We start from the raw sequence: 60,948 nt of genomic DNA on the forward strand, positions 1-60,948 counted from the left end.
CTCGTGAGTCGTTATAGTCGGGTCAATGCCTTTCATGTCTGCCATAGACCAAGCGAATGTAGACACGTTCTTCCTGAGGAAGTTCAGAATTGACTGCTGCATTTCCTCAGAAAGTTATGCACCAACCCTTACGGTTCGACTTTGATCGGCGTCGTCAATAGGTAACTCGGGAATCTCGCTTTCCTGGGAACGGACCTTTGAGGTTGGGGGAGACACAAAATTAACGGGTAGAGATGACCGTTGGAGTTTGACTGTGGCGACTAGGAGATCCCTAGCGGCCTTTTGATCCCCTCGCAGCGTTTTTATCCTTCCGTCCGTGCCAGGGAACTTGACGCACTGGTGGTAGGTGGAAGGAATGGCTTGCATCGAGTGTAGCCAAGGGGTGTCGAGTATAGCGTGATATGGAGCTTTTGTGCTTACAACGGCAAACTTAACCGTTCGAGTAACACCACACGCGCGTACCGGGAGGCGGATCGTTCCCAAGATAGTTTTGGAGGATCCATTGAATCCGGTCAATGTCCTGGAAGACGCTTTTATGTCGTCAAGATCAACTCCCATCTTCTGTAGAGTTCCTCGGAAGATGAGGTTGACAGAACTTCCGGTGTCAATGAGGATCTTGGTGACATCATACTCTCCAATTCCAAGGACGACGAGAAGAGGATCATTATGGCGAGCGTGAACTCCTTCAGCGTCGTCCGGTGAGAAGGTTATCGGAAGATGATTTGTCGGTTTAGTCGGCCACTTCTGGAAAGTCGCGACTTGTCGACGATAGTCTTTGACAGAACGGACATTGTCTCCGCTAGGAGGGGAGCCTCCCATGATAACATTCAACGACTGTCCCGTTTGTACTCGCTTGGAGTCTAGCAAGGTGCGGAGGTCGGTGGATATGTTAGTGTGATGCGCTGGAGGTTAAAAATGACCTTTAGCTTGCTCCAACTGTCGTCGTAAGTCCGTTGGTTTTGAATGGTTGAGCTATATGCGAAGGTCGCAGGCGCTAGCGTTGAGTTCATCTCGGAGGTCTGTAATTGGCCCTTTGTTGTTGTTACCGTCGCTTGTCGAGATACGACGAGACTTCCGTGTGTCCAGCATCGTCCGGAGATCTTTTTTCTTGGGACTGCTATCATTTTCGGACTCGAACTTCCGCTTCAGGACGTCTCTCAGATCTCCGATTACAGGCGCATCGTCGTTATCGTCGTCGGACGGCGAAGATTGCCGAGAGAGTATAACCTCGATGCGTCTGCGATTAGCAGGATGCTCTTCGTCGGCGGAGGAGTCTCCCTCACCGTTATCCTTCGGGGTCTCCTCCTCGTCGTCTCGTCGTTGAGCGTCGTTTTGTCGACCTTTGCTGGTGGCTTTGCGCTGGGCTCTTTTTTTCCTTGTTCTTGCTCCAGCTCTTGCCATTCTTTGGTTTAGCTTTCAAGGGTTCGAACTTAAATTCACCGCTCGCAAGTGACGAGAGATAATGAGCGTAGAGTGATTTGCATTCTGTGGTATCATGTCCCTTGACGTCGTGATATTTGCAATGCTTGGTGAGATCGACGGTCCTGGAAGGCCCCGCTGCTGGCTCGGCTCCGGCTGTAGGTTGGGTGGTGCATACAGTATCGACTGGTTTGTCGGGCGAATCGAGCTCCCTTACCCACTTGTTCCATCCCTCGCCGCGGACTACGAGAGTTGAAACCGGCACGTTGTTCTCGTTGACGACATACATGTATCCGTCTTTGCGGCCGTTTTTGTCGGTTGGAGCATGCTGGCGCGGTTCTTGTCGCGTGTTGGCATTTTTAGCCGCTGGCGCTTTGGGTGCGTTCATCTTGCTGAGAATGGCGTTAGTATCTTCTTCCATTTTGATGAAGTTGTCAGATCGCGCGATAGCGTCCTGAAGCGACGTAGTTGGGTTTTGGTATAAATCCTCTCGGAATTTAGAACGAACCCACAACGTGTTCCGTAAGGCGTCAATGGCGATACCGTCTGGAATGTCAATCCTTGAGACTATGGTTTTGAACTTCTCCATGTAGTCGCGAAGACTCTTGTCTTTGTTTTGGTTGAGGTTCCACAAGCTAGAGGCAGTAGCGCTGCGCTTGGTGAACATAATGTAAGTCTTGAGAAAAGCTACCGACAAGTCGCGGAAACTTCCGATGGAGTTTTCTTCTAACTGGGAAAACCAGGTTAGGGCTTGCTCGTGGAGAGTTTCGACGAACAGTTGGCAGTAGCCTGCGTCCCTTTCTTCTTCTGGGAGTCGAGCCCGTGCCATCGCAATGTTGAAAGCTGTCATGTGTTCCACCGGGTCTCCGCCGGGTTTGTACTCAGGTAGGCGCAGTTTTTCTATTTTTCTGAGTTGGACGCTGGTCAGAGCACTAGTAAACGGAGTGCGTGAGGTTGCGGCGAGGGCGCTCTCGATTTGCGGGGCCGCGCTGGTTACTTGATGGATCTTCTCGCTCATTTGTTGGAAACTGAGTTTGAGCTCGGCAAGCTCGCGTATGGTTGCCAGATCAGAACCTACCGGGTGGTGGTCGGCGAGAAAGGTTTCGTTAGGCTCGGAGTCGTCCGAGAGATGTTCGCCTCCGGTCGCCGTCGGGTTGGTGTTAAAGAGGCGACGGCGTATCTGCTGGGGACGGCTTGTTTGGCCGTCGGGAGCTGTGAAAGCCGCGACCAGAGCAGCTAACTGGTCGTTGGTCGTCTTTCGGACTTCATCTTGATGAGCAAGTCGAGCCATGATAGAGCTCATGAAATCTGTGGTGATGGGCGGCGCGGCTTCAGGCGTTGGGGTTGGTTCACCGCCTGGAGCGCCCAGGGTGGCGTCGTTTTGAACCATGTAGATCTAGAACGTTACTTTAGTCGGTCCCACGGTGGGCGCCAATTGTTTGTGCAGGATTCGGTTGATTAGAATGATGAACGTAAGAATGGGGTGACTAAAGACGCTTTTATTAGAATCAAACAAGAGGTTACAAGATTGACGGGAAATAAGTAGACAAGATCAAAGGTTCAAGCAACAGGATCAAAGAGATGATTAGGAAACCCTAGATCTAGCCGCTTCTACGTGTGTTGTCCCCCCGTCCTTCTTTTCGTTGTCTCCTCATCCCCTCTTATAGTGCCTTCGTCCGTGATGCCCTAATCGTGTCGTCTTTTGGGTCCTGTCGTTAAAGGCCGAGTACGTGGGTCTTGGTACTGTTCTCTATAAGCCGAGCGTATTTAGTCGGCTTCGCTGATCGGCTAAAAGTACTCTGGGGTCGAGCCGCCATCTTCAGCTGCTTAAGCCGACTAAACTGGTCAAGCTTGCCGGGCTAGGGCCTGTTATTCGATGGACCTTGTGGAGGGATGTAATCCATCTCCTACAATAAGTCCCCCCCAGTTCGCTTGTGAGCGGCGTAGCGGTCTCAGTGAATTTGTGGATGCAAGGATGTCCAAGATACAGAGTACTCCGAAACCATCGTACCGAACAAGCTTAACTTAATATTGAGTTGCTTGAAAGAAGAACTGTTGTAGAAGAAATCTGGAAGCTTATAACCTTCAAAAAAAGAACTACCTAATTCCAGGAACAGCTTATACTCCTCATAATAAGGACGAGAGAAATCGAGGGACAGATTCTCAACGTTGTGTGACATGGCGCACTCTATCCACGTGTCGATGTGGGGAATATGTCCTCCCTCTTGGTGGCTTTGAGGAAAAAATTCTTCGTCTTGGGAGCTGTATAGTGAGTTAGGGTTTCGTTAACCGAAGCGGCAGTCAGTGTATTGGCATCTAAGGAGAGAGAAGGTATATCGCACCATACATGCCTCCATCGTGTAGACAAGAGGGAAGAAGTGATGGCTACTTTGATAGGAATAAAGCAGAGTATGTGTTGGAGGATCTCATCTGGTAAATTGCTAATCAAGTCTACAGCTGCTTTGATCCTTCTGTCGTCGGCCATTCACTTGCGAGGTATATTCTTAGGGCACAGCTTTTATATATAGGGTTCTCTAAAACCGTTATATAGTAATTCTCAATCTTAGAGAACCTCATATAATCATATTATCTCACAGATTTTATATTAGTATTGTAATGTAGTTTTATTAGAATATACTTGATAAAGAATATTTATCATGATTCACAAGCTAGCTAAAACCTAGCAATATTCACATCTGGTTTTGATATACTCTAAAGAACGCGACTTATATATTGCCTGAAATTTATGTGAACAAATTAAAAGCTTCTTCTTGTGTAGTCAACAGGGCTCGATGTAAAATGTAGATATTAAATAAAGTACACCAGTTAAAAATATTATTAAAAAAAAACCAAATGTTCAGTGGCACACAAAACTTAAACCCTTATCATGTTTCACCACTCATCTGATGTCATCGCCTTGTTGGTGGAGAACACAATGGTGACACTGCTTATGGGAGAGAGTGCTCTTTAAAATTAAACTTAAGGTAACGTTCACCCGACAATACGACCCTCTTATCTAATTTCTTTGATTGTAAATTCCAACAAGAATTATTCAAAGAGAAACCATCTTTTGATCTCCACCATTGATCTGGATTCAAGGATAGTGATTTCAAATATTGGTCAAGATGCTCCTCCTGTACAAACATATATAAGATGCCAAAAGTTCAAAACACTTCTTGAATATATTTGACTAAATGATAGCAAGCAAAAGAGGTTGTATGGTAATATACCGGTATGGTGCTGCAAGTCCTTCCACGTACTATTAGCTTCTCTAAATCAGGTGAGTTTTGTAACAGCCTTTGTATACCAGGAATAACATACTGATAGATCACTGTATCAAGAATCAGTGATTTGACCTTGAGCATCGGGAAAGAAACACCACGAATCTCAACAAGAGATAAAATCTAACAGAAAGAACAAAAAATATTATGAATATTGATTAGTACCGAGCTTTTGACATGTAAGACTTTTCAAACGTTCTTAGAACTATAGAAAATCAGACTAACAGAAACTAATTAATCCATATAGAAAAGGTTGACCGTGCAACCAAACGTAAGCTTCTCAGCGTTTATATGAGCCCAAAAAAGCATAAATACCTTAACAAAGTTTCCACCAAACGTAAGCTTCTCAGCGTTTTGTAACTTTTCTAGCATTTTTAGCACCATGTCTTGGAGAAAATCAGCCTTGGACTTGAAGTAAGAGGTACTTAGGGCATAGCAAACGTCCAGTTTAGCTTCGGTTAAAGAAGCGACATCAACCAAAGTACATGATGGCCGAGAGTCTAACAATCTGAGATAATGGATGTGTGGTGCCACAATCTTCGTTGGCCCCTCCGGAACCATCACGTTACGGTCTACAACTAGTGTTTTCAGACGTAAGGATTTGGTGAGATCAATAACCTTTAGTTTACCGCAGTGATACAACGTTAAGTTTTCGAGAACAGGACAACCGGATAGAATCTTGGCCATGGATTTATCTGAGAGACTACAACAACTCAAGGATAACTTGTGCAAAGAAGTCCAAGAGACAGTGCACTTGAAAGGAACAATCGTATGAGAATAGATGTTGAGTTGCTTGAAATAAGAACTGTTGTAGAAGAAATCTGGAAGCTTATAATAATCTATAATATAACGTGGAAGTTGTTCGAACCCGGGTTATTGAGATACAAACACCAACATTTATGCCACTAAACTAAATGATACTTTGTACGGCCGAAACTAATATATATTTATGAAGATCGGAAACCTTTGCTTCTCTGTGGGCCGGGCCGGACCTATAAGTGTATTATGAGTTTCATTTTTAAATGAGTTTCATCAAGTTATATAAAAAAAAACAATTATAGTTTTTTCATATTGTAAACTGTCTTCGTTTAACACGAGTTAGAGTTCTTTTCATCATTGTCTCAGATAAGTCTGAGTTACAGAGTTGCGCCGTGTGTCTGTTTGTGTAAAAATAGATGGTAACGCATGGGCTTTGAGAAAAGATTGGGCTAATTGATTTTCACTTTATTGGGCTTATTATCTGGTCCAATCTGTTAATACAGACATATAGGAAGATTAGGTTAATCGACATCTTCACCATCTCCTTCGTCGCTTGAGATTCCCCTTCCGGCATTTTAATATATTTGTTTCCTACTCCTCGGCCTCTTCTTTCTCTACCTCTCCTCAATCCAATCGACGCTTCAGTGTATCCCTTATTTTATATTAAAGGAAGCCGATCATCCACCGTTACATCTAGCAACAACTTCTGAGATTCTAACCTCTACAGTGACAGAATCATTTGTCAAATCATGTGACCAATTAAAACCTGATACAATATTTTAGGCAATCGATCTCGATTCTTCTCGATGTAGTTTCAATGGTGGTCTACCCGGCACAAACGATATTTCTCTCTATTGTCGGATGTAAACTTCTGCAGCTGATGAGAAAAGGGTTCACGTGGAAATTGGATCAGTCGATGAGAATTAGAATTTAAGTGTTGCTATTGGAGCCACGCTCTCTTCTAATGATACTACGGTTCATGGTTTAGCCGGAGATGCATTTGGCTCAAACCTAAGATAATCCTTCGTTTGTCACGGCTGATATGGTCATCCCGTTAGTGGCGAGCTAGCAGTTAGATTTCATTATTCTAGCGATGCTTCCATGATCGGGCTTTGTGGTTATATCTACAAGAAGTTCATGGTCGTCGTAAGCGCAGATGCAAAGGTAACGATATCAAATATCCTACTTATGTCCACTTTTGGAGTAACTTTCAGTACAAAGTTGCCACTGTCAGGTGAGAGTGTATATCAAGCCAAGTAGCCAACGAGGCGGTCGGGAGCATAAGAACGCTTGCTTTATTTTGCGCATAGGTGAAAGTGATGATGAAAGTATATAAGAATAAATCTGATGGAAAAATGAATCGTTAGGGGTATCGCGGTATCGCTTTCTTAGATTATTTCTTCATCCTCTTCGCTTCTTACACCGACAGTTTATATGCAGGTGCAAGGATAATGGAAAAGCAACACTCGATTATGATTTTCAAGGTAACACACCAAAACAAATTTCAGAAAATTTAAACGGTTCTTGTCTTAACCCTTCTAAAGGATAATTTGTTTTGTTTATTTTTTTAAAAGGTTTTCTTTACCTTCACCATAGCAACTGCAGCTATTTCTCATTCGATTTCATTGTCTCCTGATTCCAGCAAAGCTACCAATGCAGCTGCATCATGTACGCAAGACCACTAACATTCACACATCCGTCTTCACGGTTATAGACAGAGAATCAAAGATTGATCCAAGTGATGCATCTGGGAGAATGCTTGATAATGTTAAAGGAGATATTGAACACTGTCATACCTTGATCGTAAACACATTTTCAGATTGTTCGAGGAAAACCAAATACTTCGGTAAGATACATTCATATTAGTTCAGATCAATTGTGTTTCAATATAAAAACGTTACTGATAAATAAAGATAGAGAGTTCAAAGCAAATCGTTGATGCACATCGTTGAGTTTATTGCCACCATTCTTCCTTCTTTTGTTAGTGTATTTCAGTTTAGCTTCTCATATCCAAACTCCTAGATATTTCTAGCTATCTCTGGATCACACTCACCGACTCATATTTTAAGGCCAGTAATCTAATTTTAAGATTTTTGTTTACTCAATTGTATATTTGTATAGCTGGGAAAAATTTTCAGCAAAGATAGCAAGTGAGGAGGAACGCAAGATGTGGATCAATGGAGAACCTTCAGATCTCCGATAGCGATTCTTGAATGGTGGGGTCTAAGCGTAACGTTATCATCATAACCAAATAAAATTTTCACGTAATACAAATGTCAACATTCAACAAAACCTTTTGTATGTTTAATTCTTTCCTTTTGATATTAGGAATTTAGTACCGTAATTTTATGATGTCCAAAATGCTTTTGAACGAGTTTTATCTATTTAAGTGAACGCTGGAGATTGTTGACCAAGAATAACACAAACTTTAGATGCAATGTCATGCGTTGTATAAGGTACACATAATTCTATCTCTCTGTTTTTTCTTCAGTTTTGGACCTGTTTTTTTTTTCAGTTTTATTGGTTGATTTTAAGGTTCTCTATTAGGTTCCTTACTTTTTCATCGTATTGTGTTTAAATTTTGTGTGGGTTTACTTTGTCATTTTTCAGTTTCAGATTATTATGTTTTAGTCATATCAGTTTGTATCTTTCCCCAGTTTGATGATACTTTTTCTTGATGATGATTTAGTCTGACCTTATTTTTTCTTCCTTTGTTAGGGTGTCATCTTTGCCAAGACTGATGAATTTCAGACTGATGATTTAGGTTTATATCAAAGGTATTGTACAATATTGAATCTTGCTTGATATATTTAGTCTTTTTTTCTTCTCTCTTAACGTTTATTCTTTTCTTTTCAACTTATGGTTATATTATATATGTCGAGGTAAAAAACAAACATTCCGATGACTTTCTTGACTTTATTCATAGTAGAGGATGCAAACAAATATGTTGCAATTTCTGATGCTGGTTCCAGTCTCCTTGATTGACACTTTGTGATCTACTAATAATAAAGCTACAAGCCATTGATCATAATCTATTGTTCTTAATAGGTTGTTGCTTTTGATAACAACATGAACTCTTTACTCGAGTCATATTTATCACCAAGCAAATATAAAAGTACAATATTTTTACATGTTACTTCTTTCAATTATTCAACATAGTAACTGAATCATGTGCTATATGTTGGATTTGCAAAATAAGATTTTTTGTTTAGGAAGTTCGGATTGAACCTTCTGGCATTACTATTGGCCAGAGCTGGTTTCATAAAATGTGAGTATGAAAGGCATATTTATTTTTCGAGATGTTTGAGACCATATGAGTTAAGATCAAACAACTGACGAAATATGCTGGAAAACACAAGCATAGTGACAGGTAGGATAGACTACTAATCAATTGGTATTAAACTATCTGGATAATGTTTTTCTAGCAGTCACTTAACCCACTGAATCACAAATACTGGAAAACATACAAAATACAAGTTTAATACGTGTATATACTATGGTCTTCCTGCACGTAAAGTCACAATAGAACGGAGGCGAAAGCATAAATAACAAACATTAAGATGGCGTTCAACAACAAGAAACCACCTACAATTAACAATGACAACAGTTAACGCCTTTCATTTGAGAGGGGCGCCAATTATGAAAATCCATGATATCAGATAAGAAAGGAGAAAATCAACAAAATTAACGGAAAAAAAAAATAAATAGTTATAATTTTACAAATAAAATTGACAGTTAATGGATGTAATCTTAATACGAGACTAAATAGACAAACAAAATAGACAGGTGATACTAAAACAATAACATCCAAAAGATTACGCTCACTATTATTGATAATAAAGAACACACACAAACCCCCCGCGTAGCCACCTAGTAATAATAATAACGAGAGAAATTCAGGGAGAGATTCTCAACGTTGTGTGACGTGGCAAACTTGATCCACCTGTCTAGGTATGGTATTTTCTCCTTCGTAATAGGTGTTATTAGGAGGTCAAAACTCTTTTTCTTCGGGGCTGTATAGCGAGCTAGGGTTTCATTTATTGAAGCGGCAGTCAGTGTATCGCCACCTAAGGTGATAGAAGGTTTCTCGCACCATACATGCCTCCATCGTCTAGACAAGAGGGATGTAGACATGGCCAGTTTGATCGGAATTAAGCAGAGCATGTGTTGGAGGATCCCATCTGGTAAATTGCTGATCAAGTCTTCGGCTCCTTTGATCTTCATGTTTTCGGTCATATTTGTTTTTTGCTATATTAGTCTTAGGTCACAGTTTTATATAATAGGATATTTTAAAAAGGTTATATAATGGGCTTAGACCTAAAATAATAATGAGCTTTAGTTTGCATCTGAAAAGATCAAACCAGATAACCAAATTTAATAAAGCCACTGTAAAAAAGCACTTCCACATAGGGCTGGGTTCGCGGGTCAATCCGCCCCGCATGACCCGCCAACCCGCGGATCGACTCTGTTTTTTAAACTCAAAATTCCGACCCGCATAACCCGCGAAAGAAAAATCGTAAACCCGCACCCGCCCCGCTAAGATTGCGGGTAACCCGCGGGGCCCGCAGATAATATTAAATTTAATAAAAAATTATTTTTATTATCAATTAATTACTTTTTATAATAAAAATTATACATTTATAATTTAAATTATATAATTTTCATTAATTTATATATTTTTTACATATTTTTATTTTTATTTTTATGTATTTTAAAAAAATTTAGAAAAAAAATAATATTTTTTTTTATTTTGCGGGTCGGCGGGTACCCGCGACTCAAATTTGGTTGACCCGCACCCGCCCCGCTAAAAATTGACTCAACCCGCACCCGCACCCGCATGCTGAAATTTGTAAATCGATCGATCCGCACCTGCCCCGCGGCGGATCAAACGGGGCGGGACCCGCGGGTAATGACCCAAATTCCCAGCTCTACTTCCACAGCAGAAAAGCCGGTTCTACATACAAGCCCTGTTCAAAATCTCGGGTGCGTAGCCGATTATACGTCCGCGTAGTCGCTCCACGGTCACTTACCGTGCCGAATTGGACCTGTTCGGTGACGCTCTACGCTACCCGCATAATTACCGCGTTTTTGCCCGAGTAATGTAAGGCGTCCATATAATTACAAGATACAATTCCACGTTTGGTCCATTTTTAACGCAAACCCATTACGCACACAATTCATTTAGCCCAACCAAACCCATCAGTAATGAGTGAATTGTAATTTTATCTGGTCCAATTTAAAAATCTGAACAGAATATAGTTTAAGTCACTTTTTATCTTCCCTGACAAAACATTTGGGGATACATGCAAACCCTAATTGCAAGTCACCATTGTTCTACCATAATAAATTCAGACCAAAATTTAACCAAGTGACAGTGAACTCGAGTTCTGGTATCCTTCTCTTCCTGTTATATTTTAAATGTTGTATTGTAGTTTGTAATATAGATAAAAATATTTTCAAAAATATTATATTCCTTTAAAATTACTCCCCGCGTATACCCCGAGTTTATCCCGATTTTTTAACAACTCGCTAGGCCCGGGGTCGCCGCACGGATAGCGCGTAGCGCGATTCCGAACAGGGCATACAAGTGAAACATTGATTTATGATCATATCCCTTATATATTAATCATGAATCATTACGACATGTTTTCGTAGCCATGCATCATTACGAAGATGATTCTTAAAATTCTTAGAACAATAAGTTGATTCATATTAACATATACTATGTTATTTATTAAACTAACTATCAAATTAATTAATAGTGTACAAAAAATATCTTTTTATTTCTTTAAATAAAAGCTACGGAATTACCTAATATGGTTAATATATATATGATAATTAATGATTATGAATAATACATATTTGATAGCAATTTTTCTTCTCTCTTTTTTTTTTGTTTAATTTTATATTATTAAAACAAATTAAATAATCACATTAAGCGTATAATAATAAAATTTAGATTTTTCATATATGTTATATTTTGAATTTTTAAAAACAACTATAAATTAGTAAAAATTGTAAAAGTTATGCATTGAAAATTTTGTGATCAATGGTTTAACTATTTTTGTTCAATCAAAATACAAATGATCATATATTGTAGGGGTGTGCATTCGGGTTCGTATCGGGTATTTAAGATTTTTGGGTATTTCAGTATAAAGGTATAGAACCCGTTCGGATATTTCTACACTTCGGGTCGGGTATTTTATGTTCAGGTTCAGATATTTTGGGTCTGATATTTAAATTTTGAAGAAAAAATAAATAAATTATTCATTGTTTTTTATTTAAATATATTTTTAACTAAACTTTTTTTCTAATTATTAAAAGATTAAACTATTAATAGGCTTGGAGAAAAACTTTAAAAACAGAAAGACACTAATTTAGTTGTTGTTTTGAAATTTTAGATGCAACTTCTGTTGATGCAAGAAACCAGAGCTTGATATGTATTTGAAGTGAGAAGCAAATGATTTTGTCCATAATTATATGTATATTATCTAATTTTGAGCAATGTGCATCATTAATATAAATATTTTGAATAAAATGAGAGAAGTAAACTAAAAATGTAGGGTTAAGTATACTTATGCTTTTTGCTATCTACGGATATCCATTCGGGTTCAGATATTACATGTTTGGGTCTGGATATTCAATCACTCTGAATTCAATAACCGTTCAGGTATTGTGCTACTTCGGTTCAGATTTTCGGATCGAATTCAGATACTGGTTAGGGTATCGGATAAAATGCATAGCCCTAATAAATCGTATGATATGAAGTTTCATTAATAGATATTCTTGTTATATATTATATATATATATATATATATTAATATCATTTGAAATAAATTATATACTATATACAAATATATAAATATGTTAATTTCATTATTTGCAGTGAAATATTTTTGAGATCTTAATATTTTAGTTTTGAAATTTGTATTAAAAAAATCAAACATTAAAATTTTTGTGATTAACAATTTAAATTTTAGTTAAATAAAATATACAAATGTTAAAAAATCGTATGAGTAGGAAATGTCAATCTATCTATCTATACTAATAAAGTTGACTAGAAAGACTCTACAATGCGTCATGTCATCTCCTTTATTCCCATTTTGAGACACGTGTCGAGCAGAGAGACAACTTTTTTTTTTTTTTGCTTCTAACTCCCTGATCGTCTCTCCTAAAGAATAAATGAAAAAACCAAAAAAAGGGAATTTTAATATGCCCAAATAAATTAATGTTGTTTTAACTCTGTCTTAATGAGCAAAACATATTTGATAACGTATTTAATACATTACTAACGCATGGAATCCATAAATTTTTCAGCTTTAAAAATGGTTAATCAAAACGATTATCCTTTATGTAATAATATAATTCTGTTTACGTTATCCACACGCAAGCCCTTTTTGTATAACTTATATCTATATATTTAAAATACACAACCATATATATTTCGTATTTCTATTTTCATTATCAAATCTAAAAAAATCCCCTCATTCCATCTCACAAAAAACAAAACAAAACCTATATATATAAAAACTACACTACATGAAACATAAAAGTGTGTGTTTCTCGGTATAACTGACGCGGCGCGGACCACCGTCTGTAAAAACAAACAAATATATTTCCAAGCGAACATTTATTTTTTTTGAACTACTAAACAAAAACATAATTGCTAAGAAAAACATATATTATACTAAGAAAAATTTCATTATGAGAATCATGCTAATACAAAAAATAACTAATATTATCCAGCTCTCATTCAAATACACACTACACATCATACATGGTCTTCAAAATAAGGGTTTGAATGGTAACCAAAGGAATGAAAAGGAACACTACATTTCTTAACGTTCCTTTAAAAGATTATCATTCATGAGTAATATTTTTTCTTTTTTATTCCTTCTCATTCCCTTTTTTGTAGAGAATTATAATGCAAATTTGTTCCTTGTTAATTTTGATAAGGAATCCTCATTCCCAAAATTTTATTTCTATTCATTTTTTGTCTATTCATTTCTAATGTTCATTGATGGTTACCGGTCATACCCTAAGTAACAACTCAACGTATACAAAACAGTAAACTTATCACAAACCATTAACTCAAAATGTTAACGCCCCTGGATAAATGGACCTTTGAACAAAACGGTTGAAGAATTAAAGAAAAAAACTTAAACTCACCATCTATAAGACATAACTATAACAACTTATCCTCACACGAAATACTACACCATAAATAACAGCCACTTCTCTCTTATCAGCTCTCATACCAAACATAATCTACATGGACAAATCCACGGCAAACACTAGAAGTCTACATCGACAGGCCCAGCACACAACAATCCATCATTGATTTTCAGCTACCATTTATCATTGACAATCGAGAGTACATGGAATTCATGCTAACATACCATCATATTCACCATCCCGACTCAACCTTGCTTATTCAAGAGACTACTGAATATGTGATGAATAAACTACCAAACGACTTCAATACCATAACTAATGATCTACAAGTTACTCTTACTATGTGGGACTACAACCAAAATGCGACTACAAGATTTGACGTCGATCTTATCATCACAGATCTACAGGAAACAAATAGGCCTCCAACTACAGAAGAAGAAAACAATATATGCACTATATGCTTTGGAAATTACAACTATGGAAATAAACTTTGCTCTCTTACTTGCGGTCATAATTTTCATTTTACATGCATTGATTAATGGCTTCGTACAAACAAAAGCTGCCAAATATGTAGGGAAAGTATATATGATTCCACCCTCAATATGATTAATAACATGGAATATCATGTTTTAATTTCCAATTTTATTTGTGTAGTATTTTCTACTTCGGTTTTTCATTTCCAGACAGAATAATTAATAATTTATCCTCAATAATAAATATTTTCCATTCACACCATTATTTTATTATACAAAAACAGAAAAACATAAATAAAGACAAATAATACATGACATATAAAAAAATTAAGATTACTTCCTAAAGTTAAACTACAAATGTAGGGACTATTTTATACAATTAACAGTTTTCTTACTATCTACCTACAATACTTAAACCATAAAACCATTAGCAATACCATGGATCCAGATATTGCTTCATCATCTAACATAAAACTAAAACTTTTAAAATACCATCCACCAATCAAAATATGCTACATCAAGAAAACCCAAATTACAACAAAGAACAGCCGTCCCACGCGTAGCGAGGACAAGCCACTAGTAATATATAAAAGTGTGTTTGCTTCAATCTCATGCCGCCACATCATCGCCACGTCATTAAGTCGAAGGCTCTTGTTTCGACATGTGTCTCGCCTCTTCATAACACAACATTTTAAAATCCATTTGCTTTCGACTAAATTTTGTAAATGGACTATCACGTTTTGGGCTTTCAGCTTTTAGGCTTGGAATAAAGTTTTTAAGCTAATAACAGAAAACCAAGTCTTAACCTGATTGTCATATTCTTCTTCTTCAATAGGCGACCTTTAAATTTCTAGGTTTCATCTCATCTTCTTCTTCTTTCTGTAATTAGGTCATCCTCATCCTCCTGTTTGCGTGAAGTCGAAGTGGCCACCGTAACGATCGAAGTTCACAACGCCGCCTCTTACCAGACGAAAGTGTGACGATATATGTTTACATTCAATATATATCATTTACTTTTTCATTCACTCCATTAAATCACCACCTTTACTAACTTGCATTCAATAACATCTTTCTCATCCTTGAAGCTAGAGGAGTCGGAATGGATTAACGTCGAGACCATTCCTCTAAGCTCGGTCACTTCCTCTCGGGTTTGAGCTAGAGGAGTCGGAGATATTGGTCTTGTCGGTTGAGTTTGGGTTAGGTCGTCGGTGGGCTGCCTTTCTCCGGGACGATTCCATACTCGAGCTTCGGCTCGATCGGGGACCGAAGTCCGATCTGGTATCAAGGTTCGATCTGGTATAGAGATCCAATTTGACGCTGGAGCTCGATCGTGGTTTGACGCTCGATCTTGAGTTGAGGTTCCTGTTGAAGGGGTCCGTTGCGTCTAGGTCGTTTCGACCGTTCCGTCAGTACACGTCGGTCCAACGGGTAGGGTTTCGGTTCTTGAGTCAGATCCGGCAAGATCGACGTCATTGATTCTTGATTGTGTGGTTCCGAAGGTTTGATTGGGATTCATGGTCACGCTTAGGAAACTTAGATCAGTTTCTTAGCAAAAACGTTTTTTTGTTTATCTTCCCCACAGTCGGCGCCAAAATGTAGATCCTGAAATCTACACTAATTATTTAATAGTGATCGAGAGTTTAATCTGGGGAAGAAAGGACGATGGGGGCAACGATATCTTTAGAACACAACGACGTAATCAGATTCCAGTAGGCAAAGATTGATTTTATTGATGAATAAGATTGAATATAATAAGAGAAACGAATTCTGATGTTACAAACGAGATCGATAAGAGAAAAGACTTAAAGCGAGATGAAATGAGGTCGATGTGGGTGTGTAGCTCTCTCTAGGGTTTTCTCCGTCCCCTTCTCTTATTATTGTCGATCTTCTTTTATAACTGACCGATCTCGGGTTTCTCTCAACGTCTCCGCGATCTTCGGTTCTTCAAATCGATCCGGGCTGGCTAGCATCGATTTGGCTTTTTCGTAGGTCGCACGGCCCGGCTTATTCAGGCCCAATCGAAGTGTTGACCGAAATTGGGTCCAACGATCGCCACTTCAATAAGTCGAAGGCTCTTGTTTCGACATGTGTCTTGCCTCTTCAAAATGCAGCGTTTCATTTTAATATTCGTTTGTTTTCGACTGGATTTTTGTAAATGGACTATCACGTTTTGGGCTTTCATTTTTTAGTTTGGAATTTATATTATTAAAGCAGGATCTTATCTAATTTTAACATTTCTTTTACCCTTTAATTTACTACATTACCACTGATTTTTCAAAGATGTCAAATCTTTCATTAAAGTTATTTCCGCAAAATATTAAACACCCAATTTATTCCTAACTGTCGCAGATCTTGATTAAATGTTTCTCGGTTAGCGGTTGATATTTTCAGAAATTTTCAGAAATTTTCAGAAAGTGGTGGAACCCACATTCTCTCTCCGAGATACACAACCAACGATATGGATTGGTTCTTTCTTTTCTGGGCATGTGTGAACAGTTTTATTCATTTTTTTCTTTTTGAGAAAAAAATAATTATTTTTGTTGTTACCAAATCCTACTCGAGTATTTTGACATTGATTTCATTTGATTTTTTTTTTAAATAATTAAAAATATAACTACACTTAACAGTACGTAAAAGATGAGATTAGATTAAAATAACAATAAATAATCAACATAATTATATAGAAAAGATTATATATAAAGTGCGTATCGAAAAAATATAAATTATACATTTTGATAGATGAAAATATATAAGATAATTATAATTTTAATGTGTATCTAATCTAAAAATAATTACGCGCTTTAAATGCTGGTATCCACTTGGATACAGATTGGTTCTTTCGGATATTGATTTTTGGGGTTATGAAAAAAAATCACTTGGGTATTAAGCATATATATATATATATATATATATATATATATATATATATATTTTAAACATTAAGTATATAATAATTTGTGCAAATATAATGTTTTTTGTATTTAAAATCTTGGCGAAGAGATGATGATGATGAGAAGTTAAAATCTTGGCTTTTGGGAACTTAGAAATGCATTCTAGATTTGAAATTTTAAGATGAGCTGAGATTCTTATACAAATCTGAAGTTACATTATAATTTATTAGACTTTTTCCGTCTTTTATTATTTGATTCATAAAATGGTGGAATGACATAATAATTCTGGGATTAAGAAATTATTTAGTAATAATACAATTTTTTGTATGATAATATTTTTAAACCACATTTTACAAGATTTCAACAAGAAAAACCACAAAAAGAAACAATACAATTATGTGAGTTTGTTTTCCTAACCGAGAAGTTGTGTCTGACAGGTGACAGAAGAAAACAATACAAATCTTGCTTGAATTGCATATTTAAGATACCACATCATTATGTTAACCAAGCCTCCCTATCTTCTGCAGGCCGGTTATTTGTCTACACTATGTCTGGACTCTTTTTTTTATTCCACACCGAGACTGCTGCCAAAGTAAGTTCCATGGTCATATGAATTAGGTGCTTTTGATGGTTCATCTAATTACTACTCCCATTCTCTCTTCTGAACACATACTTTACACTGCATTAGATTGGGTGGTCCCGTCGGTTCTGACACCGCCGCTGCTTCAATGTATCGTGGTGTTAACAAGATAGAATCTTTTACCGTCGCTGAGCTTAATAAATATGTTCTCAATTCTCCACTTCAGGTATACCTTCAAAATGTATTTATTTACGTGCTCTACAATATTTACTGGTTGATTATTAATGCTGACTCATCGAAACAGTCAACCGAGTTTCTCTGCGATGGAAAGTCATTGGCATATAAACAGAGAACACCTCCTGTTCGAACTGTTCCAAGAAGCTACAACAGGGCTTTCGTCCTTCACATGCGTTGCATGTGATGATTCCAAAGCCTTTGGTGTTGCAGCTTCCAGGTAACCAACATTTACATTCAGTTTATACAATCAAATCTCTTACTTAGCTACACTAAACTCCGAAGAAGAAAAGTTTAATCTGTCCCAAAGAGTTGCTCATAAGATTTCTCCTCTTGACGTACATCTTATACATTTTTGAATGTTTATTATTTAGTAAATGTTTTGTTCAATTTATTTTAAAATTTTTATTTGCAAGTGAAACACCAAAGAGTAACGATACTTCCATCTACTGTTTACTTTGAAACAAAAAATAAAAGCTTTTGGTATTTAAATATATTCTCCTGAGTATTTGAGCTTATAGTATTTGGATATTTCAAATTTGTTTTCTTGCTGGTCTACAAATTTTTAAGAAATTCTATTTGAAGTTTCCTCGCACTACAAGGATGATAACAACTTTTAAATCGCACAAGCTCAAACATAATTGATAATACTACACAATTTCAATAAAATATTTCCCTCCAGCTAACTTTCTCATTGTTTGTTTCCTTAGTAGTTCGGTTGATCATTTTAATTGATAATACTACACAATTTCAATAAAAAATAAAATACCAAGTGTTTCAAAAAAACAGGTAATTCATGATGATCATTTTTTGGCAACAATTCATGGTGATCTTAGTCATAAAAATTCTGTAATCACAGTGAGATACTTGGGGGTAACATGAACCCACGCCTTCCCGGTAATCATCTTCGTCTCTCTTTATCCCAGGATCAACATTTGGAAATGGTTAGATATTGACATCTTGATTTCTTTGTAGGCCTCATCAGTGAGCTTTGTGACAAGCATGAACCCCAAGATTGCTGGATGTGCTCTGTCATGAAATGGCAACTATTAAAACCGACAGGTAAATCTAATTCATATTGTGGTCCTTCTCACTTTCATAATTGCATAACCCATTTTTTAAATTAAAAAAGAAAACAAAATGTCTGACCAATTCTTTCTCTGATTTTCCATTGTCAGTGATGTTTCTCTGACTTTGAGTTTGCTCGACTCACAAGCTGTATTGTTTCACAAATACCTGGAAGGCTTCTGTGTTGATCAAGGAGTTGTTATTGCAACAAGCATAAACCCCAAGGTTGTTGGAGGTGCTCTGTCATGTATCATCTGGTTTTTGTTAACTGGGAATTAATTTACTGCTTCTTGGAACTAGCATAAACCCCAAAATCTTTCATTCTCACGTTCGTTACCAATGTTTCACAGACTACAGAGTATCTGTGGACCAGCAAAGTTGCAGGCACTGAAAACACAAACGGGTGATGATGCTACATATATAAATGTTGGCCAATGAATGAACAAGCTCACAAAACTCTTTGTATGTACAAACTGAAAAGCAGTACGGTCCTGTGTTGTAGCTTTTACTCCTGCATAGTAGTTGTTTTTTTTTTTTGAGAAAGTACATAGTAGTTAGTAGTTTAGTGGTACGTGAAAGATTATTCTGAAAGTAAGTCCAAGATCATAAATTCAAATGCATCTTAGTTTGTACACCCATACACCTTTGTAAACAAACTTTTAACGATACAGAAAAAAACTTATATCAGCACTTCTTAAATGGCTTTAATCACATCATATAACTTTTACGGAAGGTTTATAGACATGAACAACTTATAAGCTGCATAGCCCCTTCCATCAATCTTACGTAAGAGGAGAGGGTTAATCTGGGTGTTGTCAACAACAAAGTCTGCCATATTTGGTTCGAAGGTCAGATGTGGGAGCGAAAGTGAAAACACTAAACTAAAGTGAAAACAAGATCAATACATATTTTAATAGCTTAGAGCATCTTTATCGGGAGATGTTATGAGGAGTTTTTAGTTTAATTAGGAATTAAAGAAAAAGAAAAAAGCCAATTACCAGAAGCAACGTATCTTAATTAGGTAGACAATTTCTTCTCCCTCTTCCTTGCCCCGTCGCGGACGAAGAACCCCGCTTTCTCTGAGGTTTCCTAATCGGAGATGGAGATTGATTCCATCGCAGCTGGAGGAGCTCTTAAACCAGATGGAGATCGATTCCGTCGAGACGAAGAACCCCGCTTTTTGATAGGTGTGGGCGATTACAGATGCAAAGAGGCAAGGTTTAATCCCCTCCGCCCTTAAACCAGGAGGAGCTCTCCGGTTTAATCCCCGGCGCCGTCCGCTTCACCTTCCCATCACTTGCTCTGTCTCTCCATCCTCCGGTAGTTTTAGTGTTTTTGAGCTTAAAGTTTGTCACTTTGAATTGAAAAAGATAAGATAATGATTGATTGTGAGATTGTTAAACTTAAAGGACAAAGCTTTCTTATGTCTGTAGTCTGACAATAAAGTTTCAAGGACTTAGCTTCTATCTTTTGATTGGTTCTCTAAAGGAAATCACTTTTTTTTGTTTGGATGATAGAGGTGAAGAAGAAGACGTTGGTGAGGAGGAATGACGTGAGGAATATAGCAATTGTAGCTCATGTTGATCATGGCAAAACTACTTTGGTTGATTCTATGCTTAGGCAAGCTAAGGCAAGGAGCAAAGTTAGTGTTGGAGCTAGGGCCTTGCAAAGACTGTGAGAGGTATCAGTACAAGAGTTTCGAGCTCAACATCGTCGTCTCGCAGGCGTGTTTAGCTGGCGTCTCTCTTCTTTGCGTTTCTCATAACTTGAGAAAGCATGGGATTCGAAAGTTTCTCTTCGTTGATCAGCTCAGTGGTCGTATGGGACGGCTCAAGTTTCTGTATATTCAGCAAACTCGGTGATTCTGTCTATCTTTGGTTCAGAATCTCTGTGACAGATCATTAGTTGCATGAAAGTTGAAACCTGTTTTTGTTTTTCCTTATTACAGAACTCTGTTAGATTGCTTGTACTTTTGTCACTCCCCTGTTTTGGATTGAAAGCTGAAACCTTTTTTATGTTTTCCTTTATTACAAAACTCTGTGAGATAAGCACATACGTTTGCGTCATTACCTCTCTAAGATAAGCCACATGTTCCACATCTTTCTGCTTCTACAGTTTCTGGTCGTCACTGATAGCCAGTTTACCACGCTTTTCCAGACCACTGCGTATAGCGGACGTATCACGTATATAAACGGTGGTGATTTCGCGGTGAGTCGAGCTTTAGTTTCTTGTTATGCGGTGATGTTAAAAGCTTGGGATGGTTATGTTTTCAGGTCTCTGCGGTGGTCCAAGTTGTTGGGATTATTTTATGTCTACACGCAGCAACGAAGATATCTCATAGAGCTCAAGCGATAGCATCAGTTGCAAGTAAATGGCATGCGATAATGTTGTGCTCATCTACGGATACAACTCAGATAAAGACTTCTCCTAGTGGAGTTCACTTGGAAGCCACCACGAATCCACCCATCTCCTTTCAGAATTAGGTACGCCATTGCTTAATGACACCATCTTTGATCACTTATTTGGAAAAATATTTTTGTCTACTTTGGTGTTTTTGCATATGTATACAAATGTTTTTATTACATTCTTTCTTATCATCTGAACTTCTTGTTTTTTTATGCTGTGTTTCTACGTGTATTTTAAATCTATGTTTAAAATATTATGTTTAAAAATTTAATAAATAAATTTGAAGTTTAATAAGATAATGTTAAATATTTTTTTTAAGAACCCTTAAATAAAAAACTTGCAATGGATCACACAAATATATCCGTCTCTTAACTAAGTTCCTTAAACCCATTTTTCCAACTAAAAATTATTAAAAAAAGATTAAAAACCTCTAAATGAGTATGTGGGATAATGATGCTCTTAGCTTAGCTTGGTTGTCTATATTGTTTTGTTTAAAGAGGAAAACCCTCAGTTTTACATGTCCGACATCATGTGACATCACAGCTATAATCTAAATAAAAACCATAACACTAAATTTTTTTATACGTTGGTAATAACAATTTTGACCAACAGCCAATTTTGAGATAATAATACGATTATGGTCATTGTTCAAAATTGATTATATATGTGTATATATATATATTTTATATATAAAGATAGATGGTGCAATTACATCAAAATAGATGTAGGACGAAGTGGAACAAAAAAAATTGAAAAGGCGAATTTTCAAACATCCGTGAAAGTTACGAATTTAATGGTTCTAAAACTAATTTTTTTTTGTCCATTTAACAATATTTAACCGAAAAACTTATATAAGTGAGATAAAAGAATATTTAGCTCAAAGGTCTGATTAGTTGGATTATAAATGCAGAAAATTTGTTGAAAGAATTTAGTCTGTAACTTTTAGTGATGTAATTGTAAGTTTTTTGATGTAGAAAATATTATATAGCATTTAAACTGCTGATTTTTTAAATAAAAATATAAAGTAAGGTTGTAGATTTAAAGGGGGAGGGTCCAATATTAAATTACTCGGAGACTAATTGATAACAAAATTTATAAAAAGTTGAAAGTGAAATGAAACATATCTATAGTCCAACCAATTAAACACCATAACTAAAATTTAATTAATTTTTGTCATTTCGCTTATCACCTATATATTTTCCAATAACAAAAATAAAAGAATTTAGATACTGAAATTCGAAATTCGTAAGATAATAACAATGAAATTTTTTAAAAATAATTATAATTATATACCTACTTATATTTTTATAATAGATTATACTATTTATATATTAAATAAACATACATAATATATAATCAAAATTAAAATTTAAACAAAAAAACCGGGCATAGCTCGGGTCGACCCTAGTATACTATATTTCTATGTCAATACCAATAAAGTTTAATTTATACCATATAAATTAAATAAAATGATTGTTTTGAGTTATTTACCAAAAACGTGATTGTAAATTATCAAAAAGTATTTGTTTTGATTTATGTGTTTACTCTAATGTATATATTTTTATGTATATAAATTATTTTTAAAATTGGTGGTTTCTGATATCTTATTTGATCCTGCAATCCCAGAAACACATTTCTTCAAATCGAAGTGATTTTTAATATTGGAAGCATTATATATATTATTTCATTCAGATTAAATAATTTAGTCTTGATTTTTATTCCTAAAAAGATTTTATTAAAATTTCATAACAAGATTCCAATAATTTCCTTTTGAGTTTGGTTGAAGAGTGAAAGATTTGATCATTCGTCTAATATTGTTTCTCTCTAATACTCTATCTAGCTAATTGTAAGAATGAGTGATTTGAACTATTTATTATAAGTTTCTGGTTTATCATTTAATAAATCAAACAATTCTTAATTTATACATAATTTACATATACTTAAATGGTAAAGTATTATATATATTTTTATATGTATACTTTTAACTAAACCTCAAAAGCGTAGGCTAATAAAATAAGTAATTTGTTTTGTTGTTCTAGAATTAGATGATTTTTCGACCAAGCTGGTGAATATATACTAGTCAGACATTTATATTTCGAATATGCACTTATATTCTATAACAGCTTGATATATTAGACTTGAACACTAACTGTTAATATAATTTGCCAGTAATTTTCTTCAAAATTTTGATTCTTAGATATGTATCTAGAGTGGAACTAATAATTTTTTACAGATGTCCTTCTTTTTTAATTGACACTTATGTAGTTCACCGAATTCATAGAAAAATTAAAAAAAAAAAACTAAATTCATATCAATGAAACAAATGCGAGAAAGAAATCACAATTTTATAGCGGTAGAAAATGAAATCAATTATGGAGAGTCAATAGTAAACAAATCAAAAGCAGAAAATTTAATCCTCTTTCGTCATTATACAATCAATGTTGCCTATTTGGTTTTGGTGATTTATGTCAGCCGAAAAAACTTTCCTTTTGCATATGAAATCTTAAAAATAATTAAAATGAGATATAATACGTTAACTCTTCCACAACAATGATACATTTAAGAGACCAATATTTATATTCGTCATTTTATAATCGATAAAATTTTTAGGGTTGTAAAATGTTAAAACCATTTAATAAACAAATATTATTAAAAAAACTAACTCCGTGCGGATTATCATCTAGTATTGCGAGATTGTCCACTATCCAATGTCATCAGCTTGGTAGTTGAGCTTCTTTGTCTACCGTGTGACACATCCACACAAGTTCAATACAAAAAAGAGAGGAAAGCAACTTCTATATATACACGTGAGAGAAATAAAATTGCAAAAGAAAACAACTCCAAGTCTGGCTAATGATCCGAGTAGAAACTATACGAATCTAATAAAATGGAACAGTACTGAAAAGCGAAGCTTCTGTGTATAAAAAAAATGATTCTCCATCGTACTCATCATCCTCGTAACCTCCAGAGAGTACCGCAGACTAAGCTCCATATTTTTGTGTTAGATTTGAGTTTATTATGGGTTTCCAACTTAAAACCAATTGATAATTAGTGGATTGGTCCTAACCTTTTATATATTACTTAATGTCCCATAGATTTTTCAATGTGGGATACATATCCCTTAATACCCCTCCTCGAGATGATGGCTCTTATCGGTCAGAAATCTTGGAAACTTTTTAAGACAGTTATACTCGGTCGAACGAGTCAATTACGACCTATATACCCGGTCGGGTAGGGTTAATATTAATTAGGGGTTTAACTTATTAGGATCTGGGCTCTGATACCATGTTAGTTTCGGGTTTATTAATGAGTGGATTGGCCCTAACCCTTTATATAGTAGTAGATTAATTCTTATATTTCCGATGTGGGATGTTTCTCATCAATATCCTCCCTCACACTCAGACATCTAGGTCTGAAGCGTGGACGATGTGGGCCCAACATCGGTATAGTAGTAGTAGGTGTAGTAAATTAGGTCAAAGGATCTTATCGCTCTGATACAATGTTAGATTTGGGTTTATTATGGGCTTCCAACTTAAAACTAATTGGTAATTAGTGGATTGGCCCTAACCCTTTATATATTACTTAATGTCTCATTGATTTTCCAATGTGGGATACATATCCCTTAATATTATGTCCAAGCAATGCCATAAACGTGTGGAATGTGAGGCCTCTACAACGGAACTTTTATTGAATTTCATAACACATAAGGAAAACTGAAGGAAAGCCCACGAATAAGAGCTGAGAAAATTAAGTGTATCTGCCCAGGAGCTTGTTAAAATGTGTCTGAGAGGAAGGAGATCTAAGAAGAAGAAGAAGAAGAAGAAAGAAGAAGAAGAAGAAAGCGTAGTAACCGGTGTTGAAATTGGTTTGATAATTTTATTGGACCAAGCCAAACCCTTTACAAAACGAAACCTAAATATATATAAACGTACATACTGTCTTCTTCAATTGGCAGGCGTGATGGCTAAGTGGTCTCTTCTCTATTTCTTGCATTGCAAGTAATCTATGTAACACAAACCCTTAACTTGCTCTTGCATGCATTTGCATGTGTGTAGTGAATCATCAACCAACTTACTTTTGGGAGTTGGGAGTTGGGAGTTGCTTCTCTATCACGTGAAAATAAGTTGTAAGTAACACCATCAATAAAAGGAATTAATATTTTCAAGTCGTAAAACCTAAGCCGAGTTTTGTTGGACGAATCATATCGTTTCTGATCCATCTTCAATTTTGGCTAAAAGAAGAATTATTCTTATAATTTTCGTACATGTTAGAACTTGAAATATACGTATTTTAATTCTAATATGTTCAGTCTATGTAAAACAATTTTGTTTGGAATTTGCTTGGAGTTTTTCTTTTTCTTTTTAAGCAACCAATCAATACTATTAAAATTTAGGAAGGTATTTAGCCCAAGGGCCAGCCCATAGAGAGTTCAGATACAAGAGAGTGGACTTTTAGAGCACTTGCAACGGGGCATGACAACGAATCCGTAAGCCCGGTCCGTTGCACTTTTTGGATTTTTTAATTAATATAAACCCAGCCCATTTGACGGATTGATCCGTAAATTGCATCCTGACGGACCCGGTCCGTGGGCGACGTGGCGGAAAGAGATTGGACGGAGGCGCGATTGTGTTTGGTATTGGCGAGAAAAAAATCGTCATTTCGACGAAAGCAAAGAAAAAAAAAACCTCTCAACTCTCTAGGGCGATTGTCGGATCCCACCTTCGCGATTCCACTTCGTCTGATCGTCAAGGTAAGTAGAAGCGTTTTTTTCTATATTAATCGAACTAGATTGTTTCCATTTATATTCAATAGAGGTGGAATCGTTTCGTATCAAAATTAGGGTTAGAAAAAAATCTGCGATTTGGGGATTTTTTTATTTTCAATCGATTTGCTTTCGTTTCAATCGATTTTGTTTTGTTTCAATCGATTATTTTCCGTTTAAATCGGGTTTCGATTAGTTTTCGATCGATTTAGGGATTTGAAGACCCTTTTGGGTGTCGATCGATTTAGGGATTTGAAAACCCTTTTGGGTCTCGATCGATTTAGGGATTTGAAAACCCTTTTGGGTCTCGATCGATTTAGGGATTTGAAAATTGTCCCTTTTGGGTCTCGATCGATTTAGGGTTGCGGCTCTATTTAGTGTTGATATGTTCGTCTTTCGTATTGTTTTTCAAAATCAATGCTAATCTTTGCTTTTTGCTTGTCTCTTTCTTTGCAGGTTAAGGAAAATGGGAAGGTATAGCTATAGCCAGCCGTCCTCATCATCAGCGTCCATCGACATCACCTCACTTCTCGACGCTGAAGCTCAGTTGTACGCCGATGAAGCTCAGAGTAGCTTCGATAATGGAGAGCCGTTTCAGAACCAACCTCAACCTGAGGGGGATGATGGCATTCCGACGATCTGCTACTGTGGGAGTGAGCCGGTTGTTGCTACAGCCTACACGGAAAAAGATCCAGGCTGTAGGTATTTCACCTGCAACAATGTCGTTGTTGGAGCCACTCACAACTGGAAGTGGTGGGATGACGCGGTCATGGAGGAGATGAGGGACTTTCAGACGGAGATAAGACGGCTTAAGGAAGCAGTTGCAGAGAGAGAGAAGAAGCTGCTGCTGCTAGAGAAGACTGTGTACGACGCAGGAAAGGATACCACACGAGTTAAGCTAATGGTGTGCCTGCTAGTGGTCATAGGTTTGGTAATCTTGGTTCTACATGGTAAGTTCTCGACTTATTTGGATTTCATTTTCAGTTTATGCGTTTGTATTAAAACATTTGACAGCCTAATGTTACTTGTTTGCAGGAGTAGCTTCAAAGGCTTCAATGGGGGAGTGTTCTATCACCTGTCCAATGGTCAAAAAAGTAAAGGTACTCTGCTTTTCTTTTCTATCACTTGACAATGTATATTCCGTAAAAAAAAAATTCAAATAGTATTGTAGATTAATTGAATGGTTTTTGTAGGTAGATAAAAAACTAGGACTGTATTAATAAATGCTACTGATTTGCTTTATATCTTCTCAACCCGTGTGATTTGATTGGTTTTAAAGGTTCTACGTTTAAATTGCTGTAGATTAATTGAATGGTGTTTGGTTAAATAGTTGTTATAGTACATAGGATTTAATTTTGCTACTGATTTTTGCCACTGATTTTGAATGGTGTTTGGTTAAATTGCTTTTAGTTTGCTTCCTATCTTCCTAACTGCTCAGATTTGATAGGCTTTTATTGTATAATAAATTGGAACATGTATTACTTAAGGCTCTGTGTAACTACTTGAGTAACACAGAGCATTTTTACAGCCATGTCGGGTTATAGACACTTGCTGTACAGTCAAATGCCAGTAGATCCTGAATCACCCGAGCCTTTTTGGCTCGGGTCTCAAGCTCCTGATGATTCTCCTAGCGAAATCCCTCCTGAGTGTCCTAGTCAAGTCCCTGGTCAGTCTCGTAGGCAAGTCCCTGGTCAGTCTCGTAGGCAAGTCCCTGAGGAGTCTGTTAAGACCTTTGCAGATAGAAGGAAATATTCACCCAAAGAGGATAGGATCCTTATTGGTGCTTGGCTTAACACCAGTAAGGACCCTCTCGTAGGCAACGAGCAGAGAGCTGTTGCTTTCTGGAAGCGTATTGTAGACTACTACAACGCCAGCCCTCAGCTCGTTGGGGAAGTACCGCGAGAGGTTACTTCTTGTAAGCAGAGGTGGTCTAGGATCAATCATGAAGTATCCAGATTCACTGGTTGCTACAACCAGGCGCTGAGGGAGCAGAGAAGCGGCCAAAATGATGATGATGTGATCAAAGCTGCTTACGACATATTCTTCACCAAGTACGATACCAAGTTCACACTCGATCACTGCTGGAGAGAGCTCAGGCATGAGCAGAAATGGGCCTCCACTTATATGGCTAAGGATGGTGGAAAGGAAAAGCGGAGGCCAGTGGTGGATCTTGACGGACCAGAAGAAAATGTTGTTGGAGAAGATGAGGATAGACCAGTCGGGGTAAAGGCTGCGAAAGGTGCCAGTAAGAAGAAGAAGAGTGGTCGAGATGAGGAGTTGTCTAAGCTACAAGGCGTTTTGGAACTTAAGGAAAAACTGTCTAGAAATAAACTCCTTGATCGCTTGCTGGCCAAGAAAGAGCCATTGTCTGAGATCGAAACAACACTAAAAATGAAGCTTATGTCTGAAATGTTATGATGTGTACTGTGTGTTGTTTGAGGTCACTTGCAGGAAAAGTTAGTACTTGTTGTGTGATGTGTGTACTTGCTTAGTTGTTACAGCTAAACTAACCATTTTTTAAACGTGTTGTTGCAGGTAGTCACGGGAGGAAAGGAGTTCTTTTGTTCCTTAGCTAAAGCGGAGTTGTCACGGGTGGATTTAGAGTACTGAGAGCATTTTGGCATGTAGCTCCTGCTCATAAGTAACGGGTTTTCCCTTCTTGTAGTACAAGTACTCGGATATGTATCTCTTTCTCCTCAACATCAAAAACCTTATCATCAAAACCTTTGTAATATTTTGGAACGAAAACCATTGTAATATCTGTCTGCTACTTGCTTCTCTCAATCCTTTGTATCCATCTCATCAACATGCTTCTCTGTACCATAACCATAATCAGGTTTCGCTTCTTGTTTTTGTTTTTGTTTTCTTGTTTTTGAAAGTTATTACCATAACCATTGTAATAATCAGGTTTCGCTACTTGCTTCTTGTTTTTGTTTCATCATAACCATTTAGTAAAGTTTAGTTTTAAAAGTTGCTAGTAAACGCTGGTTTTTTAAAAGTTATAACAAACTCCAATTGAATAGATAAAAAAAATATATCAGATTCACTAAATAGAAGAGATTTTTCAAACTTAGAAGAAATTATTATATTTTTAACTTATAAGAAAAAAAAATAGAAAAGATTCAAAAGTAGAAGAAATCTAAATATTTTTAACGTATAAGAAAAAAAAATATAAGAAACCTTCTAAGCAAATTATTATTTATCCAGCAGGATAAGCAATGTCGTCATCTTCGTCTGATGAAAATGATGAAATCGAGGAGAGATTGGATGATATTATCGAAGATTTCATTGACGAAATTTACGACGCTATAGTGGAGGCCGAACCCATACCGCAAAGGACCCGTAGTTATACTGAACGACACCGCGAAGGAGGACAGCACCAGCTAAGCAATGACTACTTCAACGACGACCATTCGATATATTCGATACAAACTTTCAGACGCCGATTCCGCATGAATAAGGGATTATTCATACGTATTGTCGATGGCCTTGAACAATTCTTTCCATTCTTTCAGCAAAGAAAAGATGCAACGGGTAGGTGGGGGTCTTACTGCACTACAAAAATGTACGGCAGCAATTCGTCTATTGCTTATGGAAATTCGGCTGACACGGTTGACGAATATCTCCGACTTGGTGAGAGCACTGCACTTTCTTGTTTACATCATTTCACTGATGGGATAATACAGTTATTCGGAGATGAGTATCTGCGACTACCCACAACAGAGGATCTTCAACGACTACTCGATATGGGAGAGAAACGAGGGTTTCCTGGGATGGTCGGGAGCATTGACTGTATGCACTGGGAGTGGAAAAATTGTCCAACCGCTTGGAAAGGACAGTACGCCCGTGGCCACGGAAAACCGACTATTGTCCTAGAGCCCGTAGCTTCACAAGATCTTTGGATTTGGCACGCATTTTTTGGTCTTCCAGGTACCTTAAATGATCTTAATGTCCTCGATCGATCTCCTCTGTTTGATGACCTTTTAGAAGGTCGAGCTCCCAGGGTGAGGTACATGGTCAACAACCACATGTATAAGTTGGCATATTACCTCACATATGGTATATATCCAAAATGGTCAACATTTATCCAAACTATCACATTCCCTCAAAGTCCTAAACAACAGTTATTTGCTCAAGTTCAAGAATCAGTCCGAAAAGATGTCAAGCGGGATTTTGGAGTATTGCAAGCTCGGTTTGCGATTGTGAAAAACCCGGTTCGTACAATGGCCAAAGAGAAGATAAGGAAGATAATGAGAGCATGTATCATACTACACAATATGATAGTTGAAGATGAACGAGATGGTTATTCAATGCGGTACGATATTTCAGAATTTGAAGAAGGAGCATCTTCCAGAACTTCGGAGGTCCTAAACGCAAACCCTACACTAAACGAAATCCCGACAATTCTCAATAATATATTTCCCAACCGAAATGATCTTCATGATAGGCAAACTCATGAACGATTGAAGAATGATTTGATCGAAAACATTTGGAATAAATTTGGCGATGAAGATTAATAATTAGTATCTTTATATTTAAACCTTGTATCTTTTAATCCTTGTATCTTTAAATTGAATCCTTGTACCTTTTATTTTAATTATGCAATTAATAAATTTTCAATTTCAATTTTTTTTTTAAAAAATAATAATATTTTATTGTTAAGGACTCCGTCTTCGGGATCACCATTGGACGAGCTTTTTGGACTCGAATCTTTCACTGTTCAAACAAAAAAAAAAACAAAAAAAAATATATTAAACAATTGCCAAGGATCGCAATGTGGGGATGACCATTGCAAGTGCTCTTAGGACCTGTTTTACAAGAGAATCAGCTTCCATGTTCTCAGAACGAGGGATATGCTGGAAAGAGATAGAGGCAAACACAGAAGAAGCTTGATTGATGTCGTTGAGGACACCATATACTTCCTTAAACTGCAGTTTGTTGTTAATTGCTCCGATGAGCGTTGAAAAATCGGAGAAGAAGGTGATGCTGCCTCAATAGCCCTTTCGATTCCTCTTTGGAGAGCTAGGATTTCGGCCATAAAGGGGAAAGCTACATTGTTGATGACTTGATATCCCGATCAGGGGTTTAGGGGCAGTGATCCGTTCATGATCCATGCGATTCCTGCCCTGTGTGTGGCGGCGTCCCAGGCTGCATCTACTGAACACGAGAGCGGAGTTAGGGACCTGACATCTCGGCGTGGATCGTTCCTGATTTGTGAGGTAGCTAGCTTTGTCGGTTTTTGTACCGACTGAGCTTGATCCCATTCTCTAGCAGACACTAATCCTTTTGTTGCAATTTCTGCAGGGTGATTTGTCTTATCCTCAAAGATCAGTTTGTTGCTAGCATTCCAGGGAGACCAGCACACCCATGGGAGAACGTTGATCTTGATTCCGGTTGGCGGGAGACATGTACTTTTCCGGAACAGAACCAGAGCGCTTTTAATATCCAAATCATCAGCTATGTGAACTGATTGTTGGAGGGGGATGTGTTGACATACTTGTTTCGCGAAGGGGCAGTGGAAGAATAGATGCATCGATCATTTTACCATCTTGCAACGAGGGCAGAAGGATTGTGACATCATCCCACACTTCTCTAAGTTTTTTTCGATTGATAGAGCTCCTTGACATATGTACCATAGGAACACCTTGAGTTTGGGGGAAGTGTTAGCTGCCCAGATGTCTTTTATCCAGTCAAACTCCAGGGGTGAACTTAGATTCCAGACTGGAGTGGCTGCCAGATAAAGATATCTTCGGAGCATTTCTTACTAGGTCTAAGGCATTGGATATGTGAGCTGAATGCGGTAAGAATACTTCGATGCGTCTTTTTTTCCAGTGTAAATCAGCTCTGTGTTAAGTTGTTAGGTTTTGTGATAAATCGAAAATAGAAAATTATAGGATTTAACGTTGATTGTTGCATTTTTACATGTTAGACATAATTGGATATTTAGACAAATATATATATATATATATATGCCTTTTTGGCGGATACAGAGACTTACTTCCGTATGATGGACTGTGTTGTTTGGTGGGGGTGCGAACAGATTAGTCGGTATGTTGAGCTGTAGTCTCGTGGAGGCCAATAAATCGTCTTAGGGCGGTGTTTAGGGCACTATCCCACGTGCTTGTTAGCATTAGAGAGACAGAGGGGTGGGTTGTGTGCAATCTCAACCCTAAGACAATTGCTTGCTCTTTGGGCACTTTAAGTATTATACTTGTTGCATTTAGGTTAAATTATTTATATTCAGTGTGTTATGTTCGAATCCATGGATTTCTAATTTACCATCGCTTACCTTATTGATTGGCTCCATTGTTACTCACTCTTTTTGCTTCCATGTTTCAGGTAAGAAAGACGAATATATATATATATATATGTAAAGAACCTTAGAAGTTGTAAAAGGGTTTCTCGTTTTGATTCCTCGTCAAGGCAATCCCTTGTATACAAAGATATATGTTACACAAATATGGTAACCTAATGACGTTAACAATATACATCGACAAGGCCCATAGGACCCCCAATACCCCCTCTCAAGATGGAGTGTGTAGATTAAGCACACCCAACTTGGACTGAAAAACTTCAAACTCCTTGCGTCCAAGAGCTTTCGTTAATATATCAGCTAATTGTGTCTTTGACGAAACATGTTTAGTAGCAATAATCCCACGAAGTATCTCATCACGGATAAAATGACAATCCATACCAACATGCTTTGTTCGTTTGTGACCAACCGGGTTCTTGGCAAGATTTATGGCTGAAAGACTGTCAGAGTGCAGAGTGATTGGTCCGTTGATCGTAATGCCCAAGCTCGGAAGAAGTTCGCGAAGCCAAAGTAACTCGCTCACTGTGTCAGCCATTGCGCGGTATTCAGCCTCCGCAGAAGACCTCGAAACAACGTCCTGCTTCTGCGTTTTCCATGAGATTGGAGAGTCACCTAGTTGAATAAACCATCCTGTCAATGAACGGCGTGAGAGAGGACATCCTCCCCAATCTGAATCACACCAAGCAGAGACTGTGAGCTCTGTACTTGCTTTGAGAAGAATCCCTTGCCCTGGACTGTTCTTGAGATACCGAACTACTCTGAGAGCTGCATTCCAATGAGGAGCTTTCGGATTGTTCATGAACTGAGATAACACATGGATAGCGTAGCTTAGTTCTGGTCTTGTTGTGGCAAGATAGATTAATCTACCCACTAAGCGACGATAGCGGAACGGATCAGTCATTGGTTCACCCTCATCACGTAGAAGTTTGTGATTTTGCTCGAGAGGAAACGAAACTGGCTTGGCTCCCATAAGGCCTGTTTCAGCAATGATATCCAAAGAATATTTTCTCTGACAGAGATACATACCAGCTGGGCTACGCGCAACTTCAATACCCAAGAAATATCGAAGAATACCTAAGTCTTTCATCCGAAAACATGAACACAGGTACTCCTTAAACTGATCGATCACTGGTTTTGAATTTCCAGTAATGATTAGGTCATCAACATAGACCAGGACATGTATACGATCAGTACCATGTTCATATATAAATAGCGAATAATCCTTGACATTCTTCTTAAACCCGTAGTCGACCAAGGCAGTTTCAAGTTTCGCAAACCAGCACCGAGGTGCTTGTTTTAAACCATATAACGATTTGCGAAGACGACATACTTTTGACTTATCATCAGTACGGAAACCAGGAGGAAATTGCATATAGACTTCTTCATCAAGATCACCATGGAGAAAGGCGTTGTGTACATCCATTTGAAAAACCTCCCAATCAAGTGAGACAGCTTGTTGAAGAAAAGTTCTAACCGTGACCATTTTGGCAACCGGTGCAAACGTTTCAGTATAGTCAATACCTTCTGTTTGATGATTTCCGCATACTACAAGTCGCGCTTTATGTCTCTCTAGTGTGCCATCTGCGTTATACTTCAATCTAAACACCCAGCGACAGCTAAGAGCTTTCTTTCCTGGTGGTAAGGTCTCAACTGTCCATGTGTCTCTGTCTTCAAGAGCCACGATTTCATCTGTAACAGCATCTCGCCAATGCTCATCTTCAATTGCATCCTTATAATGAATAGGCTCAGCAGTAGAAGTGATTGCCAGAAGATAGTACTGATACTTATCAGAGAATTGAGCACTAGAGATGTAGTTATCAATCGGATATGGTGTTGATGAAGGAGGTGGCTGGTGGAGCAGTGTAGTAATGTAGTCCGCCAATTTTGTAGGTGGCTTTTTGTGTCTAAGTCCACGACCTAGAGCCGTTGGTTCAGCCGGTGCGTCCAAAGTTACAGATGTCTCAGAAGAAGTTACTGAATCTGCAGGAGTAGTGGACTCGTGCTCCACATTGTCATGATCAGTATTGTGGAGAACATTGTTGTCGTGATTACTCGTATCATTAGATATTTGTGTTGTGTCAGCAGAATCTGAGCTTGCAAGTAAAGGGACTGTAGGAATCATTTCTGTTACTGGAACTGAAGTTTCCTGATCATCGAGAATATCAAACTGAAACTGCTCAACTGGAACCACTGAAACCGGGAGAGAATCAGTCGAGGTTGAAGCAAGAGGGAATTCATTTTCACAGAAAATAACAACACGTGAGACAGAGATGATGCCAGTTTCAATATTATAAACACGCCAGCCCTTTTTACCAAAAGGATATCCAAGAAACACTGACTTGTTTGTCCTACTTACAAACTTATCTCCTCCAGTCTTTTGATTACGAACATAACAGAGGCACCCAAATACTTTGAGGTGTTGCATCGGAGGTGGCTTGTTATACAAAATCTCATAAGGCGTTTTGCCTTTTAGAACTGCAGTTGGTGTACGATTGATCAAGTAGCCAGCTGCTAAGGCACAATAGCTCCAAAACTCAACTGGAAGAGAGGCCTGAAACATCAAAGCACGGGCGACGTTAAGGAGATGCCGATGTTTCCGTTCAACTTTACCATTCTGCTGCGGAGTTCCCACGCATGAAGTCTCATGAATGATACCTTTTTCACTGAAGAATTCTCTTAAGCAAATGAACTCAGACCCATTGTCACTCCGCAATGTTTTAACCTGAGTCGCAAATTGTCTTTCAACCAAAGCAACAAAATCTTTGAGATGTTTTGGTGCATTCTGTTTCGATGGCAGTAAGTAAACCCAAACAGCTCGAGTAAAATCGTCTAGAATGGTGAGAAAATACTTTGATCCACAGATAGAAGTAGTTCTGTAAGGACCCCATAAATCACAATGGATTAATTCAAAAGGCATAGTTGTTTTATTACTGCTCAAAGGAAATGATTCTCTTGTCTGTTTTGCACGAATACAAACTTCACATGTCTTAGAATCAAAAACACCATTGCTTAAATCAGAAAACCGCAACATATCTAAAGCTTGAGAAGAAGGATGTCCCAGCCGACTGTGCCACAACTGCTGCGTAGGTGAAGCCGTTTTTGAAACTGCCGAAGCAACATCCATTCCTCTGAAAAAATATAGCCCATTCAGCTGCTCACCCGCTCCAATCAGCGTCTGTGTGATGCGATCCTGGATAACACAAAGTCGATCAGAAATCTGAAATATACATCTCTTTTCCCGAGTCAAGTGTGAGACTGAGATCAAATGGCAATGGAGACCATCCACAAAAAACACATTGTTAAGTGTAAGAGAAGATCCCAAAGAAACTTTTCCATGTTTATTTGAAGTTGTGTATCTCCCATCCGGAAGTTTGATCATCATAGGTGCCATATCACAGATCTCAGTGAGATACTCAATTCGACCCGTCATGTGATTTGAAGCACCCGTGTCTATTATCCATGAGTCAATGAGAGACATACCTGAATGATGTCCCTGCGATTGAGGTTTGCGGTCATTGAGCATGTGGACTAAGGTTTGCCACTGTTGATCGCTGAGACCACTGAACCCAATACGATCAGATGAAGTGATGAGCGAGTTAGCTGAAGCCTGAGAAGGTTCCATGGACGCATGAGTTGCTCGACCAGATTCTGTAGTTTTACCACGAGAAGGTGTGTTTCCAGATGATGAACTTGGGTAGGCATTAGGTTTGTTTCTTGTTCTTTCACCCCACCAAGCTGGATAACCAATTTTCTTGAAGCAATTCTCAGCCAAGTGACCATTTTTACCACACAGTGTGCATTTAAGTTGTCCACTGCGTGTATCTTGTTCTGAACGAGCCTTATTTGGCGTTTGAATGGCAAAACTAACACCACTCGCTCTGTCTTCATGTAGACGAGCCAATGATTTTGATTCCTCATCTTGAACCAGCACGTTGTAAGCTTCATCAAGAGACGGCAATGGAGTTCGTGACAGTAGTGATGATTTCACGGCTCCGTAAAGTGATTCATCAATTCCCATAAGAAATTGATGCAGTTTATCTTCTTCGCGCTCTCTAGCAATCTCTTCCATGGTCTTGGCTTGTTGATAGTCAGCCAAGCTTGTCCACAACTTTGTGAGTTTGCCAAAGTAGGTTTCAATAGGTGTCCCTTGTTGTCTACAAGTAGCCAGCTCTGTTTTAAGTTTTTGAACACGTTGTCCATTCTTCATTGTGAAACGCTTTTGAATTTGCGTCCACAAGTTAGAGGCGTCATCACTGTGAGACAGCGATGAACAAAGAGACTCGTCGATGGTGACTTTTATCCATGACACCACAAGAGCGTTGTTGGCACACCAATCTTCATAGTCTTCAGAATCTTCAGATGGTTTGAGTATAGATCCATCCACAAAACCAAACTTCTTTCTGGCTTTCAGAGCCAAGCGTATGCTTGCGGACCATTCATCGTAGTTGTGTCCACGCAAAGCAGGGCGTGAGATAACTGTTCCGGGATTGTCTGATGCCGTGAGATCATACGGAGATATGGTTCTCCGAGTTACTTCATGGCGAGACTTTGTTCCCGTTGTGGCAAAGGATTCTTCTGTAGAAACCATTGTTCAGGAGAAGTAGGGCTTAGAGTAGATCGAAACCAGAAAACCTAGATTTAGGTTTACTGCTCTGATACCATGTAAAGAACCTTAGAAGTTGTAAAAGGGTTTCTCGTTTTGATTCCTCGTCAAGGCAATGCCTTATATACAAAGATATATGTTACACAAATATGGTAACCTAATGACGTTAACAATATACATCGACAAGGCCCATAGGACCCCCAATAATATATATATATATATTTGGATGGATTGGTGTTATTGGACAGTTTTTCATTTGGATTTGTTTGGAGTCAGGGTGAGTAATGTTGTTATGAGATGTTGGTGGTGACACACCATTATAGGAAGAAGAAGTCACGAGTGGTACAAAAAGTTTCACTACTACAAAGAGGTCTAGATACATATATAAAAGAGGAAACTTTAACTTGTCAGATCAAAGAGGACATATTTAAAAGGCTAATGAAAAGATACGAGAAAAAAAAAGAGAATCAAGCAAGAGTTGGTCTTGCACAGCTGCATGTCGCTTCATCTTCTTGGCTGCATGTCTGTGTCCCTTGGGTAGGGATGGCAATCAAGGACCTGGACCGCGGGTCTGGCCCGTAAAGGCTTGTTGCGGGGTGGGATTGGGCCTCCATTTGGTAAGCCCGCAAAATCGCGGACCTCGCGGGACGGGTTCAAAGCGGGACGGGTCGAAAGCGGGATGAGCTTAACCTGCGGGATTTTGAAGACCTGCAGACCTAAGTCCCTATTTCTGCTTTCGCCTAAAACATTTAGAGAGAGAGAGAGAGAGAGAGAGAGAAGGTGATTCGACGTTATGTAGTTCCTGTGATGGTGGTTTTAGGGTCGATGATCTTCCGGTCTCCCAAGCGCCTTCAATCTGCACCGATTGAGCTTCTTCGAGTCATCATAAGAAGTTTGAAAACTCACTTTCCACCGAAGAAGAAGATCTAGTTCCCGCCATGAGTTCTTCATAGTTTTGTCTATATGTATTTGTTCACATTATCATACATTTTGGAGTTTTAGGCTTCAATATATCTTTAACTGACTTCTATTATTTTTATTTGCAGAAGATGAAGTTGATGGTGAAGAAGAGAAATTTCCATCTTTTGTCGCTTGTTGGTGATAAAGATGAAGAACAAGAAGTGTGATTGGTGTTTTTTTTAATCTATTTTTGGGATTCGCATCTTTGATTTGGTGTTGGTTTTATTTAATTTTGGATTCAGAAAACTAAAGCATTTGTTATGAACTTATGAGTTATAATATTTGGATTCAACAACTAAAGTACTGTTTATTTTAAAAATGTTTGGAGTCTAACAAAAGTAAATAAACTAGTGTTTTGATCCAACTAAAATCTTCAACTAACAAGGGTATTGCCTTATCCAGTTCAATCCTCGACTAAACTCACTTACTGATGCATCATGAAACTGATAAAGCGTCATGAATCATGTCTTGAAGCGTTCAGGAGCCATATGTATGTTTGTAATTCTATGTCCCGCAGGCCGATCCGCAAAGGCGTACATGTTTTGCGGTACGGGTTTGGTCAACCATTTTGAGGACCGTAGCCCGCACGGGCCTGATCCGCCGTGACCCGCTCGAAGACGAGCCCGCTGCGGTACGGGACGGGACGGGACGGATCAACCTGTTTGATATTCCTACCCTTGGGGCTTCTAGATATATTTAGTAAAAACCTTTATCACAAGCTAACTAAAACCTAGCAATATTCACATCTGCTTTTGATACACTCTGAAGAACTCGACTTGTATATGGCCTGAAATTTGTGTGACCAAATCAAAGGCGACTTCTAGTGTGTTTTCGTTAGGGAAATGTCGATATTAAATAAAGTACACAAGTTATATAAAACAAAAATAATAAATGTTCAATGACACTCAAAGACTTTAACCTCTATGATTCACCACTCCTCTGATGCCATAGGCTTGTTGGTGGAGGAGAGCACAATGGTGACATTGCTGTTATGAGGAAGTGTTGGAATCACGTCTTCAATTTCAAACGTAAGGTAACGTTCATCCAGCAGTACGACCATCTTGTGTAGTTTCTCTGTGTTCTTAAGCACAAGTTCCACGAATGAAGTTACATGCTTTGGTTGTACATTCAAACGAGACTTATTCCAAGGCGAAACCATCTTTTGACCTCCAGCATTGATCCGGACTCAAGGACTTTAGTTTCAAGTATTGGTCAAGATGCTCCCCCTGTAAAACATAAATAAGATACAAAGACGGTCCTTGGACAATAGCTAGAAAAAGAGGTTGATGATGAATTTACCGGCATTGAGTTGTAAATCCTTCCACGTACTATTAGCTTCTCTAAATCAGGTGAGTTTTGTAACAACCTTTCTACACCAGGAATAACATACTGACAGATCACTGTATCAAGAGTCAATGATTTTACCTTGAGAATAGGGAAAGCAACACCACGAATCTCAGCCAGAGATAAAATCTAACAGAAAGAACAAAAAAGATTATGAATATTGATTAGTACCGAGCTTTTGACATATAAGACTTTTCAAACGTTCTTTGAACTATAGAAAATCAGACTAACAAAAACTAATTAATCTATATAGAAAAGGTTGACCGTGCAACCAACTAACTTTTAGACATTAGATAATGCAATAATATGAGCCCCAAAAAAGCATAAATACCTTAACAAAGTTTCCACCAAACGTAAGCTTCTCTGCGTTTTGTAACTTCGCTAGATTTTTTAGCACCATGACTTGGAGATGTTCAGCCTTGAACTTGAGGTAAGGGTTATTTAGGGCATAGCAAATGTCCAGCTTAGCTTCGGTTAAAGAAGCTACACTACAAGAAAACAACATGGATACTGAGGGAAAAAATCGTCGGAATTTCGTCGGAATAACGTTATTCCGACGACATACCGACGAAACAAGTCGTCGGAAATAATTCCTCGGAATTTCTTCTTTCCTCGGAATTCCGTCGGAAATATCCGACGGAATTCCTAGGAAACACATTTCCAAGGAAATTCCGAGGAGCACCAGTTTGTCGGAAATCTCCTCGGAATATACCGAAGGAGTACTTCGTCGGGATATACATCGATCGATGTGTTTTTGGACATATACCCATCGATCGATCCGTTTATAAAAACACGTTCGGAATATACCGAGGGACACCTTTCCTCGGAATATTCCGAGGAACATGTCCCTCGGTATATTCCGAGGAACATGTCCCTCGGTATATTCCGAGGAACATGTCCCTCGGTATATTCCGAGGAACATCTCCCTCGGTATATTCCGAGGAATATCTCCCTCGGTATATTCCGAGAAAGATGTCCCTCGGTATATTCCGAACGTTTTTATATAAATGGATCGATCGATGGGTATATGTCCAAAAACGCATCGATCGATCGAGTAAAAAATATAATTAATTTACTCGGAATGTAAAAAATATTAATTTTTTATAAAAAATAAAATTTTTGAAATTTAAATTCGAAAATATAAAATTAAAATTAAAATTGAAATCATATTAATTAATATTCAAAGTTTCAGAAATAAAAATAAAACATTCTGAGTTTTTGGAAAAAAAAAAAACTACGGGTCTGGCACGTCCGGGAACACCTCGTTCGGGTACATCCTTTGCATCATCTCCATCATTTGCTGGTTCAGCCTCCTCTGTGCCTCATAGCCCGCCTGTTGAGCCGCCATCTGGGTCTCCAACAAAGATATGCGATCATCCTTGTCCTTCAACTGAGCCGTAAGTACTTCTGGATCAACAAAGGGCGGTGGTGCAGAAGAAGGAGGAACCGACCGGGTGTGACGACCCAAACCGACCAAACGTCCATTCTTCTTTGGAACCGACTGAATAGAAAATAGCCAAATTTACAAATTTAAACCAAGAAATAAATGAATTGAACTTTAAAAAAAATGAACTTACGGATTCAACGATTTTGTTGATTCGAAACCGGGACAAGTTGGTCGAAGCCGTCGAAGCATCATCCTCGGTTTGAAGCTGAGACACTTCGTCTACCACCTGAGTTTGGACCAGGTCGACCACGTCCCTCACAAGACCGTCATCAATCTGGTCGGTCTTCTTGTTGGTATACGCCCTCCTCATTAGGGCGAGATCATCAACCGGCTCGCCATCATTTTCTTCCGCCTTGAAAAAAAACATAAATTAAAGAAACATTAGAAATTAGAAGAAATGCACAATAAATTAAAATTCCGAAACTCAAATAATTGAAGAAAAAACGTTTGAACTTACCATGCGATCTCCCAGAGTGGCAATAGATTGAGTACCCAAGTTATGCTTGTAGATGCCCTTCCCTTTACGGTCGCTCCTGCGGTTGGTGGAGTTGGTGGAAGAAGTTTCTTTCGTCTCTTCTTTATCCCAATGCGCACACAACTCCTTCCAGACCGTGTCGTTCATCGACTTTGGGACCTTTTAATAAAAAAAAAAGTTTATTAAATTTAAAAATAGTTTAATAAATTAAAAAATTGTTTAATAAATTAAATCGAACCTTATTGATTTCCCACTTCTTCTTCCACTCGTGGATCTGCTTCCCATAGTTGTCCATAACTTTATGGACGAAGTGGTGATAGATAAAGAGCGTCTCATCGGAATTCCAGTTGAACTCTTGCTGAAAAAAAAAACACAATTAGTAGAAAATTTATATTAAAGATTAAAAATATAAGTAAAAAATTAGAATACTTACCGCAAACTGACGAAACCACAGAACCTGCTTGTCGTTAGGGAAGTGAGTGAAAGTTGGATGTCCCTTGTCGAGGGCCGAGTACATCATACGGTTGATCCATGCGCTGATCCCGTTCCCGGATCGGTTGAACCTAATAAAAAGAACAAACGGTTAATAATGAATCCAAATTTAAAGAAAAAAATGTTTAATTACCATGTTTGACCCCGTCCATGTGGATACGGAGTGAGATACGGAAGATGGTCACGACCGGGCTGTTGAACCAACTCCGCAATACTCATCACTCCCGGAGGACCAGGAGGAGGAGGAGCGGATGCAGCAGCGGGAGCGAGAGGAGCAGGAGCGGGTGCAGCAGAGGGAGATGTATGGTTGGAGCTGTGGGGCGAAGGAGAATCCTGAAAATGGCTGGAATCCCGAGACTGGCTCCCCGTACCACCACGACCACGACGCTGTCGAGGCCGGATCTGATCATCATAAGACCTGTAAATTAAAAAAAAATATTTAATAAATACAGAAATATATAAATTTTTTTTTTAAAAAAAAGTCTCAAATAATTTAATCAAAAAAAATATTTATAGATATTAAAAATATTTAATAAATATATAAAAATAGTTCTAATAAAAAAAATGTTTTAATAAATAAAAAATAGTTTAATAATTACAAAAAATAGTTTTAATAATATATATATATATTAAAAATATTTTTAAATCCCAAATAATAGTTTTTAATCACAAAAAAAGTTGTATAGATATTAAAAAATGTTTTGTAAAATCCAAAAAATTGAATTTATATACAAAAAAGATTTTGTAAAATCCAAAAAATCGAATTTATATAGAAAAATCGTTTTGTAAAATACAAAAATTGATTTTCTATACAAAAATCGATTTTATAAATACAAAAAAAATAAAAAAATTATAAAAAAATTATAAATCAATTCAACAAAACAAATTATTCAACCAAATCACAATTCTAAACCTATTATACAACCAAAAATCACAGTCCTAACCAATCACCCTAACAAAAATCTATCAAAACTACACAAAAATCTAACAAATAGAACTTAAGAGAGTGGGATAGAGTCCTTACATGATTTGTGTAAGAAAAGGGGGAGATCGCCGGAGATATCGTCGGATTTCAGGGGGAAATCGCCGGAGAAAAAAGAGAGGAGTCGCGCAGAGGAAGAAGAAAGAAATGGGGAAGAAGAAGGGGCTCGTGGTTATAAAACCTAGGGTCCGACGGATATTATCCGTCCGAATTCCGTCGGAATTATAGTTTCCATTTTCGCGAAATATTTGCCCGGTAAAATGAAAATATTCCGAGGACATTCCGACGGATATTAAAATATCCGTCGGAATATTCCGAGGAAATACCGAGGAACTAGTGTTTGGGGTTTCAAAACATCAATTTTTTTGCCGTATTTCATTTCTTATACAATTGTAATGTATACCAATGAGGATTCTTTGTATAGATTAGCATAAACCATGAAATAACAAATTTCAAAACTAATTGAAAGTATTCCCTATACCGTTCATTAAAACGTATAAGTGTTTCTCTTATGTTGTGGGATTTTGTTCATACAATCGGAAAAGTGTTAATTAAGGGGTAAGGAACAAATTTTAGACTTCATAATTAACGTAAGACACTTAATAAGAGTTATATAGGTGTTATTCAAACCGCAAAACGTTGTTTTCGGTTTAAAACCCCTATTTCCTCGGAATTTCCTCGGACTATTCCGAGGGAATTCCGAGGAAACCCTATTCTTCCTCGTAATTCCGTCGGAATATTCCGAGGAAATTCCGAGGAACTAGTGTTTGGGGTTTCAATCTTGTACAGTTTTTTATAAACGGATCGATCGATTTGTTTTTGTACAAAAACGCATCGATCGATCACCAGATGGACGAAAGCCGTAAGAATGTGATCGATCGATTAGATTATACCATCGATCGATCGAACAAAATCTCAAACGTTCCTCGGAATATCCTCGGAAAATCTTGTATGTTTTTTTATAAACGGATCGATCGATGCGTTTGTGTAAAAAAAACGCATCGATCGATCACCAGATGGACGAAAGCCGTAAGAATGTGATCGATCGATTAGATTATACCATCGATCGATCGAACAAAATCTCAAACGTTCCTCGGAATATCCTCGGAAAATCTTGTACGTTTTTTTATAAACGGATCGATCGATGAGTTTGTGTAAAAAAACGCATCGATCGATCACCAGATGGACGAAAGCCGTAAGAATGTGATCGATCGATTAGATTATACCATCGATCGATCGAACAAAATTTGAAGCGTTCCTCGGAATATCCTCGGAAAATCTTGTACGTTTTGTTATAAACGGATCGATCGATGCGTTTGTGTAAAAAACGCATCAATCGATGCGTGTGCGAACAGAATTATAAGGCAAAACCCGAACTTTTTGGAGTGTAAATAGAGTAAGAGGGAGGATGAAGATATGGAGTGAATGAAGAGGAAGAGGAGTGATTGTATTTATAGGTTAAATCCTGCCGACAGACCGAGGAAATTCCGACGGAATTCCGACGCCAACGGTTAGTTCGTCGGAATTTCCTCGGAATTTTGTAAAATCCCCAAACGGCTCTCCAACGGCTATAATATTTCCTCGGAATTCATCGGTTTTTTCCGAGGAAAATGTATTTCCTCGGAATATTCCGACGGATTGATATTTCCTCGGAATTCCGTCGGTATATTCCGAGAAAATTCCGAGGAAACCAAATTTTGTGTTTTCTCGGAATTTCCTCGGGATATTCCGAGGATTTTATTTTCCGTCGGAATGTCCGTCAGAATATCGCTGTTTTCTTGTAGTGCGACATCAACCAAAGTACACGATGACTGCGAGTGTAACAATCTGAGACAGTGGATATGTGGTGCCACAATCTGCCTTGGACCCCGAGCCCCCATGTTACGGTTTACTACTAATGTTCTCAAACGTAGGGATTTGCTGAGATCAAGAACCTTTAGTTTATAGCAGTCATACAATGTTAAGTTTTCAATAACAGGGCAACCGGATATAATCTCAGCCATAGATTCATCAGAGAGTCTACAGAATCTCAAGGATAACTTCTGCAACGATGTCCAAGACACAGTGCAGTAGGGAACAATCTTATGAGAATAGATTTTGAGTTGCTTGAAAGGAGAACTGTTGTAGAAGAAATCAGGAAGCTTAAACTCTTCATAAGGAGAACATAAATCCAGGGAAAGATTCTCAAAGTTGTGTGACATGGCGAACTTGATCAACCTGTCGATGTATGGTATGTTCTCCGTTATATTTTCTAACGACACGTGGAGTCCGCGTTACAGTGATGAATTTTAGGAGAAAAGAGTTCAGCCAAGAAAGCTTTAGGAGAGAGAGGTTCATGTGATTGAATTATTTTATTATTTTTGTTTTTATTTCTGTGTGAACTCCTCCTCCATAAACCCTTGACGGGGGTGCTCTCGGTGGTTCGAAGAGTTTCTAAAGGAAAAAAATTAAATGAAAAAGACTATAATTAGAGAGAACCGGTCCTAAACTAAGAGGAAGAAGAATCGGTAAGCATCCTACATGGCTCATGCTCATTGGCTGTAGTCTTTTTACACGAAAAAGGGTCTCTTCTCTTCTGGAGATTTCTCTTCGTCCTCGATTCTGTCTGAAATCTCCAACGCTGAGCTTTCGATTCTGGAGCTCACTCTTTCTTCAATGGCGTTAACCAATAACAAAGTCTCTTGTTTTATCCTCATACTCACCACATGAACACTCTTAAACCCATAAAAATCGCTCTCATTGGCTTCTCATCATCACCCGCTTCCCAGAGTTTCGTTCTCTCTCTCGTCCGCTGTGATGCTCCTTTGATGGATTGTGTATTATGTCTCTATCTCTGAGGTCTTTGATTGATCAAAAGTTTGAGTCTTTTCCATCTGGGTTTGCTCTGAGATTCTGCTATTATCAAATGGACTAATCGTCAATGGCAAGTCAGAGTTCTGTTATAGATAAAGTTTTTACGAATAGAATGAGTTTATGGGAAGAGAAATGATGTGGATTTGCTTTAATATGTCTAGTACTTGAATCACATCTCCTTGTTGAGTCTTAAGGTTTGATCCATGTCCTGTTTTGCAGCATGACTTATTGTGGTTATTGCCAGAGGGTGAAACAGCTGTTGACTCAGCTAGGTGCAACTTTTAAAGTGCTTGAGCTCGATGAGATGAGTAAGAAACCAACCAAATCTCTATCATTGAACCTGGATTGTCAAGTAACCAAATAAAGAGTGTTGTAGAGACAAAGGAAGTGAAGAAAGAGTGTTGTGTTTTATATTGTCAAGTAACCAAATAAAGAGAGATCCTTTGTTGTGTTGTTGTTAACTTTGGTTTAAACGAAAGACATCAAAACTATGTTGTTTATGCTATGGTTTGGTTAATGAAAGACTAATTTGAGTTGAGATTCTTTCTGTTTCTCTATTATATACATAGCAAGAGTATTGCCTTGGAAATCGACTTTTGTACCAGGATGCAGGGAAAACTGTGATGATTATGGGACTGATCAATAATTTTGCCAAAGCTCATGGTATGTACTTTCAAGTTTTCTGTTATCAAAGTAAGCTTTTGCGGATTCTCTGTGACTCACCCTCCTTATGTTTGCTTGCCTAAAACTGAATATGGATTGGGCTTAAGAAGAGTCGCTGACTGGAGTTATGTTTTGTCAAAGATGAGTGCAGAATCTGGAGGTATGTTTTGTCAAAGATCAGTCCAGCACAGTCGATATTCTCCACATGGGGAGAGCTTCTTGGATGCGGCAAGACTTCTCCGTAATGTTGTTGCTCAATCCCATGATTTACTTCAGAGTACTTGTTGAGGTATTAAGGCAATCATTCAACAACTAAAAGAAAAAAAAAAATTTTAAGAACCTCTAAGAAGTTCTTCCATTGGACAATGAAAAACTTAATTACACTTACAAAGGTTCTAAACTTTTTAAATCACCCAATTAACTATAAAATTATTCATTAGAGCCTCTAATGGGTTCTTACCATTGGAGTTGCTCTTAGGTCCTAAATACAAATTAGCTTTAGTTCGCATTCGAAAAGATCAAACCAGATAAAACAAATTCATTCCTTAAACGTGTGGGACGTGAGGCCTCTACTATCTACACTCTAATTCTTCCTCCCAGTATATTCAAACTAAAGCAGGTTTCTAAGAAGATCAATTTAAGCTAGTGTAGGACCAAAATGATCAGGTGTTATTGTAGCATAATTTTTCATAACAACATCCACCTTCCCAATTTTGTAAATTGGTACCCCAATAGCTAAAATGATCCTTTTAAAAAAAAATTGTAGTACTGACACCAACATTTCAGATACTTGCAATAGAATAGCATATACTAGTGTTGATTAAAGGATTGATGATCTAATACATGAAAATATACTTAGAGAAAGCAAAAAAAAAAGGTTTTCTTGATCATTATTCACATAGAAAGTCGTATGTTTTGTAGAGAGTAACGAGCATATAACTTAGCTATAAAACATTTAAACATGCCGTACATAGAGACACTCTGCTCTAGAGATTGCTTGCATCTTAAAGCTTTCTTGTCGGGATTATTGTCTGTACGGAACACAAACTGCATGATACGTTTTTTTTTTTCTTTTGGGGCTAGCTGTTTCTTTCTTCAGCATGTGAATAGGCTTGAGCTGGAGTAGTGGAAGGATGGGTGACTTATCGGGAAGTGATTCGCGATAGCGTGCGAGTGAGGCCAAAGCACGGGGAAAGGTCGGGTGGTGATTGCAGGGTCAGTAAACAATGATTTCGAACCTTAACGGACCGATCGCTAGAACGGGATGGGGCCCACGGACCGAGAGAACAGGCGTGGGTGGCCCATTAGCTATTGGCGGTGGGGGCGTTACAAGTGGTATCAGAGCTGGTCAGCCATCTCGGTTCTGACCCGAGAGGCGTCTTGAGACTTGTCGTGGGGCGCAACGAGGACGTTGCGTTCTTTGAGAGGAGGTGAATTGTAACGTCCCGAGTTGTGATATATGGAAAGGCTTAAGAGAATGATTTGGCTACCTATGTCACTAAAGTTAACTTACCTTTTCCGTCACACATCCATTTAGAACTTCAGAGTTAAGCGTGTTTGGGCTAGAGTAGTGAAAAAATAGGTGACCTATCGGGAAATGATTCGCGATATCGTACAAGTGAGGCCAAAGCACGGGGAAATGTCGGGTGGTTATTGCAGGGTCAGTAAACAATGATTTCGAGCCTTGGAAAATTAATGCACCACCCGTCAAATGGGATGGGCCCACGGGCCGAGTGAGCAGGCGTAGGTAGCCCGTTAGCCGTGGACGGGTGGGGTGTTACAGGAAGCCAAATTCATTGACTCCACAACCACTGAGGCTTGTTCCAAAAGTTTCAATCTTTTCGGTCTCTATCATCGATCACATTCTAGGCTTGCAAATCCGCATAGTCACCAAGATACGTATCCCGTACAACAGAAAAAGGAGCATCTTCAAATCAGTTAGAATGGTTACTGGTATGGCGCTGCAAGGCCTTGTATGTATTATCTGCTTGTTTAAATCTGGTGAGTTTTGTAATATGATTTCTAAGAACAATTAAAGTTTAAGCAGTTGTATAACAACATAAGTAACGCTCTTAGTGAATAGGAAGATGATTACAAAAACAAAAAAAACAAGAGGGAGAAATAGCAAACAGTCTTAATGAATCTAAGATTAAACGATGAAAAAGTAACACGAAATAGTGACTCCTCTAATCTCATCTGCTTGTTTTCAACTTTAAACGTAAGGTAAAGTTCATCCAACTGTTTGACCATCGTGTCTAAATTCTTTCTGTTTTTAAGCATAAGTTTCACAAATGAAGCCACATGCATTGGTTTTATATCCATACTATATCCATACAGTACTTGTTCTAAGAGACTCCATCTTTTGATATCCCGCATTCTTTCAGATTAAATCCTTCGAATTTCAAATAAATGTCAAGAAACACCACCTGTTTTAATAAAATAGATACAATACAAAAGTGGGTTCATGGATATATTAGAACTCGATGATAGCTGCAAGAAAAAGGAGGTTAATAGTGGTGAACATACCAGTGTGGTGTTGCTAGACCTTGCACGTAATGTTAAGGTCTCTAAATCAGGTGAGTTTTGTAACAGTCTCAGCAATAACATACGGGAATAACATACTGAAAGATCTTTGTATCAAGAGTCAGAGTTTTGACCTTGAGTATCGGGAAAGGAACACCACGAATCTCAGCAAGATATAAAATCTAATAGAAAGAACCAAAAAAGAAAAAGATAATGAAATATTGATTAGTAACGAGATTATGAGTTATGACATAGCCTTTTCAAAACCTATAGAAAATCAACTTCTAATGAACACTAATCCATGCAACCAACTGATTTTTAGGCATTATTGAGAATGCAATAATGTGATCCCAAAAACATATATACCTGAATAAAGTTTCTCCCAAGCGTAAGCTTCTCTACGTTCTTTAACTTATCTAGCATCTCCAGCACCCTGACTTGGAGAAAATCAGCATTAATGTCAGGGTTCAATGGGAGCAAGGCAATTTCCAGCTTAGCTTCAGTTAAAGAAGAGATATCAACCAAAGTACATGACAACTCAGAGTTAAACAATCCGAGACAGTGGATGTGTGGTGCCACAATTTGCGTTGGCCATAAATACGTCACGGTGCGATTTACATCTAATGTTCTGAGACGTAGGGATTTGCTGAGATCAAGAACCTTTAGTTCCCAGCAGTCATACAATGTTAAATTCTCAAGGATAGGACAACCTGATAGAATCTTAGCCATGGATTCATCAGAGAGTCTACTAAAACTCAAGGATAACTTCTGTAAGGATGTCCAAGACACGGTGCATTCGAGAACCATCGTATGTTGAGAATGTATTTTGAGTTGCTCGAAAGAAGTACTGTTGTATAAGAAATCTGGAAGCTTATACTTACTAAAATAATAACGCATAGTCCAGGGTCATATTCTCAACGTTGTGGGACATAGCGAACTTCATCAACCTTTCGATGTCGATGTAGGGTATGTTCTCCCTAAAGGGTGTTATAGTGAGGTGAAAACTCTTCGTTTTGGGAGCTGTGTAGCGAGTTAGGGTTTCGTTTACCGAAGCTGCAGTGTATGGATCCACAACTAAGGAGATAGAAGGTATATCACACCATACATGCCTCCATCGTCTAGACAAGATGGACGTACTGATGGCTAATTTTGTCGGAACAAAACAGGGTATGTGTTGGAGGATCACATCTGGCAAATTTCTTATCGAGTCTACTGCTCCTTCGATTTTCTTGTCGTCGGCCATCTTTATTGCTACATATATTTTTGTAGAATCACATCCTTATGAATCAAAGATCAAACTTCAAATAAGAATACTCTCTTATTAATGCTTAAGAAACTCCACAAAACTTAAGTTCTCTCAATCACACAAATCATATGTTATGTCACATTTTGACATCTCCATATATATATAAACATAAATTCCTAAACACACAAGACATATGATAATTAGATAACTCCTAATTATCAAGGACTTTCCTATATAAATAGATAGCTTGATCTCCAAGCTACTTCAAGCTTATCTCAACATTCTCCCTTTTAAGCTTCAATTCACTTGCTCCAACATTTTGAACTCTAATCAAATTTCTCATCTCTTTAAACTTAAGTTTTCCAAGTGACTTTATCAATATATCAGCCTTTTGTTCATTTCCCGGGATGTGCTCGACTTCAATCTGCTCACTCTCTACACATTCTCGTATGAAGTGAAATCTTCTATGAATGTGCTTACTACGTCCATGGAAGACATGGTTTTAAGTCAAGGTGTTGGCCGATTTGTTATCAACCCGAATGGTCACTTTGATGATGCCTCAGCCAACAACTTCACTAAGAAACTCCTGAAGCCACACGGCTTGTTTAGCTTCTTCTGTTGCTGCCATAAACTCAGCTTCACCCGATGAGAGCGCAAAGATCTCTTGTTTCATCACATTGCTGATCCAGTCTTCAGCTCCTTCGATCTTCCATCGTCTAGATAAGAGGGATGTACTGATGGCTAATTTGGTCGGAATAAAGCAGAGTATGTGTTGGAGGATCACATCTGGTAAATTGTTGATCATGGCGCCTTTGAATTTCCTGTCGTCATCGGACATCTTAGTTTAGTTTTGCGATATTATTCTTATGGCATAGCTTGTAAATATAGGATATTTTTGGTCATATAATGGGATTAGGCTCAAAATACTAATGGGCTTTAGTTGCATTCGATAAGATCAAACCAGATAACCAAATTTATTTCATAAAGTGTCCCCGAATCCTTTATATACTAATGCATAAGTCACATCGCTAATCAAATTTTGACAAATGGAAAACACTTTAAAAAAAAATTGATTGAAAATAATTCTTTTTCATCCCTAATTTTTAGCAATTATATCTTGATAAGTCACATCGCTAATCAAATTATAACCCTCTGTTTTTTTTTTTTACTTCAAAGTTCCTTTTATATTTCATCGTTGCCATACAAACAACCAACACCAACACAACAAACCGAGTAATGCCCTGTGGAAACAACAGAAACAGAGCGCATAACCCCAAAAACTGAGGAGACTCCACCCTCTCCTTACAACCTTCGTACTCAACCCTCTGTTATCTCCCTTTTTTTTCTATATTCCCCAACAAAAAAAGATCTTATAATCTCTCTTAAATTTTCAATTTTGACATGTGTTTCTTTATATCATCTTTTCTTTCTGTAACAAATTTTTTCTTGGTCTAGATTAGTACTTAAAAATCATTTATCGACAAGATTTTATATTGATTTGGTGGAATTATGGGAAGAAATTGATACTGGTACGATAATGGTCACTGTTTAGAGAGAGTATGGAGCATAAAATATTTTACTCCTAGACAACCATAACTACACTCTCGGCATTTATCTTCGAGTTGAATATACGAAGCATAAGGTTTTGGCCTTGACAAAGAAAGTTCTGCGTGTTTTCAATTCTCTACCATTTTTCTTTGATTTGTTGACTAATTTTTCATTTGTTGAATTTTTTTTCCAGTATTCCTTACAGCAATCGAGGATGCTAAAGCTATTGTTGAACATATCACAGAGTTTGAATTTCTGAATCCAAAGGTGAATTTACTTTATTTAATTTGTTGCTGAAACTTAACTTAATTATTGCCAGACAATTCTTTTTAATATATAAAAGGCAAGCTAAAGTTATAAATTTTGATCTTATAAATTCAACAAACTAATGTGGGTTAATTTTGTTTAAATGTATGATTTTTGAAAGAAAAAAAATGTTAGGTAAATTAACATAAAATGTCAATTTTAATCTATAAAACTTTAAATAGTAAATTTATTACATTCATCCTATCTAAATTTTGCAATAAACTACATTAAGTATTTGTTATTCTGTATGTAATCATCAAATATTGTATTTCAAGTATATTTTGTATTTTGGTATATATTTTATGTACTTTTGAAAAATTCTACAAACATGTATCAATTTTATAATGAAATCAAAGTTATTGGTTTATCCCTTTAACCGTTTTGTTTCAATGCATGTATCTCTAATATCATGTGCCATTGTTCATACAATATTTTAAATAATACTTACTCTTATTGAAAATTTATGACGATGATTAACTAATTTTAAAAAAAGTGAATTGACATGTGCGTAGCACAGGTGGTAATACTAGTATTCAAACTAAAGCGGGTTTATTGATCATTTTTCACAATGGTGAGGTCATCTCTAACCTTACTCCATCTTATACTCCAAAATAGAGTAATAACTAGGGTTACTCTATTTATGAAGTAATTTTACCCATTACTCCATTTTGGAACTGAAGTTTTATTTATTTATAGAATAGTCTTTAAATCATAAATATTTTTATTTCTTACATTTTCCTCATTTTTATTTAATAAGTTAATATTTAAAAATAATACAATAACATGGAAATATGATTTCCATAAGAGAATATTTAATAATTTTAAATAATGATGGATAAACTAATCAAAATACTAAAATTAAACATAAAAAAAAAGTAATTTTTTTAATCCAGTAAATCATTTCTGGAACCGCCTAGATTAGTGAAGTATTGTCCAAACAATATTCATTATAAATGCATTAGTTGACCATTTGTGAAAAAATATTCTAATGTTCACTATAGAACCAAAATATACTATTATATATATATATATATATATATTTATGATTATTGTACTTTTTAATAATAAATATTTAATTTAAATAAATTAGACTTTTATGGAAGCTTTCTAAACATAAAATAGTTGGGGTTCATTTGTAATTTTTTTATAAGTAGAAGGTATTTCTAGAAATTATTAATTAAATAAAAGTGAAACTATTTTAGAATATTTCTTTTTGGAGTAAAAAAAGGAGTAATACATTGGAGTAAAACTCAACTACATTTTGGTGTTGCACTATTTTAGAGTAAAAAATACAGTAATACATTGGAGATGCACTAAGTCATATGTTTTGTAGAGAGTAACGAGCAAATAATTTAGCTATAGAAACATTAAAACATTTTACACTAGGGTCGGTCCGCCCTACGGGCGGGATATTAGTTAATTTGATATTCACTAAATGCTCGAGTTGAAATTTGTTTTAAGATTCAAGAATTTGGTTATCTGTTATGTCTTACTTATTAGTATGCGGTGGTATAGGGATAGCATTTGTATCAACAACTCCAAACTTGCTATACCGAACACCTCTATTGACGGTGGGGTCAAACCAGTCACATTTGAAGAGAACGCATTTCAGCTTCACCAGGCCGGGGAACTCTACTTCGATGATCTCTTGTAAGATTCCATAGAAATCAGTTTCACCTTTCACACATACTCCATAGTTCATTGTTGCTCGCCGACTTCCATATCCGTAAGTGTGAAAAGTGTAGTCTCGTGTGAAATACATTGATGCTGTGGTGACCTTAGCGACCGGACCTTGTATCATTTCGTGAAACCACTAGGGATAGAATGGATCATCATAATCAACCTGGATCATCAACATATATATATATATAACTTCATAATCAACCTTGAATATTATATTGTGATGTTTATACCTGCGTTTTCAACCACTTCACAAAATGTTGGTCTTTCCTTTTGTTGAGATCATTGGTTGATATCCCTGGTATAGCTTCTTCGACTTGGGCAACGAAATCGCTGTTTTATGCCAATATATATATCATTAAAGAGTACTATATATATATATATATATTCCATATATATATATGTGTGGTAAAAATATGTAACGACCAAATTAATTTTAATTACCTTTCAAATGCCTCAATCTCCTCGCAGTTAAGAAGTATATATGTGTGGGCACTGTGAGCATCATCTTCGCTCGACCACCAAACTTCTTTCAATTTCCCACCAAGACGTCCAATCTGACAGAATATGTCTGGAACATCTTCAACAATATATGTCGGCATAACACCACCATCATCATATCTGCTCGTAGTCGTTTTCCGTGTTCGGACTTGGGACCCAAAGTAGTACGACGTGAAGTGAGATGTTTCCTCATTCAAACTCCCAGCAACTATTGAACCTTCCACCCTAGCCAGATTTTTGGCTTTCCCTTTCAAATATTTCATGGCTCGCTCGTAAGGATACATCCATCCGTTATGAACAGGTCCACGAAGCAATGCCTCGTACCGAAGGTGGACAACTAAATGTTCCATGACGTCAAAAAATGACGGAGGAAAAATCTTCTCCAAGTTGCACATCAAGATCGGGATATTCTCATCAAGTTGTCTGATGACATCTACAGTTAAGGTGCGTGCGCTAAGATCTCTGAAAAAATTTACGATGCCTGCAAATGTACAAGCCAACGTAAGATACTTTTCATAAGTTTTTTTCCAAGAAGAAGTAATAATAGCTTTATTTGTTACATGCAAGTGCCTCGTGAACATTTTTTTGAAGCAACTCCGCAAATGCAAATGGTAGAAGTCGTTGCATAAACACATGACAGTCATAGCTCTTCATCCCTGAAAACTTATGTCCCTGCTGATCAACACATCTTGATAGATTTGTAACATGTCCATCAGAAAACTTCACATCTGATGCCACCCACTTGAACAACGCTGATTTTACTTCTGCTGACAATTTGAAAATGGGAACCAGAATTTTCTCATTGTTTCTAATATGCAGCTCAATCCTAGAACATAAAGCAGGCAAATCCAACCTTGAGTTCTTGTTATCTTTTGTCTTCCCGGGGACGTTCAACAATGTATTGATGATGTTGTCAAAGAATTTCTTTGCCTGTGTGGTGAGCGGGATGAAACTCGAGACCATATTTTCTTTGCCTGCCCCAACTCTTTTACAGTATGGGATAAGCTGGTAAATTGTTTAACTGGATCTAGGACTGATCCCGACTGGATGTCTACTTTGCAGTTTGTGAGTACTAACTCTCTCTACAATATGGACAGAATTCTGTTAAAGATGGTGTTTCAGAGCTGCATCTATCACGTGTGAAGGGAGCGGAACGAGAGGAGACATCACACAGGTTTTCGGACAGTGGACCAAGTATATCGGATCATTGACAAGTCTATACGTAATAGGATCACGTCCCTGCGTTATAGGGTGAACCACAAGTTGCCTGGTATAATGCAAAGTGGTTTGCAATAACAACATAGGCTAGGAGGTTTACAAATTCATTCTTTTGCATTGTATAGATTTTGTTTTATCCTTCATAGTCTTTCATAGCTGATGTAAATGCCCATTCTTTCTACTTTGATCAATAAATTTCACATTTCATCAAAAAAAAAAAAAATTTATTTTAAACAATCTCTAAAATTATAATTTAGATTTTCTAGGGTATTTTAATTATGGGTATATTATGTTCCACAAGCATAAGTAAAACATAAAATGAAAAAAAAAACTCAAAATTAAGAATTTTTTTTTTTAATAATGATAAAATAGTATATATATATACCTCACTAAAATTATATGCTATTTAAAAATATTTTGTAAATATTTGATCAAACTATCTTTATCATAAAAAAAAATATTGTTGCTGTAATTGTAAGATACTATAGGAAAATTGCCAAAAATATCATTTTCAAAGTACAATTTTTCATGTTTACACTAACCATTTTTATCTTCATCTTTAATGAAGGGTAAAAGACATTTATAACCTTTTAATTACCTTGACAAAAAAAAACATATGGTTAACTAATTTAAACTTAAAACATCAACTCTAAATTCTTAATCATCAACTCTAAACCTTAAACCATGAAACATCAACTCTAAACCCTAAACCCCGAAACATCAACTCTAAACCTTAAACCCTAAAACTTCAAATCTAAATCCTAAAACATCAACTCTAAACCCTAAACGTAAACTTAAACCCTAAATTTAAACTTAAAACATCAACTTTAAACATAAATCATCAACTCTAAACCCTAAATCATGAAACATCAACTCTAAACCCTAAACCCCGAAACATCAACTCTAAACTCTAAACCCTAAACCCTAAACCTTCAAATCAAAACCCTAAAACATCAACTATAAACCCTAACCGTAAACCTTAAACCCTAAACCTTATATTTTCTGAAATTCGAACCCTAAACCCTAAAACCCTAAACCTTCAAATCTAAACCCTAAAACATCAACTCTAAACCCTAAACGTAAACCCTAAACCCTAAATCTTCAAATCTAAACCCTAAACCATCAACTCTAGGGTTTTAGTGTTTAGGGTTTAGGGTTTAGGGTTTAGGGTTTAGGGTTTAGAGTTGAAGGTTTAGGGTTTAGGGTTTAGAGTTGATGTTTTAGGGTTTAGGGTTAGTGTTTTAGGGTTTAGGGTTTAGTGTTGATAGTTTAGGGTTTAGTGTTGATGGTTTAAGGTTTAGAGTTGAAGTTTAGGGTTTAGGGTTTAGAGTTGATGTTTTAGGGTTTAGAGTTGAAGGTTTAAGGTTTAGGGTTTAGAGTTGATGTTTCAGGGTTTAGGGTTTATTTAAAAAAAAATAGGGTTTAGGATTGATGGTTTAGGGTTTAGGGTTTAGGGTTCGTATTTAAAAGAAAATCGTGTTTAGGATTGATGGTTTAGGGTTTAGAGTTGAGTTTTAAGGTTTAGGGTTTGAATTTTGAAATAGCATTATTCAGAAAAAAATTTAAAAAATTATTTTTTAATTTTTTAGATTTTTATTTATTTAAATATTGATTTATTATATATATAAAGAATATGAGCATATGAGTCTTTTGCCACTTAATGAAGAAGGTATTTTTGAAAATGTCCCTTTAGTGGTGGTAAAAATGAAAAGTGGTAGCATGAAAGTTGTAAACATGTAATTTCTCCAATATTATAGTTAGCTAAAGATTATGATTTTTTTAATATATATTATTAATAGTCAAGTAAACATATATTGGTTTATATTATTTAATTATTTTATGTAATCCGCTAAGAATATAGATAGATATAAATAAATGATTTCTATTACTTTTAGAGTAAATTTATTTTACATTGTATAAACTATGTGTTAAAGGAATAATATTTATATTTTAATATCAAAATTATCTTTGTGAACTTTTTTTTCATAAAATCACAATATATAAAAATATATTCTTTTCATCTAATAAAAAATATAGATATAAAGAAAGTATTTTTACTACTTTGAAAATATATTTTTGTTATATAAAAATATATTTTAAACGGAATATTACTATTTTATGAACTTTCCTTTTTATTGAAATCATATTATGTATTCATTTTTCGTTTTTAAATTTGTTTTTAAACTTTATAAATGTTTCCTTTTTTATTTTATATGTTATTTTGGAAAACTAAAAAGGAAATTAAATAAAAAAATTAATAATAGCATTTAAATTTAATGTTTTAATTCAGTAAGGGTACCTTTGTAAATAACCGTCGTAAGAATTAGGAAACTGACTTTTCAAATAATCAAATAATATTATAAAGATATATTGCGTGAATCTTAAGCTATAATATATCCCGTGCAAGGCGCGGCCTAGTTTATTCATGACAATATAACCCGAGAATATATTTATTATACAAAAACATCCCCAGTTATGCGGATTGATTCTTCTTTAATTTTCTTCTGCTATGCTCTCCGGTCCTCGATCCTCCAGTTCGCGAAACCCATAGTTGTGAGTGTAAAGTAACCGCCCTTGATAGTGCTTAGCACTAGCCCAAGACCGTATTACCCGAAAACCCGAAAGAAACAAGAAAACTTTCAAGTATGAAGAATAATATGGAAGAACTCTCAAAGAGATTTAGAGAACTTTGAGTAGAACACTTTTTTTCTTTAAGAAAACTTTCTTGTTCAACTTCTTGTGTTATTACAAATGAAAAGATGAAGAGGTATTTATAGCCTTTTAAACTATCTTACAAATATCTAGATTATTCTACTATAACCTCCTTATTTCCTAGATTTTTTTTCTTATTCTCTAGATTTTTCTACTACAATATCTAGATTTTTTCTTCTTGAGGAAGTGATGATAATTCTAGAAAAATTCTAGAACTTGAGCTTAATTTTGGGTTTAGTTCAATAAGAGTTTATTACCCCATAATTAAGCATGACCCAAAATCAAGTTTAACTTCAATACTCCCCCTTTTTTTTTGTCAAACCAAAGAATTATATTAAATCTAAGAAGAGTTTAGGCGATTACATCCAGAGCCAAGATAATAACCGGAGGGATCCTCGACGGTCTGATGAAACATCATACAATAGAACAACATAACAAGAGATAACTAGCTCGACAACCGGAGAACCATGGGAAATCTTCAGATGGATCCCTGAATAGGTTACTACCACGAGCCTGAAATAGTCGGAATCGACGTTGATTAAACCAAACGGCAAAGTTTGGAAGGAGGCGGAACAAGCAAGAATAGCTCTAGCTCCAACAAGACTCTCCAAAGAGACTAGGTGAATCTCAAAAGACATGGAGAGTCTAATGGTCTTGGATTTGGCGCTGATTAACAAAATGGATGGATCTTGAAACCGAATAGTGATAGTGACCAAAGTAGAAGTACTACAAACTCTACTGACCTGTGATATCTGGACAAATAGTGGCCTTGGGTTAAGCACAACACCATGGCTTTGGGCTAGGTGAACCCTGTACACTGAAACTATTGGCTCCAATTTCATATATAAATTTGACTTCTCAAGAACCTTAGACCAGTTAATAGAAAGAAGCTTAACTAGAATCACTGGTGAAGCGGGGACATTGGTCAAAACACAGCTTTGGACACCACCATTACCATGCTGGATCACTCGAGCTTTGGTTGAACCGAGTCTGGATCGCAGTTCCATTGAAGCTGTCATGCTAGAGATTAAGTAAAGATCGTCTGAGCTGGGTTCCGAGTCTTTGTTGTATGGCGAAGGGGGTTGTGAAAACACACTGGAGGCACAGTCTAGAGGGTCCAGTAGGTCCGGTGGTTCAGACGGGTCCTGCCATGGAGGAAAGAACGGACCTTTGGCGGATTCACTTCCTGCCTGAGGAAGGAGACAAGACCACAGTGGTCCCGAACTTTCAAATGATGGAGGTGGTGATAACATCAATCTGTGTAGTTCAGCTCCGTAGAGACCATGGCAAGATGGAGCTGCCTCAATGTTAGATGAAAAATTGGCGGCACAGAGACCAATGAGGCAGCTAGCGAGGGTTGGTGAAAGGCGGTTGGAGATGGTGTCTGGTACCGGCGAATCGGTGTCGGTGAGAGGAACTGAGGCGGCGTGGAGTGGTGTAGATGCTTTATAGCTACAGAACCGGACAGATCTGGCGAGCCAGAGCTCGGGATGAGTAGATCCAGTGGTTTCGCTTGTGCTGAGAGGAGCGGTGCCGAGTAACGGTGTAAAGTGGACGGCGACTGCGGGGGAAGCTAGAGAGACGACGACGATGAGAGGGGCATGAGGAGCAGCGGAGACGAGATGAGGGGTAGAGGCGGTGGCGATTTAAGGGACTGAGTAAACGACGGCGAGACGGCCCACCGAGACGATGACGAGAAGATCCAAAAGCGACATAAAGACTATACGAGACGACAACGCTAAGCTAGAGGAAGAACGGAAGTGAAACGGGGTCGACGCCGGCTCCCCCTTAAACTTGATTTTATCCACCATTCCGAGCTTGGAGCAGAGCATCTCGAACTGACCTTTAGGTAACGACTTGGGGAAGATATCAGCAATGTTGTCCTGGCTTCTAACCTCCAATGCTTCAATTGTTCCATCAAGCACCTTCTCTCTTATGAAATGATGTTCCAATTCAATGTGCTTCGTTCTTCCATGGAACACTGGATTATTGGCCAACTTGATAGCACTTTGATTATCTCCATAGATGGTAGTCGATTTATTGATTGGCTCGAACAAGTCTTCAAAGAGTCTTCTACGCCATATACATTCTTGGGCTGCGAGTGTTGAAGCTTTATACTCAGCTTCGGTAGTAGACAAAGACACTGTTGCTTGTGTCTTGCTGCACCATGAAATGCTTGTGTCTCCACACAAGAACACAAAACCCGAAGTCGATTTTCGATCATCTAAATCTCCACCAAATTCAGCATCTGTGAAACCATGAAGAGAAATCTTGGCATTATACTTGTACATCAGTCTCATGCCAAGTGTTGTCTTCACATACTTCAATATCTTCTTTGCTGCTTCTAGATGTGGCTTCCTTGGTTCCTGCATAAACCGGCTTACAAGACCAACCGCAAAGGCAATATCTGGTCTTGTAATTGTTAAGTATAAAAGACTTACAACAAGAGAGCGATAAGGTCGAGGATTGGCTAACAAGGATCCTTCATCGCGTTTGAGCCTTATGTTAGTATCCAGTGGAGTAGAACGTACCTTTCCTTGGTGTACTCCAAACCTGTCAACAATCCTTTTTGCATAACCTTGTTGGCCGATGAATATTCCATCCTTTACCCTCTCGACCTCTAGACCAAGAAAGTGATAAGCTCGCCTAACTTCTTCATCTCAAACCTCACCGACATATCCTCTTGTCGACGAGCAATTTCAGCATCGTCATTTCCAGTAATGATCATATCATCCACGTAGAGGAGAACTACTACATGAGCTCTTCCACTTCTCTTGAAGAATAGGCTTGGTCAGCACTTGATACCATATACCCGCAAAACTGGAGAAATTGAGCAAGCTTTCCATACCAAGCTCGTGGAGCTTGTTTTAACCCGTACAAGGCCTTCTTTAGCTTGCACACATGGTTAGGATACTCTTGTGATTCAAAACCAGGTGGTTGCTCCATAAATATTTCTTTATCAAGCTCACCATAGAGAAAAGCATTCTTCACATCTAACTACCATAATTTCCATCCAAAGCTTGCAGCTAAAGAC

General features: G+C 37.3%; 3 protein-coding genes, 2 long non-coding RNA genes and 2 pseudogenes across 7 annotated transcripts; 3 read left to right on the top strand and 4 right to left on the bottom strand.

Annotated features, from left to right (window-relative positions):
• Positions 1-4,333: 4,333 nt before the first annotated feature.
• Positions 4,334-11,051, bottom strand: LOC106436126 (putative F-box/LRR-repeat protein At3g18150). Its single transcript, XM_048758436.1, has 4 exons — positions 9,347-11,051; positions 5,016-5,539; positions 4,650-4,823; positions 4,334-4,553 (listed from the first exon to the last, which is right to left on the bottom strand). The coding sequence occupies exons 1-4, from the start codon at positions 9,693-9,695 to the stop codon at positions 4,368-4,370; spliced, it is 1,233 nt and encodes a 410-aa protein (XP_048614393.1). The 5' UTR covers positions 9,696-11,051; the 3' UTR covers positions 4,334-4,367.
• A 6,043-nt stretch (positions 11,052-17,094) lies between these two features.
• Positions 17,095-19,118, top strand: LOC125587625. The gene is made up of 3 exons (XR_007323875.1): positions 17,095-18,709; positions 18,788-18,874; positions 18,991-19,118. It is a non-coding gene; the product is annotated as an uncharacterized LOC125587625 (long non-coding RNA).
• On the bottom strand, positions 18,561-20,083 carry LOC125587624. The gene is made up of 2 exons (XR_007323874.1): positions 19,879-20,083; positions 18,561-19,391 (listed from the first exon to the last, which is right to left on the bottom strand). It is a non-coding gene; the product is annotated as an uncharacterized LOC125587624 (long non-coding RNA).
• LOC106392075 (glutathione S-transferase T3-like) lies at positions 19,960-29,194 on the top strand. 3 transcript variants are annotated; one of them, XM_048758438.1, is made up of 4 exons: positions 19,960-20,200; positions 20,398-21,088; positions 21,154-26,998; positions 27,084-29,194. In XM_048758438.1, the coding sequence occupies exon 4, from the start codon at positions 27,579-27,581 to the stop codon at positions 28,464-28,466; it is 888 nt and encodes a 295-aa protein (XP_048614395.1). In that variant the 5' UTR covers positions 19,960-20,200; positions 20,398-21,088; positions 21,154-26,998; positions 27,084-27,578; the 3' UTR covers positions 28,467-29,194. The 3 variants fall into 3 exon arrangements, with proteins under 3 accessions (XP_048614395.1, XP_048614396.1, XP_048614394.1); XM_048758439.1 differs by having other exon boundaries at positions 20,398-20,738; positions 20,996-21,088; positions 21,154-29,194; XM_048758437.1 differs by having other exon boundaries at positions 21,154-29,194.
• Positions 29,195-29,266: 72 nt separating this feature from the next.
• On the top strand, positions 29,267-31,518 carry LOC111213889. The gene is made up of 3 exons (XM_048757538.1): positions 29,267-30,262; positions 31,130-31,251; positions 31,353-31,518. Exons 1-3 carry the CDS (start codon positions 29,267-29,269, stop codon positions 31,516-31,518), a joined length of 1,284 nt encoding a protein of 427 aa, XP_048613495.1.
• A 5,771-nt stretch (positions 31,519-37,289) lies between these two features.
• On the bottom strand, positions 37,290-47,709 carry LOC125587299 (annotated as a pseudogene).
• On the bottom strand, positions 44,863-53,591 carry LOC125587623 (annotated as a pseudogene).
• Between the last annotated feature and the right edge of the window lie 7,357 nt (positions 53,592-60,948).

Source organism: Brassica napus, chromosome C5 (assembly GCF_020379485.1).
Source record: "Brassica napus cultivar Da-Ae chromosome C5, Da-Ae, whole genome shotgun sequence".
Taxonomy (NCBI): Eukaryota; Viridiplantae; Streptophyta; class Magnoliopsida; order Brassicales; family Brassicaceae; genus Brassica; species Brassica napus.

What these genes read in the sequence shown, in the direction of transcription:
- LOC106436126 (XM_048758436.1), bottom strand. Translation starts at nt 9,695, where the DNA reads ATGACCGAAAACATGAAGATCAAAGGAGCCGAAGACTTGATCAGCAAT. An exon ending in TTGGTGGAAACTTTGTTAAG is followed by an intron (nt 4,824 to 5,015) that starts GTATTTATGCTT and finishes TCTTTCTGTTAG; the next exon opens with ATTTTATCTCTTGTTGAGAT. An exon ending in GGACTTGCAGCACCATACCG is followed by an intron (nt 4,554 to 4,649) that starts GTATATTACCAT and finishes ATGTTTGTACAG; the next exon opens with GAGGAGCATCTTGACCAATA.
- LOC106392075 (XM_048758437.1), top strand. Translation starts at nt 27,579, where the DNA reads ATGTCGGGTTATAGACACTTGCTGTACAGTCAAATGCCAGTAGATCCT.
- LOC111213889 (XM_048757538.1), top strand. Translation starts at nt 29,267, where the DNA reads ATGTCGTCATCTTCGTCTGATGAAAATGATGAAATCGAGGAGAGATTG. An exon ending in TTGCGATTGTGAAAAACCCG is followed by an intron (nt 30,263 to 31,129) that starts GTTCGTACAATG and finishes TATCCCGATCAG; the next exon opens with GGGTTTAGGGGCAGTGATCC. An exon ending in CTGACATCTCGGCGTGGATC is followed by an intron (nt 31,252 to 31,352) that starts GTTCCTGATTTG and finishes CAATTTCTGCAG; the next exon opens with GGTGATTTGTCTTATCCTCA.